We start from the raw sequence: 71802 nt of genomic DNA, 5'->3' as shown, positions 1-71802 counted from the left end.
TCTGAGGTTACCCTCTAGCATCCGCATGTATGGACACACACACACACACAAACACACACACACACACCCTAAAACAGTTCTCATCCAGTCCCCTTTGATTCATGCTGTTCATCTCAAGAGACTTTTTCTTTCTTTTTTTTTTTTTTTTATTGATTCTTTGTGAGTTGTACATCAAGGATCCCAATCCCACTCATGTATCAGCCCTTATCCTTGTAACCTCCTTCTCAAGGGAAAATAAAAAACAAAAATAAACAAAACATGAAAAATATCTTGTCCTGGAAACTATAGTGTGTCATAGTGTGACCCACCATTACCCTTTTGTTCACACATCTTGCAAATGTTTATTTCAATGAGTCATTGGTCTGGTGTGAGGCCTCTGGCTTCTGCTACATTATTGATACTGCACCCTCACTGGGACTCCTTTCTGATATCCTGTTGTTGCCCCGTGTCTTGGAGATCCTGCAGCTTTGGATCTGAGGGACTAGCCCTTTTATATCCTCCAGCAATTTATAGATAAGGCAGATGCTGCAGTGGACCAACTCAAAGCCCTGGATCTGGGCTTCGGTGGTAGCTGAGTTGGTCAGCCAGACAGCTCTACTGTAACCTCACCACCAGAGCAAGCTCTCCAGCATTGCCCTGGCCAGCTCACCAAATGCTGCAGCCTCCAAGGTTCAGGGTTAGCATGCTCAATCTCATGCATTCAGGGAGGCTCACCCAAACCCATGCCACCAGGGCCAGCTCTACTGTGCTGCCCAGGTGGAGTGCAGAGCCCACTCTCACTTGGGAAAGTGCTGCAGACAGTGAGGGAAGGGGCCAACACTGCACAGCCCTTGGGCCTCAACATGGCCCAGGCAGCAGTCGGGCCCAGAGACTTCCACACAGTCTTTAGTGGTAATATGGGCCATGGATATTGACACAGACCCCTGCTACTGCAGGGCCATGAACCCAGACATGGCCCTCAATGGCAGCACAGGCTGGGACTTCACCATGACCTCAGGTGGCAGGGCAGGAGGACTGTTCCTCTCCAGCCTCGTGTCTCCAGTCCTGCCTCTCTTTACAATGCTCAAACTGTTCTGCTCTTTTCTCCTTCCTGTCTTTCCGCCACTCTTTTGGGCCTGTGATGGCTTCCATTGAAGGCTGGCTATGCAGCTGGCAGGCCTCTAGGTCTCTTCCCCTGCCTGATATGCTTAGTGTGGTGACAGGCAGGCTTCTCCCAAAAGAGTCTTATTCTTTCGATGCTCCAGGTTCTGGTTTTAGCTGGTGTTCAATATGGGATCTCTTATGTTTTAATTATGAAGGCTTTAACTTATGGAGGTGCGACATTTGACTTTTCTTCATGTTCTATCATACCAGGAAGTAGGAAATGTAGGCTTTATCCGAGTTTAGTGATGCCAAGGCTTATCAATGAGTCCAGCTGGAGATGATCCTTCCAGTAGGACACTGATTTCACTCTCAGGACTAGAGAGAGTACCGAGAACACCTCTTCTTTATCTGTTCCTGTCTCAGCTCCCGTGGATGCTCACTGCCTTAGCAGCTATCACACGAGGGTGACGACGCGGCATTTTTACGACTTGCTCTTCCCTTTATTTTTATTATCTGGAACCTTACAGACAAGTTTCCCCTCATCCGTTGTCAATGGGTTGCTTTGAAATACAGCTCATGTAACAGAGACAGAATAAACGTTTAAGTCTTCCCAGCTCATCTGATTTTTAAGCGCTTGTCTTTGAAGTTGCTTCAACACTAATAGCTATGATGTCATTGAAAGTAGGGCATAGGTAGGGCTAGTGAGATGGCTCAGCAGGTACAGACACTTGCTGCCAAGTCTGATGACCTGAGTTCTGTCGCTGGGGCTGACAAGGTGGAGGGAGAGAACCCGCTGCAGCAAGCAGTCCTCTGACCTCTGTACTTTCTCTGTGTCACCTAAGCACACCCTTCCCAAATAAGTGAAGTGATAAAAAACATAAGGCCTCATCCTTTGGACCAGAGTCCAGTATGATAAGAAGCCTTCTCAAGAAGGCTACGTCTGTGCAATACTAGGAGAAAGGGCCATGCATAGCTACCCGTGTGGTGTGGCTTGTTTATTCTGAAGAGTTTTGAAGGGGAAAAAAAATCTATTCTATCACCATTATGTTCAGAATTATTTATTTTTCAATTACAAAATAATGACAATAAAAATACCACATCAACTAGCTGTTCCTAGCATATGCACTTAAAGGAGAGACATGGCGGCAAAGGTGGGGTGCTAAGCATGAAAATGAGCACCCCTTGAACCTTGACTGAGCTCCACAGGTTCACAAAGTAACAAATTCTTTAGCAATAGGCACACTGCATCTGTCCCGGCCAGTTTTACATCAGTTTGAAACTGTATAGAGACATCTGAAAGGAGGGAACCTCGATTGAGAAAATGTCTCCATAAGGTCAGGCTGTGGGTCAGACTGTAGAGCATTTTCTAAATTAGTGATTGGTAGGGGAAGGCCCAGCCCATTGTGGGTGGTGCCACCTTTGGGCTTTTAGTCCTGGATTCTATAAGAAAGCAAGCTGAGCAAGCCAGGCAGAGCAAGTCAGTAAGCAGCACCCATCTATGGCTTTTGCTTCAGCTCTTGCCTCTTGCTTGAGTTCCTGTCCTGGCTTCCTTCATTGATAGACTACAATGTGGAAATGTGAGCCAAATAAGCCCTCTCCTCTCTAATTTGTTTTTTGATCATGGTGTTTCGTTGTACCATGTTTTATATTGAAAAGCGTTTAAATTAGAGCATCTCTCCATCCATTAATCGCAGTGTGTGTGTTATATACCCCAAACAGTCTTATCAAGATGTCCCTGCTTTCGTTGGCATATCTGCAGCAGCCAGGGCTTGCTATTCCTTCTCATAAAGGCTCACTACATTTTACCACACAGAAGTAATTTGATAGTGTTGGTGATTCCAGGAATTGAGATTTCATGAGAAATTGTTGGCAAGGGGCCTTTTGCTTTCTGGGATGTTTGCCAGGAAGTTTATCTGTGTCTGTCTTCACAGACTTTGTTGACAATCGCCTTCTTAGCAGGTGACAGGTGTGACCTTTGATCCCTACCTTTCATCGCATTTATTTTAAAACTCCTTATCTTATCCATGACCCTGCAGTAAACTTCAAACAGGTCTGACTGCAAGGAGTAAGCTTTGGCTGGAACCTGTCAGCTGGGCTTACTGGACCAGGTGCTGCCTACACTATGTATTGTCTTCTCAGAAACCCCAGGGAAATGGGCTGTGGCCTCTTCCTGAGTACAGGGATGTGAACAGGAAGTAGATCTCTCTCCTTGAGAACGGCAAAGGCCCATGAGTTTAGACTGGAAATCCACTGCTTTCCCCGCTGAGCAATCTTGGCAGGAGTTTTGTGGAGTCAGGGCAGAGTGACGGCAAGGATGGAAACAGGTCCTCTCTTTTGATTCTCCGTGAGTTTGAACCAGACTCTCTGCTCTGGTCTGAATCCTTTCTTTTTAAAAGGCAGAAAAGATAGCTATCTTAGTGGTTGTAGAGACTCAAAGGCCCTTAAAGACTATAATCTCTGTTAATGTGGAGTAAAATACTGAGCTGATATAGCATAGTGTCCCAGATGGAGTCAAAACCATAACTACAAACTGGAATCAGGGGTGTTCAGGCATTCTCAATGCACCCCATACGCTCTCTCTGGGTGCCCAGCCCTCCACAGGCAAAGGCTACTTCTCACAGAGATAGTGGGGTCTGGGATCCAGAGGCAGAAGGTTCGTTTGGAGGCTGACTTCACCACTCAAGAACTTTGTGAGCTTGTACAATACTTAACATTTTTCTACAGCAGATCCTTCACCTCTATCAAAAAGAGTATAATCTGACACGTGGTGACATATACCTACAGTCCTAGTTAGTACTCAGGAACCTGGGGGATGGGGGGGGCGGGGGGGGTGGATTTTGAGTTTGAGGCCAGCCTGAGCTTCACCATGAAACTGTCTCAAACAACAAAATCCCTATAAAACCAAATCCTGGGTATTGTATGAGTCCCAAAAGATGTTAGCTATTAAGTGCTTAGAACAGAGCCTAATACTCACCACGCAGCAAGCTGGCATTGCCTTTTCTTCTTCCATGATTGCTACTGACTGGTGGGGTGGGGTGGGGTGGGGTGGGGTGGGGTGGGGTGGGGTGGGATGGTCAGAGTTGGTGTGAACAAGGCTCATTTTACCTTACATTCTGGCTCTGTGAGTTCAGACTAGTCTTTTGTGTGTCTGTGCCTTCATTTCCTCCTCTGCCAAATGTAGTTAAAAATAGAACTGATCTCATAGGACTCTGTTGGCGATTTACTGAGGATCAATGGGAGACACCCTTAGCTGTTGCCTAATATTACCAGGATTTTGGTTGTGTTAAGTTAGGTCAGAGGGGAGGGGACTGGGAAGATGCCATCCTTTGAACCTCAGGGAATGGATAACACAGGCAGAGGACACAGGAATCATTTTGTTTTTTTAGACAAAGTGACAAAGACTGGAGAATAAACCTTCCCCACCATTGGAAGAACAAGGAGGGGCTTCTGTGTCTTAATACTGTACAGAATGCTCGGGTGGCGGGTGAAGCCAGAGGTCACAGCTGTGACCCGTGAATGGCTCTCTTAGGTGCCCTCACTCACTCATCAAAAATATTTTTTGAGCACCTGCTGTACGTTAGCTATCATTCTAGGATTCAGCTGGATACCAGACAATACTTTCCCGTCAGGCACTTGCAGTTGGTGAGAAATGGGGGTAACACATAACAAATAACAAATACGATATAATATGATCTTCCTGGAACCTAGGATATGGATATGTTCAGCTTTAGTAAATGCTGCTAAGCAATTTTCTAAAGTAGCTATAAGGAGTTACAATCCAGCTCCCCAACAGTGTGTGAAGATCCAGGCCCTTGCCAACATTTAGTGCTTTCTTTTTTATTTTAGCCATTGTTTTGTATCATGGTTTAAATGAAGTAATTCATGAAGTTGAACACATTTTCCTAGACTTATTTTGTTTTCTCTTTGGCTTCTTCCTTCTCCTCCTCCTTCATCTTCCTCTCCCCCCCCCCCTTTCCTTTCCTTCTCCACCATCTTTCTCCTTTTCATCTGTGATGTGCACAGATCATGCAGTGGCTGCTCGATTTATTGAAGCCAGTCTGGGAAGAGCAGGAAGCTGATACGGCTGGAGGAGAAGGAAAAGAAACAGTGATCAGAGGGATGTGGAGGGACACGTAGTCTGGTGAGTCACAGTGAGAATGTGCTTAGCCAAGGAGAGTGTGGGTCATAAGGGGTCATGAGAAGCTGTTTAACAGGACCGTCTGCTAGACAGACTCATGATTCCCAGAGACTAGTCCCCAGAGTGCTCTGGAAGAGGGAACGGATGCTGCTACTTGTGATCCTTAAGATTATCCTGGGCTGTCTTGATGGCCCCTGCGTATTCATAAACATCCTTATAAGGAAAGACAGACAGGTCAGATGATGAGTCAGAGAAGGGACAGTGAGATGGCTCAGTCCATATCGCCAGATCTGAGCATGAGCGAGGGAAGGAGTCACGAGCTGTGCTGGTCTGTGTCACTTGTCAAGTTGACAGAATCTAGAACCACATGGGATCCTGAGCAAGCCTGCCAGGGATTATCTTGATTATGTTGATGGATATGGGAAGGCCTATTTTAGCTGTAGATGAGACTGTATAAGGGGAGAGAAACAGAGAGACAGAGAGACAGAGACAGACACAGAGACAGAGACACAGAGGGAATTGAGCAGCAGCATGTGTGTGTTCGCTGCTCTCTTCTGACTGTAAACATAATGTGAGCGGCTGCTTCAAGCTTTTGCTGCCTTCACACGGCTGCCATGATGGATGGTATCTTGAACTGTGAGCTAAAAGCCTTTCTTATTTCTGAGTTCTAGGCCAGCCTGGTCTACAGAGTGAGTTCCAGGGCATCCAGTGCTACACAGAGAAAACCTGTCTCAAAAACAAAACCAAAACAAAACCAAAACAAACAAAAACAAAAGGCCTTTCTTCTTTGAGCTGCTTTTGCCAGGACCTTTTTCTTTTTCTTTTTTCTTTTTTTTTTTTTTTTTTTTTTTTTTTTTGTCACAGTTGCAGCAACAGGAAAAGATTCTGGGATCTAGAAAAGGAGTGAGAAAGTATGGAGGGTTTTGGGGCTGCTTCTAGGAATTGGGCAAGAATTTGACATTGGGCTAGGACAAGAAAGTAGGCGCAAGGTAAATACAGCTGAGGAATGTGTTCTTTGTGTCTTGATGGGTCTTGTTAAGACCCTGAACACAGTAATGGGACCTTTGCTTATGCTTTGTTTGTTCCTTAACTACTCTGTTTATGCCTTAGGACTGACCTTATTCTTCTTATGTACCTAGAATGGTATAAAAGCAAACTGGAAAAAAAATAAACCTGCTTCAGTTTCAGAACTGGCTGAAGTCATGTTATAGTGTTACCTAATTGTCTTTTTCTCTTTAATCCTCACTCCCCGCCTTGAGACCCCATTGACTAACTGAGCTGGCTTGGTCAGGAAAGGTTATGAGGTGGGCTCTCAGAGCATGCAGGAAGCTCACCCTGCCCACACCCAGGTTTTAGACGACTGAGATACATTTGAGATAATGGAGCTCCAGAGTTCAATTGCGTTATTCTCAGACACTGAGACTATAGTAATAATAACAATATGTTACAGAAGCAAGAGAAAATGAATGCATACATCATGGGTGCTGTATTAGGCATGCAGTCCAAAGAACATGTCTAAAAAGAAGAGAAGAAATTACAGATAAGAGTGGTTTTTTAAAATATTTTTATTTACTTATTACTTATACAGTATTCTGCCTGTATGTATGCCTGCACACCAAAAGAGGGCACAGGATCTCAGTATAGAATGGTTGTGAGCCACCATGTGGTTGCTGGGAATTGAACTTGAGGACCTCTGGAAGAGCATCCAGTGCTCCTAACCATTGAGCCATCTCTCCAGCCCCAAGAAGCCAGAAAAGAAGCAGAGGCAACTCGGGTCAGGAAGAGTAGGGGAAATTGAGGCAGAAAATTGGTCATTAAAGTAAAAATAGTATCACTGTGCATCTCAATGTCCTGCCCCAACTTCATCCTCATAAGACGAGAATCGGGGGTGAAGACACTTCCTCAATATAGGCAGAGGGGCAGCAGGGTTCACACCAAGATTCCAGGAAGTCAGAATTCTTTGACTTTGTTCTCATTGAGTTCTTAAAATTATATGAAACGCCCTTACTTTGAGTTGTTTTTACTGTGCTTTGGAAGGGCCAGCCAGAAGGAGAGCAATGTCTGTGTGCTCTCTCAGGAATGGGTAAAACTCAGGGCACAGGATCTATAGACCTTGGCTCCCTCCAAGATGGGTGTCTCCCTCCACCATAGTCCACACAGAGTTTAGATGTGATTTATCTAAAGAGGTCTCTGATAGTAAAAACAGCCAGAAAGGATATAGCAAGGTAGCTGTTGTAACTGACACTGACCCAAGGAGCTAACCCAGGAATGTCCCTGTCCATAAGAAAATGCACCACAGGACTGCCCTGGGATAATGTGAAATCATGCTTATGCTATTAAAGCTTGTTCATAGAGGCTGGTTCTCTGGCTACTTTGGGGCCAAACAGGACTGGGCTCATGGTCCAGGGCACTCAGTTGACTCAATGGACAAAGGTGTGTTTAGATGCTTGGATCACTTAGCCCAGGGAAGCTGAGAGCAGGGATATGTCTCACCTCAGTGCCAGGGAGCACACAGTTGCCCTGGCTGCTGGCTTGTAAAGGTTACTTGGGAAAGTTGAGCTGGTTGACTTACTTTCCCAGCTTCTGTGTTTACAAGGTAGGGAGAGCCAAAGGCATTCAGTGGAATTCTCTAGGATTTTCTGGATGGTCAGTTTTGAGATATACCAGTTCTTGAGGGAAGGCCTGAGCCTGCTTTGTTCTCAGTTAGTTTCTTGAGCATTGCTTCCAGTACAGGTGGCTAGGTAGCCAAGGCCATTGCGAAGTCCAGAGAATTCTCCTCAATTCCTTACTTTCTCTTGAACAGTTCAATTTCAGATATGTTCAGAAAGAGCATGCAACACCATCTCATGAAGGCTGGCTGCTGCTGGATTAGGTCCTTGGTGGAACACTGCCATCTCATGAAGGCTGGCTGCCGCAGGATTAGGTCCTTGGTGGAACATTGGTTCTCAACCCCTAATGCCGTGACTCTTTCATACGTACAGTTCTTCATGGTGCAGTGACCCCAACCATAAAATTATTTTGTCAATACTTCATAACTATAATTTTGCTACTGCTATGAATCATAATGTAAATATTTGTGTTTTCCAGTGGTCTTGGGCGATGCCTGTGAAAGGCTCATTCGACCTCCCAAGGGACTGAGGAGACTCGTGAGTTGAGAACTGCTGTCCTGGAGTGTGTTTTATAAGACTTAGGAGACAGTTGCACACTGGTAGATATTAGGGTTCCCCATTTTATGGGCGTGGAAACCCACATTCAGATAAGTTAGAGGACTTGCTGAAGATCAGCAGTGGCCTTGCTTATGGGAAGTCTCGCCAGTCATCCAGGTCATATAACTGACTTGACAACACAAACAGTAAAGCTCTTTCCAGGGAACTACTGCTGTTGTCTGACAGTGGTGTCCTGTTAGACAGGACAAAAACCTCTGCTGCCTGAAAAGGTGAACACAAAAGCCAGTTTTCCAGCTTTCTGCTGTAGAGATCTCAAAGCAGATGCAGTGGGGAGCCCAGGATGGGTGGGAAAGAGAAGAGGGTTTGTGTTGGAAAGCCTTGCTGTCTCTAAGGGGGGAATGCGGCGGGGCGGTCCTCGGAACTCTAATGGCAGCTCCACCTTTGATCCACATGGTAGACTTAAACAGACACCAACTCATGAGCACATGGCCACTTATACTTCATTTTCTCATTCACAAAATCAAGTCATGATATCCTTGGGGGAGGGGCGCGGGAGGACAAGCTGCCGCGTTGGCTGTACAGTCAGTATCACTACAGGTAGCAGATTGAGTTTAACAAGCCATATGGGTTGTAATTGTCCAAGTATGATTAATTCATAATGTTTGTTCATTTTATGTCTTATATTATGGTTTGTTATTATTCCATTTAATTACAGCCTAAGTTCTTTTCCTAGGTGTTGTTGGAAACCCTTAGGGATTTTAATATTCCCCAAGTGACAGCAAATGGCCTCCCTGTGTTTCTAGACGGTATCTGGGACTCCTTCCTATTGGCAGAAGGGCCACGAAAGAGTGACGTGAATTTGGAGCAGATGGTGCCTTCGTCCGTTGCTGAACTCTGCTTGCGGCCCAAAGGAAGACTTGATACTGAAGGTGCTATAATGGCTTTCTGCTCAGTTTGTTGTAAATTCTAAATGGGGTGATTGAAGGCTGTAACGAGCAGTGTTGTTGGACCGCCTCTGGCTGCAACATCTGGTGAATGCCTTCACTAGCTGACAACTGTTAGTCTTTGCCTCAAGGGAGTACCACCCAGACCTTTGGCTTTAAGTAGGTTGCAGATTAGGCTGCTAGAAGCAAGTTCATGTATCACAAAGAAGAGGAAGAAATACCACCACAACTTTGTTTCTAGTATTAACAATACAATCGGTTAAGGTAGACCTTGCCTTGCGTGTGCTGTTATGGAAGCACTTGAAAGTCAGATTTTTATTACAGGTTTTTAGTTCAGGAATTTAAATTGATATTCTAAGCCTTGTGTAGCCTCTCTCAGAGACAAATCCAAATTGCTAACAGCACCAGGGAAATCTAGAAAAATTGGCTTACTGTCCCATATTAGTGAGGCTGACGTTGCAGCAGAGCCAGTTTGCTTGCTGGAGATGACGGATCACAGGAGGAGAGTGTGGCCCACGGCACTGAAAGCTCCATTAGCCAGTAATTTAAAAGCACTACAATTTAAGAAACAGGAATAATAGAAATAAGATATCTAGAGTAAATGTTCCTGTCACGAAGGTTATGCTAAGTCCTCACAGACTAGACTCTGGGTGATTAGTATGTTTAAAATAAGAATAGAAATAAGATTCTAGATTAAAAAAAAAAAGGTATTACAGGCTAAAAACATTTAAATAGCATTCTTTATCAGTTTTTATCATCATTAAAACAACATTTTAAATCGATTATCCATATTTATTTTCTTTGCCATTTAAAAGATTATTACTGCTGGTGTGCATGTAGGGATGCAGGGTATGGGGAAAACACACACACACACACACACACACAGACACACACACACACACACACATATATACAGTACAAGCCTGTGATACCAGCACTTTGGAGGCTGTGGAGGAAAGATAGAGTTTAAGGTCAGCTTGGCCTACATTAGCAAGCTCAGCGTTAGTGTGAGTTATATAATGAGACCCTGTTGCAAAAACAAACAAACAAACAAAAACATAAAAAACCCAACAAAGTAAAACAAAACACAGGACTGGGATATACCCATATAGTGAGAGTGCTTGCCTGGGTTTAATCTCCATGGTAATCAAAACATTGCTACTGGATTTAGGGACCGATAAAAGTTGGTGGCCTTTTCCCCCCTGATAGAAGCAAAAACTGTTTCAGTGAGATCTGAGAAGAGGAGGGGATTGGGGCAGAAAGATTGGGTCTGCATGCTGAGGCTATTGCTGTAGTTTTAGTTTGGAAAGATCCAGCCTGCAACAGTGTATTACATTGTTTACGAAAATAAAGGGTCCAGGGAAAAAATGTGTCCCGAGATTGTCAGGCAAGTGAAGGGCTTCCAAGGCTGTCAAGGGCACAGCCTCCTTCAAGAATAATGCCTGGAAATGCTTCCCCCCTTGCCAGCAGAAAACCAAATGCCCAGTCCTCTCGCCTTCAAAGCTCCTGCCATGTCTGCTGCCAGGTATCACAGTCCTCTGCTCTGTGAAGATGCCAAGCTTCACCATTGGAGTCCAGTGTTGTAGATGATTGCTTAACTGTACCTGCACCTCCAGATGCTGCTGCTGCTGAAGACAGGAATGATCGTTTAAGATGCTGTTGCTGCTGAGGATAAGGAAGATGCTGGTGATGTTGGAGAGGAGGGCAAACCTTATCTGATGATTAGTTTTAAAGAGCCCGGTGTTAATAACCCACGATAGGAACCCCACAGTAAAACTGACGTTCTGATAAACACCTCCAGAAATAAACTTTGCTAGTGCCCAGAATCTGTAGTTAGGGAAAATGGGTTGAACTGTTCGTGTGTGCTAAAAACGTGTGTGTGTGTGTGTGTGTGTGTGTGTGTAAGAAAACAGGGTTAGCTCATTAGATACAATTCTTCTAAGGAGAACAACCTTGGTGGTCCCTCTCCCTTTGTCATGTTAAAAGGGAGACAGAGATTTAGAAAGATGACGGAAGTTTCCCCAATCACAAATGTCAGAACTAGGGTTTGAACTGTCTTCCTAATAAACTCATTAGTTTTCAACCATGACCTTCAACAAGATTTCTTAGAAAGTCATGTTTCTTGCCTCTTTATTTAGTGAAGTCACTACCCCACCCCCCAGACCTGATCCCAGAATCTCTTTATGTGTCTCACAGATGGGTCACAGCACACACTGTATTTGTAAACTCACAAAATGCAGCTTTAGTTATGAGTGCAATATCCCAAAGTCATAGCCCAGATATTACCATGAATGTTGGGGCAGAATGGAAGAGACTATATAGTGTGCCGTCTGGAACTCAGGACATCTCTGTCTCTCATGAGGGATGTGGTCAAGGTGAAGGATTCGATTTCCCTTACTGTTGACAGACAATTAGAGTAAATGATATTCAGGGTTCCCATGTTATAAGGTGCACTATTTTAACAAGGTGGAAAACACTGGTTATATGTGGAAGTGATCCTTACTGTTTCCATGACTCTGTTCATACTCTGTTTGTACTAATGAACACACACTTCATTTCAAGACAAGCAAACAGTATTTTAAGGCAGTAAGAGGCAAATGGTAGGCCTGAAAAATTCCTTTTCCAGGGCTAGGATTCACCCTGGGAAGGGCCAGAGAGACTAACAACAGCCAGTTTTCCTGAAAAAGGGCTGCCGAGTGCTTATGCCAAGAACTCCATGTCAACCTGGCCCCAATCCTGAGTCGCTTGTTCTTGCCTACTCTTGCCAACTGCTGCTTTCTGCTCTAGCTGTTTGGAATCTGGGCCTGGCAATATGGGTCTGCCTTGGCATGCCTCTTGTATATCTCTTTCTGTGTGTGCCTGTGTACATGTGTGTGAGTCTTCAGACTCAGCATGTCATAATGGAAAGGAATAAAATCAGGGCCCGGGTCTGGGTCTTCACCTTTCCCTGCACACTGCCAATGCAGACACCAAATTTGACTCTCCCTCTTCCATTCCTTTTGCAGTTGAGCCAGCAAAAGAAGCAGCAGAGAGAAAGCATAGTCTAAGCTAGCTGGTGGTAAGAACATTGATCTCTGCACATCTGGAGAACTGCATGGGCGTTGCAGGATATTTGATCACACTTCGAATCCTGAGATTGTGTTATTTACTGGAAAACCTGTTTTTAGTTGTGGCATGGCCCAGCCCTTAGCACACACCTTTAATCCCAAACAATAATGGTAAAGTCAGTTTGTAGAAGGAAGCACCCATTTGAAGGTGATGCCTGATTAAGTGGCAGATAAAGCAATGAAGACATATTTGACAGAATAGGATATGCCCAACTCACAGGAGAACGGAGAAAAAAAGAGGGGCTATTTAAGAAAGAGCGTCATGGAGAAAGGAGGCAGTTTTTACCAAGAATTTTACAGAGACAGGTTGAAAAGGGAACAAGCTAGACACGGGTGAAGATAGAATGAGCCAGAGAACGAGAAGAAGCCAGAAGATCAGAAGAGATTGCCAAAGTTACTATGAGGACAAGCAGAGCAATTCAGTGAGAAACTGACAGAAGCCAGATCAGTCAGCTTGGAGAGGAGTTTGAGTCTGACCAGCTAGCGGACTTGAACCAGACAGCCAGAGATCAGAAAGAACAAGGAAGAGGTGAGTTTATTCAGCAACATGTCTCAGAAACTGAATACATTCCAGGCCTAGATATGATGGTACAGAGGCTAGAAGCTCTAGGACTAGGTCTAGGTTAGCAGACAAAGACAGCCTCTGAGACGACAATTACGTCAGGCAACAAAACAAAACAAAACAAAACAAAACTCGTGCACATGGGCATCTCCTGCCTTCTGCTCTTTGGAATTTTGCCCGTAGGGTCTGCGACATGGATTGAAGGGATAAGGGCATTCAGGTCTCACCTGCTATACCTGTGGCTCCATTGCGAGTTGGAAGCATCTGAGTGTGTTTATCGGAGTGCCTGTTTGGATCTGGGAGACAATAAAAATAATGCTGGCTAAGTTGCACCCTCCTACAGGATAGCCCAGGTCCTGTAACCAATAATGATCTCTTTGTGCCTAGGCTCTTCAACGGTCAGTAAAAACGAGCATTTCCTATGATTTCCAAGTTAGCCTCAGGTGACTGGGAGAAAAAAATTAGTATAGATAACATAGTTTGTAAATTTGTGGGACTTGTAGACTTGACAATTTTTTATCTTTTTTTTTGTGGGGGGGGGATAGTGCTTAGATTTGAACCCAGGTGCATGAGCATGCTAGACAAATGCTCTAATATTAACTTATATCCTTAGCCTGGTTATTTCCTTTCTTACGGCATCTATTTGCTCTTGAGTTAATTTTCATTGTCCTTTTGCAAAACCGGGCTCTGTTGCAGGGTTTTGTGCACAGTATTGAAGCACTGTACCACTGAGCTGCGTGCCAAATTTTCAAGACAATGTCTTATATTTCTAGCCCTAGTTGGCCTTGAACTTACTATGTAGTCCAGGCCGACCTTGGACTCAAAACTGTCCTGCTCCAGCCTCCTGAGGACTGGGTGGCAGATCTGTGTCATCGGGCCACTTTGATGATTACTGCGGGCGAAGTTTCAGTCATTGATTGTTAAATTAGTGCATGTAGGTGTGCCTACCAGGAAGTCAGAGATTGGCAAGAAGGTACCTGCCCTCTCAGAACTTAGCTTTAACAGAGAACAAGCCTCATCACGTCAAACCCAAAGCAGGAGGTGCCAAAGAAGACCTAAAGAACACCAAGTTCAGTGTTCACCATGTATTACTGCTCAGCACAGTGTGCCAGGCACAGGGAGGCCTGCTGAGCACAGTGGAGATCAGGTCCGGCCTTGGACACCCCATTCTGGGAGAGGAGACCATCTAACATTTGAGGAAGGGAAGCAGAGGGAAGGATGACGTCACAGCCCAGCTGGATTTCAGTTGTGGCTATTTAACGTCAACAGTGGCCAGCTTGCAACATCTAGGATTTGTGCTACTCATTGGCTTCCTAGTTATAAAATGTGGTGATCTGGTAACTGTACAGGCAATGTAGCTTCTCTTAGGAAGCCCCTCAGCTCAGAGAGGGCAGCACCCAGGAATTGCATCGCTTCATCTACGCAGCCATTCGCTGCATCTATAGTAGCAGTGGAGCAAACCTTGGTGAAGTAAGTGCATGACATCATAACTCCTTATTTTCATTCTGTGAAAACCCCTAGGCACAGAGAGATACAGTTACCTGGGGGCTGCAAGTTCTACACTCGCCCTCTGCCGTCCCGGTGGCTGCCCCGCCCCCACTCTAAAGCAAACAGCCGATGCAGCGCCACATCTGGAGTGGGATGAGTGAGCGTAATTCTGCCCGTAACATTCCCAGCAGAGGGGCAACCCCGTACGCTTTTGAGGGGATAGAGAGTGACAGTAGACAGATGGGCCCGTTGACAAGTGTGTCCCCTGGCGGTGCTCCTGTCACAACTGAATTACTCTGTCACTTGTGATGTCTCTAAGTCAGGCTGAGCCAGGAAAGGCGAGTGTTTCTACTGATTCACAGTCACTGGGAAATGACTCTGGCGTGGAGGCAGGGAGGGTGTGTGTGTGTGTGTGTGTGTGTGTGTGCGCGCGCGCTCTGGCTCTGGAAAGTTTCATCACTTTCTAGGAGTCCAGAGCCAGCGAGGGCAGGTCAGAGAAGGTGGGACTCGGGCAAAGGAGTGCTGCTGGCTGTGATCCTCTGCACTGGATCCTGCTTAGGTGTTACTTGCTGAGTCAGGCTCTCTCCTGTACCCTGCCTGTCTTATGTGGAAGGAACCTGGCTTGGCAGCTTAGTTGCATTGGATGGCAGCCCTCACTAGTCAGACGTGCTGCCTGCATAGTACGGGTACCTAGCAGCCCTCACCTGCCAACTTCCAGTGCCTGCCTGATTATGACAGTATCCACTCAGGAACTTTCCGTCCCATGTTGCTGGGTCATGCTACAGAGGCAGGTCTCCAAACGCTCCAGGAGACTCTTGGATGAAGGGAGTAGCCAACACATCTGGGTCTCTAGCATAGTCTCTGGAATGGATTGTGATTCCAGTCCCAGCCAATGTGGCATCCGTGGGGAATGTGGCCTGGAATGTACTCGAGTAGCTTCAAAGTCAGGTCTAGAAGATGCTAATGTGCTAAACATGTTTAGAGTCATGTTTGTGTCTGTCTGTCTGTGAAACTACCATCTTTATATCTATTTGGGGAGATAATTTTAAAATGTTATTTTACACACTCTCTGTCTGTGTCTATCTTTCCCTCTCTCTGTCTCTCTCTCCCTCTCTGTCTCAGTCTCTCTCTCTCTCTCTCTCTCTCTCTCTCTCTCTCTCTCTGTGTGTGTGTGTGTGTGTGTGTGTGTGTGTGTGTGTGTGTGTGTGTGTACTTGCTTGAATGTGCCAGGACACACATGTGACATTCCAAAAACTCGGAAAAGTCAGCTTTCTCTTTCTACTACAGGGTGCTAGGGATCAAACTCAGGCCGTCAGACTTGGTAGCCTGTGCCTTTACCCCCTGAGCCATCTTGCCAATCTCATAATTATTTTTGTATTGCCCATTACATTCTTTTTCATTAAAGGTTTTTGTGGTTTTTTTTTCAATTATCCCAACAGTTCCCCTTTGCTCATTTTCTATGCAGACTTTCTATGATCCATCGGGATGAAGTTTCTAAGGTGTAAAGGCTGTTTGGTTAATCAGCCTAACAGATACTTTAACCGTTGCTACTGTAGTCTAGGAATATGGCAGTGACTACATGTTCATCTCGACACCCAGGAATCCAGTGAACTGTCTGGCCAGGCTCACCATGAAAGGCTGGCTGGCTCTTAAGGAGTCGCTCACTTTCCAAAGCATCTCAACACTGGGGTGATGCTGAGTGTGCAGATGTGTGCATTGGTGTATGTGGGTATGTATGAGAAGCTAAATGTGTTGTACCAAGCAGTGCTTGATCTATAAAAATGGAAGCTATCATGCCTCATGATCCTATTGGCTTTGGGACTTCCTTATTAATCACAGTCATGAGCTTACTATTTGTCTTCCTCTTGTGATCGGATACAAAATATGGCAGCCATTTTGATGTGTGTGCATGTCTATGTTTTCAGTTACAGAGGCTTAAAATGGCAGCCCTATGCATCTGCTTGTGTATGCATTTAAAGCATTTTCTTTTACTTTTTTTAATGGAAAAATTGAAAAGTTTAAAGGAATAAGGGATATAGTAACAGAAAATCTACCTGTTCACCATCACCGTTAGGGTCACTCACGCTACATCTGCAAGTCTTTCTCCTCTCTCCTTCATGTTTTTTCTTTGAGACACATCCAGATGTGTCTGTGAACACGTCTGCACTCACAGGCATTTGCAGCGTCTGGCACCCCCTGTGGCTCACTGCCTGGCCCTGAGGCTTTGGGGTCTGTGGCTCTGCACATCCTCTCTCCTGTCCTTCCTCGCTGGTCCCTTCACCCTTCCTTCTCCAGTGCGACCTTTGTGTTGCAGCCTGTGAATATCCCGGCCACACTGCACGGCCACACGTAGCTTTATCTCTCTCTACCGAGTGAGCTAAGTTTTCCCTTCTGTGGGCGTTCCTCCATCTCCGCGTACGCTGGAACATGCTGGTTCACTTTGCTCTCCTCGTGCAGCTTGATGAAAATGGCTTTCAGGATTTACCTTAGGATGAAGGATGATCTGTCAGTCATAAGTACACCGACTCCAGGCTTTGCAATCTTAGGCCTGGACGCTGAAAGGCAAGAAAACCAAAATAATTACAATAATTCGAAGCAGATGCCTCAATCTAAAACACCACTGGTACCTTCCCTCTGTTATTACTGAGGTCCTCAATGGTAAGTGTGGCCCACACGTCATCCATAGTGAAATCCTTTAGCATTAGTGTCTTTCCCAGCAATTGCAGCAACATGAGGCCTTTTGGTCATTGGCAAGCCACCTTTCTCAGAGAGAGCCAAGACATCTTAGTGGAACTCAAGAAGGAGAAACAATGTTGCCAGCTGTGTTCATGTTGGTCTGCATAGTGAGATGGGATGACAAGAGAACACACAGAATACATAACCACACAGATAAGTCATACAGCATACACCTATTATATTTATCAGTATTATGCTCTATACTATACTCATGATATTATGTAATGATATAGATGTGTTGTCCTTGAAGAGGTCCCAGGTTGGGTTCCAATACTCACATGGTCTGTAGTCCTAGTTCTAAGGCATCAAGTAGCCTCATTTGGCCTCCTTGGGTACTTGGCATGCATGTAGTGCTCTTAGATACTCACAGGCAAATTCATACATTTATTTGTTTATTTATTTATGTTTTAGTTTAACCTTTAAAAGTATAGAACAGATGAGAGCCTTATTACTGTTGCTGTTAGTTTGAGCCAAGGTCTTACTCTGTGGCCCAGGCTAGCTCAGACTTGAGCCTCTTTCTGCCTCAACCTCCCTGAATGCTGGGACTGTGAGTGTGTGCCGCTGTGCCTGGCAAGAGAATGGCTTTTAAGTGGTTTAATGTTGTATTCCTTGATGAGGTGTCGATGCAGTTTAGAACTCTCTCCAGGGTGGCGGATGTAACACTCCAGATCAGTTCTCTCCAGAGAGCAGCTTTAATGTGTTCAGAGTTGAGGTCTATATGAATAATGGGCCTAACTATATCTGTCCAATCAAAAGCAGACTTATTGGTGCACACCTCAAATCCTATCACTTGAGAAGCTGAGGCAGGAGAATTTCCTGTGTGAGGTAAGAAAACACAGGAAAAGAAACCTCTGCATTCCTTTGGTAAGTAAGAGCGACCTGGGGGAGCTGGGGACTGGGTCAGCTTGGCTCCTCCCAGGACGGCGAGTCAGCTTGCTCCACTCTATGGTTGCTTTTATTCCACCTTCCTGAAAGTGTAACACACCACCGTTTCCATCTGTATTTGGCTTCCTACTGTGACCTGTTACCTAAGCAGAATCACAAGGGGGAAGAGTTATGACTTGGGCTAGGAGTCTTTAGCTGTACTGGTTGGTAAAGAAAATGCTTGGGTTAGAAGAAACCTCAAAAGGGTTTATGGATATCCCCTCTTTAGCTTGAGATGGAAATTTCTGGCTCCTCTAGTTCCTTGGGAATTTGTTGTTGAGATGCCTTGGACACCATAGACAAAGACCCAGAGAATAAGGCAACATTATTGTTTAGGTAACATCAAGGGCTTGGTTAAGTGAGTGGGAGATAGGTGAGCTACTTAGTTAAGGGTGCAGACTCTGGCTCAGACCATCGACATTCAACGCGATCCTGGGTAAGACACTTAGCCACTTGGAGTCTCAGTACCTTCTGTAGATGAGGGGCTGATAGTTGCATGATAATATGAGTTACGGGGCTGGGACGGGCAGCAATAGAGCGACAACATATGCAGAAGTCTGTGTACTTGGCATTAACACCCAGGATGACAGATAGTAACTGGACCAGGTCTCTTTGCTTCTCCCCATAGCCTCTACTTGCTTGTGATATCTGGCATTGAAAACTGCAGTCCATGTCTCATAAGGAGACTGGTGGAGCGAAACACTCTTATTATTTCTTCCTCTGCCTTGTATTTCTTTCTCTGATTGTTTTCTTCCTCTGCTACCACCATAAACTCACCGTGGAATCGGGGGCACCCTCAGGCACTGGAGCTTGTAACTGGAGGGGTTTCCTGGGCCTGCCTTTACCAGCAGGCTTCCAAGTACAGTAGATCGCTGTGCATCTGACTTTAGTTTACAGTCCCATGCCTGCAGGGTAGGGCTGAGTGTGTCTGTTTCACTTGAGTTTTCTTTCTCAAGCACATACACATTCCATAGTTCTGTGATCATGCTTTTCCTGGTATGTGAGAGCATGTTAAAGACTACTACCTAATCATAAAAAAAATAATAATAATAAAAAAAAGTTCCCAAACCTCCTCTTGCCTGACTGCCATTTAACATGCTATGCAAATAAAATATAGTGCCACCTTTGTGAGCTCACCCATAGTGGGCTTTGCTTCATTTGGGGCTGGGTTCAGTCAACTGTTTCCTAACCTCAGCCTGGCTCTCCGGTGTCTGTATTCTTTCATTTTCTAGTGTAATTATGGCAAGAAGACTTCATCTTGGTATCTGAACCATAGACGCATCATAACAAGGAATTAATAGTCTCCCATTTCAAAGATTATGTCTTTCTAATACCTCACTCAGACTGAGTCCAGACACTGTTTGTGCTGGGTGGTGGTGCTGTAAGTGGTTGGCTCTCAGAGACAGTTGGCAAAGGTAGAGGTTCACATTACAGCACGCAGTCTGTGTATGGACATCTGTGTGCTGCCTCATTGCTCACAGGGCATGCTCGGTGTGCTTTATATTCTTCTGGGAAATGGTGATTTTACAGCATCATTGAAGTGTAGTCTGTGCCCCACATTTTTAAAATTTTATTTTATTTTTTTACTTACTCATTTTGCATCCCTCTGACTGACCCCCTTCCCCACCATCCTCTCTCACAATCCTTGTCCCATCCCCCACTTCTTTTCTCCTCTGAGCAAGTGGGGCCCCCCTGGGTATCTCCCTTCCCTGGCACTTCAAGTCTCTGCAAGGCTAGGTGCTTCCTCTCCTATGGAGGCTAAACAAGGCAGCCCAGTTAGAAGAATGTACCCCACATACAGGCAGTAGCTTGTAGGATAGCCCCTGTTCCAGTTGTTTGGGACCCACGTGAAGACCAAGCTGCACATATGCTACATATGTGTAGGAAGGCCACACATTAGTCAAATCTTTTTTTCCCCCTGAATGTGTCATTCCAGGTATGAGGTCTTTAAATTTTGGGTATTTTCTTATTTTGACAAAGTTCCTGATTCAGAATTGGAGAGTCTAAATGTCTGGCAAGTGTCCGAAAGTCTGACTCGTATTAAAGACAATCTTAAATCAGGGTATTATCAGATCTCAGCTCCAAGATAAACCAGGCTGCGCCCTATAGAAGGTACTAAGACAGCTAGAAAGGACTTGAGTAAATTATGTTGAATATATAAAATCTCCTTCCACACTGTTACATACCCTAGTGTCACCCATTCACACTGTTTTGTATGGGCATTCACACAACATATCTTCATTCTAAGCAATTTAGGGACTAGGTGGAAAGGGTTATTTTTATATCTTTCTCATACTATTTATTTATTTATTTTATGGGATCTATCTGTGTGGGCGCAGAGGTCAGTGGTCCCCTGGGAATGAGAGACTTGTGACTTGTGTAATAAGAGAATCTGGAAGAAGAGCATCACGTGATCTTTCTAGGTTTTGAGATCTGCTTCTGGGCAAAAGGATGAGGGAAAGTGAGCACTGCCATTGCTGTTTCCTCAAAGCCCAGGGAGCTCGGTTTGGAGGGTGTGTGTCCTGATACCTGGGCAGGGTGGCTGCTGTGTGGGTTGCGACACTCCGGAACCCTTTTCGTCACCTTTGATCTATGGATGGTAACTGACCCCAGTACTCTCTGTCCTTTTGGGACCAGCATTTTACTGAGAAGAGGTGGCGGGAGACAGCCGCTCGCATTAGACAGTGGGGATTGCGAACTCCTAGATGCTCCAGCTCAATACAGTAGGTTCCCTTGGCCCCAGGGCCTGCACCCTACCATCTACTATAGTATACGCCCCACAAGCCCTTGTGTTAGAGGTCAGGGCCCAGCCTGTTGGACTCCTGGGAGGTGGTGAAGCCTTTAAGGTGGGCCTTGTAGAAACTCCTTGGGTTACTGAAGTTGTGCTGAAGAGGACTGGGGGGGACCCAAACATCTTCCGTCTCTGCTCTCTCTACACCCCTGTGTTCATGTCATATCATGCTGCCCCACCACAGGCCCAAATCCTCCACTCTATCAGCTATGGATAGACATGTCCAAAACTCAGACTATGAGAGACTTTTTCCCTCTGTATCTCAGGTAATTGTTACAGTTACAGAAAGCTGACTCATACCCCACCCAAAACATTTTGTAAACTCTCTGTACACACCCAAAATTCCATTCACATGAATGGAACTCCATTCTAAACTGAAAGATCACATATTGACCAATTATGAAGTGAAGAGAAAAAAGTCACATGGAAGAAAATCACCATTTTTCTTGTGCAAGTGCTTATGTGTAACTGTAGAAGGTCTTTTTTATAATCATTCTCTCTGTGACAGTTATGGAGCTAAGCTGACTCAGGACAGTCACATCAGTGTACCAGGTACCTAAGGCAACATGACAAGAGAGCCTCTCCTGCCATGGACTTACATTCTGGAACAGTGACAACTCTTGGTGAAAGTCTCAAAGCAGAGAAAGAGCATACTCTTTCTCCAGCCAACTGGAAAATTCAAAACATAAAGCTATGCTTATAGGTAACATGGAGGAAGATTCAAGGCTCAAAGTATAAAAATGGCATTCACTTAGATACACGAATGTGTGTGAATGACACATGAAGGTGATAAATGAATTTGATCATTTGAATGTCAAGGATGTGAACAGATATTATCTGAGATTTTCCTGAGGAGATACAGCACACATGTCTACTCACCCCAGAAAGGTAATCCATGATAGACCAAAGTCACAATTCCACAATGTCCAATGAAGTAACAATGGAGTTATTAACAAGAGTACAGATGTGGGTTACTTAAAGGAACAATGTCTTAGTTAAGATTTCTGCTGTTATGATGAAATACCACGATCAAAGTGGCTTGGGGAGAAAAGGACTTATCTGGCTTACATTTCACAATGCGGTTTATCATTGAAGGAAAACAGGGCAGAAACCTGGAGGCAGGGGCTGATGCAGAGGGCATGGGAGGACTGCTGCTTACCGGCTTGCTCTCCATGGCTTGCTTAGTCTGCTTTCTTCTAGAACCCAGGACCACTAGCCCAGGGGTGGCCCCACCCACAGTGAGTTGGACCATTCCCCATCAATCACTAATTAAGAAAATGCCCTACAGAGGGATCTTGTGGAGGCATTTTCTCAATTGAGGTTTCCTCCTTTCAGATTGCTTTAGCTTGTGTCAAGTTGACATGAAACAAGCCAGCACAAGTAGGGATGACTCAGAAGTAGTCACGTCACCAAAAGTCCCACCCCAACACAGATGACAGCTCATGAATGCCTGGAGCTCTCTGCACAGCTTACAGTCTGAGAACCTCTCACTGCAGCTTGGCTGGTCAGCGTCCTTCCTCCCCCAGCAATTATTTATTCCTTTTATAAAGCCAGGGACAGGCATTCCAGAATCTTCCACGTTTCTATTCCCCCTTTGTTTACCTCAGAGTCTCATGAGCCTTCCCCTCCCTCCTGGAGGGAATGTTTCAATTTGGAAGAAACTACTGTATAACAAAGGAAGAATCAGCTGTCATTTGAGAATGTCTGCACATGGGAGGATGTGCAAGGCCCAGGACCTTGACCACTAAAGGCGTGTAGTAACTGCCTCCTCTAATTATTTTAGCAATCAAAAGCACCCTCATTCAAGTTCAAAACACCCCTGTGAGGCCACTCTAGACCCCATTGAGGACCCCTCCAGTCTAGCCTGGGCACCCTGACTTGACCAAAATACATCAGGGACTCCACTGCTGTAGGCGTTCATCTTTCCTTTGTCCTGACTTGTCCCTCCAGGGAGCGCTTGCTCATTCTCTGTCTGCTTTCCCTTTCAAGCTACGTATGATTATTGGATGTAATTGAACAGGGCTTCTTCAGCTCAGCCCTTGGAGGTTTTCAGTGAGAACCTGACTTCCAGGAATAGCATGGCTATGGGTAATTCTCAGTGTACGCTCCTTTAAGACTTTTTGTCCTCAAATTGGCAACAGGCAAAGAACACTGAATTGCTGTCTTCAAAGAGGAGCCGGAAGCTTCCAACCCAGATGTCTAGTCGCCTCTCCTCACTTTCTGCCTCCTTACCAAGTGAAGGATGCTCTAAGCTTTCCACAGGTGCTGATACCCAGTGTTCGGCTACGGCATCTGCCGCCTTCCTTGGCTATGTGTGGACTTTTGCTCGTAGTGTGAGACCCACATATTTCAGGTTTGGTTTTTAAAGCCAAGGGTGTTGAAAATGAGCTACAGAGACCAGGGATGAACAGTTTCTTGGAGTCTGAGCCTTCATGTCAATCCTGCCATTCCCATGATTGACAGGACCAAGGTCTCTGCCTGCTCCCCTGTTAAAATCCATTAGCTTTACACGAGGCTAAAAAAAAAAAAGTGAAAATGGCCAATATAATTAGTGCAAAGTGAGTGCTTGCAGAAGCTGAACAGTGCTTTGACAATGCAGGAATTTGAAATGACTGGTGAGACCAAGTCCCCCTTTTTTACAGCGGGTCTCTGTTGCTAAGAGCCAGGTGTAGGGGTGGGAAGTGGAGGCCCCCAGCCTCCTGCTTGGCTCTTGACTTCCCCAGGTTCTGTTTGTCCAGCAGGATCAAGATCAAACCTCATCAACCCAAGGCTTTCCCATTGATAGCCTGGCTATCAAAAGCAAATTTTGCTCATTTGTGTGTGTTCTGTATGTACGCATGTACATGTTCGTGTGGGCGTGTGCACAGGTAGGTGCACAGTGCATGCATGTATGGGAAAGCCATCAAGTGACTTCCTCAGCTATTCTCCACCTTAGTTTTTGAGACAGGCTGTCTTGTTGAACTTGGAACTCTTAGATGCAGCTAGGCTCATTGGCCAGTGAGTTCTAGAGATCCACGCAGCATTTCTTCCTTCCCAGGACTGGGGATGTCGAAGCACACCACCTCACGCAGCTTTCACGTGGGTGCTGGGGATCTGGGCTCAAGTCCTTAAGCTTGTGTGGCAAGCAATTTGCCCACTGAGCATCTTGCCAGTTCACAGGAATTTTTCAAAGTACTAAGAGCTTAATAGCTTACCCTTTCATTTCTGAAATCTTATTTCCTCCTCTATAGTACGGTATAGTATTTCTTTGTTTCTTTAAAAATGGAGTAGGGAAAGGGCCCAGTGCTCTGCCTTGCACAGTTTTGGGGTTAATCAGACTGGGGCAATTAGGGAATGAAGACAGGACATACCGACATTTGTACAGAAAGGCTGGGGTTGGCTGGACCATGCACTCCGACAGAGATTCACCGATGCCTGGAAACACAGTGTGTTTATTTTATACATCTGCATGGAGAAGGCAGGTTTAGCTAATCTCAGCAGGAGAAAGTCTATGTGGGGAAGTGGTTTCGGCTTCCACTTATGCTGTAGGGATAAATTGTGGATGATAACTTCTTGAATGCACTGTCAACATCTGCACAGGGACTAGGAGAAGGCTTTGTTATTTCCCTGAGCTGACCTAGGCAAGGCTTCGTCTTTCCCATGGGTTTGAGGCATTGGGGTCTTTGATATAGTCAATAATACATATTTGCTCAGAACTTCATATGTTCCCCGCCAGCCTAATACCATTAACATCTATTTTTCCTTCCTTAAATGATTTGTGTCCCTTACTTTCCAAACAGATAAGCAAAACAGAAAACATGAACATGTCATTCTAAAATTATATGGTATGCTTGAAAATTCATGATTTGCTTTTATGTATCATACATGACAACTCCAGCACGCAGCCCTCAAAGTAGACATTAAAATTCTTTATCCTGTGTGATGCTAAACTGGGACCATTTGTTGGTTGGTTGATTGGATGGTTGGTTTAGATTGGGTCTTACTATGTAGTCCTGGCTGTTCTAGAATCAATATGTATATAGCCCAACTCATATTGGGCTCCAAGTCACAGAGCTCCACCTGCCTCTCTTTCTGAGTGCTGGGATTACAGGTGTGGGCTAGTATGCCCTGCTGTTTATTTTATTTTTTAAATTGCACCTTTAGCTTATAATTGTACTAATAAGATTATTTTGAGTACTTATGATTAGCAATTTCCAAGTCCTCCTAGATGAGATAACTTACCTGTTTTTCATCTTATGTAGCATGGCATTTGAACACATTGTGAACCCCAAGATTGTAAAGTGGAAAACCCCCACTGTGGTGTAGCTCAGCCTTAGCACTTCCTTTTATCCACTAGCTTTCTGTTTTTGTAAACAAGTAGTTGTGGTGTGGCTCAGCCCTAGCACACACCTTTAGCCTAAGAGCTTTCTGTAAACAAAACCAAATAAAGTCAACCCTAGGTCAAGAGGCAGAGCAAGTAACCAGCCTACAGGGAGTGAACGTAAGTCAACAGAGAAGAGGGTCTTTGAGTTGAAGGGGATTTTAGACAGCGTGGAGAGGAGAAGGAACACTTTCCTTCTGAGACATCTGTAGAGTAGGAAGGTCAGCTGGATGCTTTCTCTGCCTCTCTGAGCTAGCAGGCTTTCACCACACCATTTTGTTCCTGAGTCTTCATCGGTAAAACCTAATGGTGGGATTTTTGGTTTTAAAGCAACAGTCTTGAAGGTGTGTTTCCCCTTTCATTAAGTAGGCTGTTTGGAAGGCCATGCTACTGAAAGAAGAGAAACAAGAGAGTAACACTTTGGGTAATTCTTATGCTGATTTCTTATAGCTATTATAATGTTTTCATTGTTACAATAGAAAATTGGGGCTAGAAAAAAAAATCTTTCTAAATTTCAGACATACCATTGTTTAGAAAATGATCCTCAGATCATCATAGCAATGTGAATAACAGAGACAGTGAACTGGAAATAGTGCTAATAGCAGATATAATTTCATGGGATGAGAAGTTTGATTCTCAAAGAGTCATGTCAAGATTGTGGTCCAGTTATCTGTTGCCTTGCAATAAATCACTCGCCAGTTTAACACTTCGACACAATTGCTGTAGTTCATGGTTTTGTTTGAAGGCTACTTTTAATCTACAGGCAATGCTGGGACTATCCCTAAAATAAGAATTAATCCATGCTCTCATACCTCGTGGGTTTCTTAACCTAATCGTCTTCTGAGATATTATCTTAGGAAATTACAATGATTTTATGAATCTTTTTTAAAGTAGTGACAGCAAATACCTCCAGTCATAGGTTGGTGGTCCAGTACCTGAGTTTGCCTCAGGGTGCTTTGCTTGGTCTCACATTGTTTTTTAAAAGATTAGCCAGCTCCAGCAAGATGACTCAGAAGGTAAAGCCACCTACTGCCAAGCCTAACGACCTGAGTCCAATTCCTGGGTCCCACAAAGTGGAAGGAGTGAGCTGGCTGTCAGGTGATGGCCTGAGACCTCCACACACACTCTGTAACATTTGACTTCCTACCACATATAAAATAAACAAATGAAGAAAAGTTATTTTAAAAGATGAGCCAATAACTTAGGTTTAATTCAAAATGCCAAATTTTTAGCTTCTACTGGAAAATTTGTGTCATAAAATTTTCATATGGTTGCACCATAACTGAATAACTTCTGTCCCTACAGAAGACATCATCTCTGAACCACTTCCTAGCACTAAATGCCATTTTCACAGGTTTGCACCTGTCTTGCCACCACTTCTGGTAAAGAAATACACATCTGGACTCAAGCTTTGTTAAAAACAATAGAACAAGAGAGAAATGAACAATAGAAAAGAGAGAATGGATTAAAGACAGATGGACATTCTTTGTCATTCTGCCTGGAGAGGCAAAGTCATTTCATTGCCCCTTTGAGTCTTTTTGGGGCTTTCCTCCTCAGAATATGGGATTTAACCCCTTACATCTCAGATGTGTGACATCATCCCTTTCTGTCTCTTGGAATCCTGTTTTGTCTCTTTGAGGGAGCCCAAGAGATACCCGTGGAGAAGAATCCTCAGCTGATAGTTCAGCATCCATTTGTCGTTCCTGGGAAGCAGCCATCTTGGAAATGAACCCAGGAGTCCTTGTGATCAAGCCACTCAGCTGCCACCATGTGGAGCAATGGTGAACTGCTCCTGCTAAATCTTGCCTAAATCATAGTTGTGCACAAAGAGAAGATAGTTGTTTTAAGCCATGAGTTTAGAAGGACAAGTTACACTGTTCTCAATAGTTTAGAATCTATGGGTGTCTTGTGTTTGTATTCCCAGAATCTGGTGTGGGTACCTCTAGTTTCCATACGTGAGTCACTTCTACCTATGTGAGTATCCGGCTGACTTTGGCTCCAGAGGGGAGCTTTTCATTCAGCTTAGCTAAACCAGAAGTGCTGAGCATCAAATGTATCAGGAGGCAGGTGTATGGAAGCTGATGGAACGTACCACAGAAGGAAGACATCTGCTGCACTAGGAAGAGGGGTCTTTGTGTTTCCAACTAGATCTAAACCCAGAATACTAAGCCTAGAACTTCCAGGCACCTCCAGATAGGCACAGAGAATAAAGCCAACCCAGTGGGGGATGGGATAAGAGGAAAAGAACCAAGACACAATGGCACTGAGCTAGACTCAGCTATGTCTTAGGTCATCTCTACCCTCAGAGAACATGGACCAATAATATTTTTGTGTGTGTGTGTATTTTGCCTGGCCAATTTGAATTAGATTTTTGATCACTTGGCCAGAAGGAATCCCAGGTGCAGAGGCTCTGAATTTTTATGCTGATACCTTCTTCTTTTCAGATATATAAAAGATTATTTCACACAATTTTATATTACAGAAAAATTAAAAGAATTATACTAAGGATATATACATATCCACCTTGTCCAGACCTCCCAAATATTAAAAGTTGTACATTTGCTTTCGTATATTCTCTTTCTGTATAAATACATACATACACACATACATACATACTTATAATTTCTCTGTGTATGTACAACTTTTTTCTAAATGGACTGAAAATAAATTAAAAAGTCAATATTCCTTTGCTCCTAAATGCTTCAGTGTGTTTCCTGAATAGAACATTCTCCTACAAAGCCACAGCATAATTTCCCATCAAAGTTGGGAAATTTGAATTGATAAAATGCTATTATTTCATCTATTAGCTTGCTTAGGGTTTGCCATTTGATCTCAGCAATGCTTTTTTAGCAGGAAGAAGAAGAAGGAGAAGAAGGAGGAAGAAGGAGGGGGAGGAGGAGAAGGAGGAGGAGGAGGAGGAGGAGGAGGAGGAGGAGGAGGAGGAGGAGGAGGAGGAGGAGGAGAAGGATATTATTTTTGGAGCACTTACAACATTCACTGCCGTGTCTTGCTAGTCTGTCTTAATCTGAAACAGTCACTGTTCATTCATAACAATGTTACATGTTTTTTTAAGACTACAGGCAACTTAATATTATGTCCCTTCCTTTGGGGTTGTCTAGAGTTTCCTTGTGATTAGATTCAAGCTATAAAATTTTAGCAAGAAAACAGCAGAAAGTGCAGCAAGTTAAAACAGGAGGCACATAACCTCCTGTGTCCATTACTGCGGATGTTAACCTCGAGCTTTTGATTAAGGTGCTAATTGCCAGCTTCTCTGGTGTAAATGTACGACTTTCTTTTTGTAATGAGTAAGTATCTTGGCAGGATACCTTCATGTGTGGAAATACATTGCCATTCCTCAAACTTTTACCCAGTACTTTTATGAACTTTTACCTCTAACAATTACTGCTGTGGTAGTTAGCAAACAACAGCTTTCCTGCCCCTCTCATTCCTTTATATTTGATCTAATGTAACAAAGAACAGTCCCACACAACAAATCACTAACCAATCCTCCCTCCCTCCCTCCCTCCCTCCCTTCCTCCCTCCCTCCCTCCCTTCCTCCCTCCCTCCCTCTTTTTCCTTCCTCTCAAATGGGATGATAGAACTCAGCTCCATTCAGGGATTTATAATACTTTACTATCATTGGCTTTGATGCAGAAGCCTGGAATTTGCCATGTTTTATAACTCAGGCTGGTTTTGTACTCTTGACAATCCTCCTGCCTCAGCTTCTTGAGTGTTAGGATTACAGGTCTGAGCTGCACACACCATACCTGGCTGTGATGTAATTTCTTCGATGATAGATTTTTCTTTTTCCGTTTTTGTTAGTGAGAGTCCTTTCAAATTGACTTCCATGCCGGATGCTTTTTGGTGAAGGAAATTAAAATTACAACAACAACAACAAGACACACTCAGGCTCTGAAACCAGCTGAGGTTCCCAAGCTTCAAATCTTAGGCCACGTCTCTTAAGCTCTGTCTTCCTCAGTTCTCTCCCATGGAAAATGGGCACAGGAGAAAAGAACACTTTGACGGAGTGTTAAATCAACTTGTGAACAACAGAAAAGCAATCAGAACTGTGCACAGTCCTCAGGTCTGGGCATACCACCAGGTGCTCAGGCTTGCTAACCCTCTGGCTGTGTGGATCGGTTCTGCACTCCTGAGGGTTAATTTTGCCTCACAAATGACTAAGAGGAGACAGTGGGTTATGTCAGAGAAGTGCATGGAAGCCACTCTCGAATGGCATTCGTCTTCCCTGTCCACTCAGGAAAGGATGAGGAGATATGTGCGCCAGAATTCTCTCCTGAGCTCTTGGCAGACGTAACTCAACCAGTGAGGAACTGGCTATCAAATAAACAGGAAAGGCCTTGTTTTGTACCACAGCAAGTACCAGAAAAGGGGAGAATATCAATGTACCCTCTGTCATCTGTAGAAGAATGTGTGTGAGTGTTTACTCCAAACGCCAATAGAATCGGATATTTTTGTATACTTTACTTAGAGCAATGCAATATCTGCTGTGGTGTTTATGATATGAGTATCTACTGATGTGTGCGTGGTATGCATGTTTAGGGGTTTATGTCTGAGATTTAACATTACTTCAAGTCACTACGAATGTGTTTGCCAATTGGATCACATGTGAATTCAACATCTTAAACTTTTTTTTAAAGAAAAACTTTAAAGATCCAACCAATGAGAATTCAATAGCATTCTAGATCTATCTATCTATCTATCTATCTATCTATCTATCTATCTATCTATCTATCTATCTATCTATCTGAGACAGGGTCTTACCAGGTAACCCTGGCTGGCACGGAACTTGATGTGTATATCAAGCTGACTTTGAATTTGAGATCAGCCTGTCTCTGCCTCCCAAGTGCTGGGATTAAGGGCTTATGCTACCATACCAGGCTTAGCATCTTAAACTTTTAAAGCTTAGAACTGACTATGTCTTTCAGCACTTGGAGACTAAACTGTTGTGACTCATATGGCTTCTAACGTGACATAAAGCAATTAGAGAAGTACATGGCTCTCAGATAGTAATCAATCATTAACAGCATTGAGCCATTTCAAAAATGGGTTTAGGCGGGAAGGGACATGCCAGGCACAAAGGTCTGAATTAGATTTGGCAGAAGGACAAATGTGAATAGGTTCAGAAAAGTTGGACAGAACTCATCTATAGCTTCTTCAGCTTCTCTAGCTTAGATTTGCCACTATTAGTGACAGGGAAATTTGTATACATCTCAATTCAGACTCCCAAGGGATCCTGTCTTACCAGATGTCCCTTCCTCTGTACTAGTGGATATTCACACCAGCCAGTCACCAGCAAGGAAGGTTGGATTTGTTCCACAGACATGCCAGTTACTATTTGGAACCCTGAACTAATTGGTCCTTTTCCATACTTCCAGATTTCGCTTCTGCCTCCCTCTCCTCTTAGCATGCCTATATTAGTTTAAAATGTTTCCTATTGCAAACAACAACAACAACAAAACAACAAGAACAGCATAGAGCTTGCTTTGCCCATATATTTTTAAGAGTTGGGATTTGGTACCCTCAAACATAAATTCTGTGATCCACCTGTTCCTGAAGCAACGTGTTATTCAGGGGGTCTCCCAAGAGAGGTCTGAGACAGAAGCTGATGTGCTGGTTAATTTGAGAAATTACCTTGGGGACTAAGAGTGAGAAACAGGAGAGAATAAAACCACCAGAAGAGAAAAAAACCAGGCGTGGTAGCGCACACCTTTAATCCCAGCACCCCAGAGGCAGAGGCTGGTGAATCTCTGTGAGTTCAAAGCCAGCCTGGTCTGTAGAGCAAGTTCTAGGACAGCCAGCATTACACAGAGAAAACAACAAAACCACCAGAAGAGGAAAACCCAAAGCGCGTATGCTAGTGTGATGGTTAGCTGTTCAGAGATGGGCACTTGATCCCCCAGGGCCTTCTGGGTAAGGTAGTAAGTAGAGTTGCTTGTCTCACCTCTGTCAGCTTCTTCCCCTGTTGGTTGTGAGTAACTTATGGTCATTCACTCTCTTGACCCTCTTCAGTGACTGCATGTGGTCATGGAAACTCCTACGGACATCCTAGGCCTAGATAAAGATGCCCTGGAGTAGGAAGTGGGAGAGTTTTGGGCCCCACTTGAAAAAAGATGTCAGTTTGAGCTTTCTTGAACTTTGTAGCCATTCACACAGCTGCAGCTGCATCCTTAATTTGACAGAGAGAATGGCAGACCGTTTCTTTCCTGTTACGGAAGCCAGCGTTGCATCAACTCTGTCCTAACATGTGTGGGAAGCAATTCCACAATGAATACACCTTTCCAACAGGCAAGAACCCACTGAGTAAGCCTGTTTCTATTGTGTTGACTTTGAACAATGCCCATTTTACCTTACCTTACTGAGCTGATTTGAAAAGGCTGAGGTCCTCACTTGGTAGGATGACTCCAGTCACCATATAATGAGGAAATCAGGGCACATGGAGGTCTTCTTAGGGGGATATTGGCCTTGACCCCTAGCCCAGGCTAAACTTTAAGCAAATAGCCAGCCCCAACATGCAAATGGGTCATTTGGGAATTGGGCCCACTCACTCCCTCATGCCCTGACAAGCTGCCTTGGCTAATGTCACTTGGAACAGAGATGAGTGTTCCCTGCCTAAGTCAAAGATTCTGAAGTACTAATAAGTTATTGCTGTCATTTTAAACCACTACGTTTGTCTAATCTATTACGCACCAATGAACAACTGGAACTGGTTTGGGTATCCAGAAGTGGCAGCCTAAAATAGATCACTCTATCTTTGGAACTCGGGAAGGGCAGATTTTGGAAGGACCTTGAAGAAGTGCTTAGTTGGAGCTTAATGACCTGTGAGTATACTAGTAAAAATTTTAAGAGAAAGTAGGGTAAGACTTCCTCAGAATCGATAGAAAGAGGACTTTGCCTATAGTGACATAAAGAATAGACACACACACGCTCAACTAGTGAATATGACAAAGACGAGGTTTGGGAAGAATGTTGGAAGTACTAGTTGGAACAGTGTGCAAGATTTCCTGTCGGCACTTAGATCACTCGGGCTTTTAGTTTTAGACATCACAGTGCTCTTGTGGTATAGGCAACTAAGTTCCATGGTGATTGGTCATGTAGCAACCGGTATCTAGTGTGGGACTCGGAAGAGCAAATTCTCCAGTTGAATACAAACACAAACCATTCTTTCTTATGTTAATAGTTGGGTTTCTTGAAACAGAAATAATAGATTGCATAGCAGAAGAAAGCTCTGTGCCTAAAATTCAAGTACTGTACAACTCCTTTAAATATTTTACTTACTTAGTTGAGGCCAAGAAGATCATAGCCTTAAACACACAGCTTTAGCTTTGAAACTGGGAGTCAAAAGCACAAATAAAGGCTTTCTCTGAAGTTCCCCCAGCTCCATATGGGAACTTCCCCCTGATAGAAAGTAATGGCCCTGATTTCCCTCCACGTAATATCATCAAATGGTGAGGACAAATGGAGTCTTGCCACATCTGTAGCCGAGACATCCGTTGTCTCTGGCTAGTATCTCTTTTTATAGTCCATTTATCCTCAATAGGAAGTATCTTTTTAAAAAAATATTTATTTAGTATACATTTGAACACTATAGCTGTCTTCAGACACACCAGAAGAGGACACCAGATCTCATTACAGATGGTTGTGAGCCACCATGTGGTTGCTGGAAATTGAACTCAGGCCCTTTGGAAGAACAGTCAGTGTTCTTAACCATCTCTCCAGCTTCCCCCACCCCACCCCCAACAGAAATGATTAATGATTAATCTTCCTCTAAAATTGACCATGTCCTTTAATTATAAGCTTCTAAGTCACATCAGGCTCTGAGTGCTTGGTTTTCACTTTTGTGATTCTCTTGTATACCCAGTGTGTATATATATGTGTGTGTGTGTGCACGCACACATGTGTGTTTAATATGTTAGTTGGTCAGCTGTATCCACTTAGGCTAGTGGACTCAATAATTGAAACTTTGAAGGTGTGGGTAGGAAGACTTTAAGAAGAAGAGCTTGCTTCCTCAGCAAGCGTGAGGACCTGAGTATTAAAACCCTTACCTGCATAAAACAGCTGGGCATGGCTGCTTGTGCCCATAATCCCAGCACTGAGGGGTAGAGACAGGCATATTGGATTTTATGGTTGTTCCAAATAACTATCCCTACCAGGTGTTTTTGAGAAGCCAAGGAGATGCTCGCAGAAGCACTGTGAACCTCATCTGTGCGTGATGGGGTCTTGCTTTCTTCCTGGGTCCTGGCGGTGGATGAGGATCCTAGTACCGAAAGCTCTGGTGCTAGGGGTGGAGACGGGGAGAGGGTGATTCTTCTCTTCCTGTTACCAGTTGAGGATTTTCCCAAGCACCATGCTTGTTGTGCTTACGGAAATGTAACTGGGAGTTCTTCACAAAGGACCAGCACTCCCTTCTATCCTGTGGCCCGCTAGGACCAGTCATGAGCCAAATTTGGGCCTCAAGTAGAAGACAACCCGACGACAGGGCCTTGTGTTCATGTCCTCTTTCTCTGTCATTCTCAGTCTCAGAATGTCAGAACCCTTCTTTCCTAAGATCCTGTTATGTGCTTCAACTACCCAGGCATTAAACAAAAAAAAAATTTCCTGGCTGGCCTGTCTCGACGAATTGTCAAATATTTCCAGGCAACTTGGACTCTTTAAATCTCTTAATGAAGCACGGGACTGTCCTCCAAACACGGATAGCTCAGGACGATCATGTCACACTTTACAGGGCTCTGGCCAGTGACAGATAAATGTTCCTGTCTTATGCTAGCTTTTTATTTAATATTTAATTTCATTTTTTTTGGTTTTATGGAGCTGAATGACCCAAACTCCCTCTCCTACCTAGAAAACAACGATTTTTCTATTATAGTTGTAATTTTTCTCCTTGGATGGTTTCTTAGTCTCTCGATTACAGCAGAGTAGACAGTAAATGTGTGCTAATTCTGAGACGATAATTGAGGCGCCTTGTGTAAAAATAAAAATCAGAGCTTCTACCTGTGCTCTGTAGTTTCCCTCTCTCCAGCCTGATGCTTGAATTGAAGATGTAAACATCTTGATCAAAGCTTTCTAGGTGGTTTATCTTTGGGTCTTTGTGATTCAAACCGTAAGCTCAACATTTGTTGTCTCAAGTACCCTTGAAAGGAGAAATACTACATCCCGTCCTCTTACCGTTCCCCTCACCACCACCCCTACCCTTCCCCCACATTTTTTCAAACAAAAGCCTGAACCCAAAGGGCTCACACAGAATTTCAGAAGCCCATGATTACTCTTCAGAAATTAAAAAAAAAAAAAAGAATCCCACATTTGACAGAAATTGTTAAGAGTCTACAATTAACAAATAGATATAGCATTAGTGTTTTTCTAATCAAAATCTATTGTTCTGTGGAGGCTCGGAGCTGTAGTTTTAACTGACAGTGGCTTGCCCTTCTAGGAAGCATGGGGAGAGAGTGGCATGTGGAGAGGTGAGTGAATGTGTGGGCGAGCTCATGTGCTCAGCCCTTACTCTGTAATCTATCAGCCCCCCCACCCCCACCCCCAGAGCAGCTGAACTTCTGCCCTGTCTCAGAGGGTATCAGTGTGCCGCTCAAACTGACCCTTTCTTCTCTTGGATGTCCTCAAAGAGAAGGAGAAAAGAACAGGCTCCTAAGTTCTTGTTGAACCCAAATAATAATTAACAACAACAAATTTATAAAAGGAAGAGAGGGAAAAAAGAATAGGAAAAGAAATCTGTGGGGCACAATATGGGAGCATCTATCTGGTGTCACTTCCAGTAGAGAGGGCACATTCTACCTGGATCTGCTGCAAGAAGCAAAATAAACAACAGAAATTCTCTTGAGGTCTTCTGGGGGTTAAATGATTAACTTGGTCATATAATTTATCTAATGAAGCCAAGGACTTCAAATGTTCTTTGCTGAAACACAGTATGTCAGTGACACAATTTGTGGGTAGAGAGATTAAAAAACAATGGTCTACCTGTCTTTAAAAAAATACCATAGCTACTGCAAATGAAAAAGGAGTCAGGAAAGAGGAATCCCTCGATTCAACTTAAATAACAGAAACTAGTATCCCACACCACCAATTTTTATGCTTCTGGTATATTCTGCAAGAATGTTCCCCAATGTGGTCATCACACTCTGATTAGTAGAGAATGTTGCTAAGCTTCTAAGACCTCCTCCCAAAACCCCGTATGCATGCTAACAATATGTGTACAGGCTTCCTGCCATCCCGTTTAGTAGCAGGGTACAGACCCTGGGCCTTCCCTGGTGGCACCTGCTCAACTCCATCTGAGATGGGTCATGAGGGAGCTTGAAGATTTAAGTCCCTCTGCCAAAGTCTACTCCTCGCCCTTGAAACCCTGCCTGGGGAACACGGCCCAAGTTGATGAGAAAAAGCAAATTCCAAGGCTGGCTCCACTTTTACTCATCAGGACCACAGATCAGGGAATATATATTATAAGCAAGCCATAACTGGCTTATTTTTGAAAATGAACCCTCAAAAACAGATCTCTCTCTTCAACATCATTGAGCTATTTAGCAGTAGCAAGCATTACCCTTGCCTGGAAGGTGAGTTCTGGGTTATTCCAAGGACATATGAACCACAGCTGTTTCCAGCCCCATCCTTTTGCCACACAGATTATAAGATCTTGCTAGGTGTTCCTAAGTCACCCTTGTCTGTATTCTCTGTGACTTGCAAACTCAGACGCCCTGCTCTGGGCCACGTAGCTCACCAATCACTGTTTATGTGATGCTTGACATCTGCCACTGATGTTCAGAGCAGCTCCCTCGCCCAATCTGCCTGGCCACCCTCAGTGTTTCTTTTCTTTCTGACAGAAATATTAGGATAGTGGGATAGGGAGGTCTTATAAGGGTCCATGATTCACCAAAGAATGATACTCCAGACTCAAATAGTATATAAAAGGCAAAGAGTGTTTTATTCTGCAGAAATCTACATGTTGGAATCTACTATCTATCAAGATAGAGGTGCCCAAGTGAGTTCACAAGCCTGGTTTATAGCACATTAGGGGAATTCTGAGGAGGGGTAGGTGACTTTTTTCTTAATCTATTAATTCTATCTCTAGGGACATTTCAGAACCATTGCTGGGGAGTGGAGGGCTGGAAACTGTTGCTAAGGAAGTCTGGAAACTGTTGCTGACCCATTGCCCTGCCTCCGTCCAGGTTTCAGAGCAGCTTCTGATGGCTGGGTAGTTTCTAACTGGCTGCCTGAGGCCTGGGTTGTTTTTGTTTTGTTTTGTTTTGTTTTGTTTTGTTTTGTTTTGTTTTCAATAACTGAGTTGCCTGGACTTGCCCAGTTCTTGGAAACAGAGTTTAGGCCTAGTCTCCTGAACTGCCAATTTGAAGGCTGTCATGGAGTCAGCCTGTCTCAGTCTCATCTATTGTATGACTGGGGTTTCATCTAGACAGTGTGTGATCTAGATGTGAGTTTCTAGCTCCTTGGTAGCATGGGGCCTCCATCTCATGGGCTAACTGCCTGGTGGAGGATGGTGGCCTGAGAAAGACCATAGTAGGAGCCCTCATGAAACCATAGAAATCCAAGTAGAGGTCCTTTTTGCTCAGGTAAGAATTTTACCAAAATCCATGTGTAATTACTAAAGCTATGTTGAGAATCTGGTGGATATGGGCGTATTATCAGGATATTCAGTGCACATTAAATGGGTGATTTGAGCAAGAAGCTAGAGGAGAAGCCGGGGCAAGAGGGTTTAGTAGGAAGGACGACTTGGTGGTCAAGTGGAAATTTTAAGCATGAGACTAACACTAGCATTTAGCAAGAAAAACTTGGAGATGTGTAGAATCAGGATAGCGGAGAGACCTTTCAGGATTGTTTTGGTAAATTGGAGAAATTCCTGAATGAATGAAGGCAGGCATGGGGTGGGAATGGCATCAGGGCAGAGCCAACAGATGTTTTTAGGGTATGCTTCTTCATGAGGGTTTTGTAAGATAGATTACCTTAGTACATGTTTAGCTATTTGTTTTTGATCGAAATATTAGCTTGCAGAGCATTGGTTCTCAATCTGTGGGTTGCAAGCCCTTTGGGGGTCACATATCAGATATCCTGCACATCAGATGTTTACATTATGATTCATAACAGTAGCAAAATTATAGTTATGGGGTATAAATGAAATAATTTTATAGTTGGGGGTCAGCACAACATGAGGAACTGTGTTAAAGGGTGGCAATGTTAGGAAGACTGAGACCCACTGTGAGAGAGGGAAGACAGACCCTCAAAAACTGACAAGAGGGTTGCCAGACCTCTCACCCAGGCTGTGGAAGCAGTGGAGTTGGGGGAACCTCTTCTGGGGCACTGCCTGCAATACCAGTAATACAGCTCTCATGACGAGCTGCCCAGGATGGGGTGAGCTTTTAAAAGTATAGCTGCCTTTAGTCAGCCATGCTCCTGAAAGTAGGACAATTAATAAGCTTGTCTAGAGCAGCCTTTGCCCTCCCTCGGGCGAATAGATGTCTGTTCATTTCTCACTCTTCATTACCCAGCAAGGGATAACAGAGAGGTCTCCAGTTTTAAGAGTGTGTGGAATCACAGCACATTGCCTAAGGAAAAGGGCAAGACATGAGCTTGAAAGCAAAGGAGGTGTGTCCGCAGGCTCAGCCTTCATAAGCCTAGTATCTTGTGACTGTGAGTTTTGAAAGTTTTGAAAATTTAAGCATTTTCATTTTGAATACAGAGAACATGGTATGGGAACATGTTGGAGGTTTTGTTGTGGTTGTTGTTTGTTGGGTTTTGGGTTGTTCAGGATTTTTGTTTGTTTGTTTGTTTTATAAGTTTGCTTTCTAATGCTTGAAGGCTAACAGTTTATATCTTGAAAATTGTTTCCATTTTTTATATTAGACACTTTGTTCCTATTCCACTGAAAAATAAGTATCCTTTGCAGTGGATAAATATCAATTACAGATAGTCCCTATGTCTTAGTCAGGGTTTCTATTCCTGCACAAACATCATGACCAAGAAGCAAGTTGGGGAGGAAAGGGTTTATTCAGCTTACACTTTCATACTGCTGTTCATCACCAAGGAAGTCAGGACTGGAACTCAAGCAGGTCAGAAAGCAGGAGCTGATACAGAAGCCATGGAGGGATGTTCTTTACTGGCTTGCCTCCCCTGGCTTGCTCAGCCTGCTCTCTTATAGAACCAAGACTACCAGCCCAGGGATGGTACCACCCACAAGGGGACCTCCCCGCTTGACCACTAATTGAGAGAATGCCTTGCAGCTGGATCTCGAGGAGGCATTTCCTCAACTGAAGCTCCTTTCTCTGTGATAACTCCAGCCTGTGTCAAGTTGACACAAAACTAGCCAGTACAGGATGAAACCCTGAAGGTCTAGACTGTCAAAGATAGGAAGTACAGCTCCATTAATGATATGCTAATTAAGACGGACTCCCAGCACAGATGGAAAACAGGTAGACTTTGGCCATATTCTTTTATTTCTACCACATTCTCTTCCAGCATTTGGCACATAGCCCGCCCTTGGGATGCAAAACCTTCCAGAGCAGCTGAGGTGATAAACTGTTTATGAACAGGCTGCCAAGCCCCACATTCTCTCCTTTAATGTCCACCCATTTAGAAAGCACTAGATTTGGGTCGTGATTGAATCACAAGGCTTTTAGATCCTTACAGTGAAGGCAGGCCTCCTGTCACTGTATGCAGTTAACTAACCCTGATGGTGCTCCTACGAGTGAGCCCTTCTGAACCCCAGCCAGAGAGCCAAATCCACCCTCATTTCCCAGGGATCCTCAGACCCTTCACCATGACCGATACTGGGTTTCTCTTCCAGCAGGTAGGTGCTCATTCTCTGGGGTGGGGTTGTGGAGGGGAGTGTGTTGTCTACCTTTTAACTTTAAATGTAATTGAATCAATCCTGGCAGGAACATCTGGCCTTGGCCACAGGAGGGTTGGGGGTGGGGTGGAATGGGGGGCTGTGTGTTGGTTTTTTCTTTCTTTTTTTTCTCTCTCTCTTTTTTCGATCCCAAGGGCATGTCTTATTCTAGGGTCAACAAAATAATCAAAACCTAGCCCCCCAGGGGAGGAATATTATGGTTTTCATTTATTTGATCCTCAATCTACTAAACTCCATGCTTTAGTCAATCAGTTGTAAAATAAAGAAGGACCTCACAGCTAGTTTGCACTAGAAAAGACAAACCCTGTGGGCACCTGTACTGGTGAAGTTAGAAAGAGATTGATGGAGCCCAAGTTGGGGGCCAATCGGGCTTCAGTGGAAAATGCCCAGGAGTAGAGAGTGCAGTCACTTATTATTGCCACAAACAGAAACCTCCTTTTGAAATGGTGAGCTGAACCCTAGTTAAACCAGCCTTCCAGCCCAGGCAATGGTCCAGATTGACAGGCTCAGACTGTCAGAAAGGGACAGCGGGGAGGTAATGAAGGGACAGCACTTTAGAAGCCACAGGCCGAGGCTCGCAGAGGGTGAGTTCTGTTCAGAGACACCAACCACTGCCCTGTGACCACCCTGGGCCATCTCCTCAGTGACCCGCCCTTCTCTCCCCTGCACATCACTGGGCCGACCCATCCATTGATCTCTAATGCCTGCCTTGCTTAATGTAATTGGAATGTCAAAGAGTAAAATGTGGTTAGCTGCCGGTTTTTCTCCCTCTCATGAAACTCACCCTTGGACAGAGAGATCAGGCTTTGATGAGAACTGTCACAGGGCTTCCAAAGAACATTTATTTCTACATATTCACAGCGACCATTTGAAGCATTGGGGACTCCAAGTAGAGCAGGATTTAAATTGGAAATACAAGGACCACCCGGGTTCTTGGATATCCATGTGACCAGCGGCTATATGTGGCTTTTTTTTTTTTCAGCCCACTTAAGCTTTCTACCCAGAAGGTCCACAGGTCCATCCTACCTTGCCACCAGCATCTGTCCCATGGTACCTTTGTAAAGAAGAATTTTCTTCCCATGGTCAGGCTGGGGACACCATATTCCCCTGAACAGCCCGAGTTGTTCAGTGCCTGATACACCCCAGTGTTAAAATGTCTTGACTCTTCATTTATGAATATAGAGGTTACCAAAGAGAAATGCATGTAAAATAAGATATAAGACACAGGAGCAGGAAATACCAGACATAAGTGTTCTAGATTCTGCCTCTGTGAGATGGGGAAAATACACCTTCGTTTAGCTGGCTTTGTCTTACATGTAAGCCATTAAAAGAACACTTCAGGAAGTTCAGGAAGGCTGGGGCTAAGCAAAGGAATCTCAGGGAGAGAAGGAAAATGAAGAGAGATGACAGGAGTTTGGAAGAGTAGCCCCTGATTCTGCCTTGGCGACCAGACTTCCGGTCTACTTTCAAGTAGGCCATGCTGACAATGTCTTACAGATATGAGAGCTGTTACTTGACAGAGAGCCAGAGTGGGGCTCCAGAGGCACAGCTGCCCCTACTCACCCCTAGCTCGCAGCCCACTGGGAGGTCTAGAAGTCTGGGACCTTTAGGTTCAAGAACAACCAGGCCCAGAACACTGTGGAAGATTTGCCATTGAAACGGGTAGGGACCTGATCCAAGCATGTCCACCTCAATTCAGCCATAGACTTTGTGTGTATACTCAGTGCTATATATTAGTAGACCGTCCGCAGAATTCATCTTTCTCTGCTTCTTGTGAAGAATAATTTAAGCATGGGATAGGGTTTTTTTTTTCTTCCAGTTTAATTGAAACTGTTCCTGTGAATTTCCAAACATAGAGTAAATTTCATGGTTATGCCATGGTCGGTTACATGTCTGTTATGGTTTGTGTATGCTTAGCCCAGGAAGTGGCACTGTTGGGAGGTGTGGCCTTGTTGGAGTAGGTATGTCACTGTGGGCATGGGCTTTAATACCCTGTCCTACCTGCTTGGAAGCTAGTATTCTGCCAGCAGCCTTCAGATGAAGATGTAGAACTCTCAGCTCCTCCTGCACCATGCCTGCCTGGATGCTGCCATGTTCCTGCCTTGATAATAATGGACTAAATCTCCGAACCTGTAAGCCAGCCCCAATTAAATGTTGTCCTTATAAGAGTTGCCTTGGTCATGGGGTGTCTGTTCGCAGCAGTGAAACCCTAACTAAGACAATGTCCAAATGACTCCTCCAATCACCTCTTGAAGCATGGTATTAACTCACTTAATGCAAAAGGAAGTAAACAGAGGAATAGAAACTCCCACCATCAAGCAGCCAAGGTTTGCAGAATGCAAGCAACCTTCAAACACTGAATGAAGCACAGGAGAGACTCGAGGACCTAGTGGGAAGGATTCCATGTTAAGAGCTTATAGACAACAAGTTTTCATTATCTTCAAAGCCAGTGTCTTACCTGATCCAGGAAGGCCCTTGAGGATGCAAAATAGGTTCCTTACAGTTCAGGAGGAGAGTCTGGGGGAGTACTCTGGGCTGTCAAGAGACAATCCAGTAATGAGCACCAAGTCTTCAATAAAGACAAACAGAATAAAAGGGCCGTGTTAAAATTACCGAAGCCTTGCATAATAGCTGCCTGTGAAGATACTACAGAAATGGTAATGAGTACAACAATAGTCTGAACTTGGAGTGTTTTTATTTAAAAGATTCTAATTAACCAGAAAATGAGCATTAATCTTGGCAACTTGGAAAATAACAACATGCCATCCTATTGCTACCAGCCAAAAGGTAAGAAAGAGAACAAGAAAATCTGGTCTAGGGGAAATAAGTCCTTTGAGAAACTGTCAGTTGGAAGCACCAGCTTAGCTGCGTGCTGAGGCACAGGCTTGCTTTTAGATGGCCAATTTGCAATGGTTTCTTATATTCCACCCTCACCCTCCTGGAGAAAACAGCTCTAGTCAGCTTTTGGCTTTTGTAAGTTTGGCACTTGAGGGAATTCTTGGTTTTACAGAATTTAAACACTAGCAGTGTGTGTGTGTGCAAGTGTGTGTGTGTGTGTGTGTGTGTGTGTGTGTGTTTGGGGGGGTGCTTTTTGTTCCTAGTATCTTCAACACTTAGGAAATCTAGCAAGCTCACTCATCAGCTGCAGGCTGCCTTTAGTATAGCATCTTAGAGATGGGCAAGCTAGATGCCAAAGGCCACCTGAGTAGCATGTTTCTAAGAACCTGGCAAAGAATGCACTGATTCACAGAGGTCACTGTTGCCTCTCTAACAAAACATAGAGGCTTTGGGTGAAAGCTCATCTCATAAGCAAAAGCAGCATATGCTAAAAGTGTATTTAACGTGGCAAACCCACTGAGCCCCACAACCCAGCTCACTGAAACATGGTACCCACTAGAGGCTGGCTGGTAGCTGCTGCAAGCTGTCTCCACCCTCAGAGTCATGCAGTACAACCTGTCATTTGCCTAAGAAAGAATCAAAAGCAAAACTTTGAAGCTGCATGTAGTGCTTATAATCCCAGCAATGGGGAGGCTAAGGAAAGAAGACAATTGATTTCAGGCCAGCTTGGGCTACACAGTCAGAACATCTAAAAACAAACAAACAAACAAACAAACAACAACAATAAAACATCCAAAATACCATTGATACCAAATGTTTATCATTTTGTGCCAATGTAAATTTGGAAAGTCCTAAATGAACCATTTTGAATTAGGGACTATCTGTAATTGATATTTATCCACCACAAAGGATGCTTATTTTGAGTTAGGGTGTACAGGCTAGTTTTGTGTCAACTTGACACAGGCTGGAGTTATCACAGAGAAAGGAGCTTCAGTTGAGGAAATGCCTCCTCGAGATCCAGCTGCAAGGCATTCTCTCAATTAGTGGTCAAGCGGGGAGGTCCCCTTGTGGGTGGTACCATCCCTGGGCTGGTAGTCTTGGTTCTATAAGAGAGCAGGCTGAGCAAGCCAGGGGAGGCAAGCCAGTAAAGAACATCCCTCCATGGCTTCTGTATCAGCTCCTGCTTTCTGATCTGCTTGAGTTCCAGTCCTGACTTCCTTGGTGATGAACAGCTGTATGGAAGTGTAAGCTGAATAAACCCTTTCCTCCCCAACTTGCTTCTTGGTCATGATGTTTGTGCAGGAATAGAAACCCTGACTAAGACACACCCCAACAAGTCGCAATTTGTTTTCAGTTGTGAGACTTGAACCCGGAACTTTGTATACAACAGGCAGATGCCTTGCCACTCAGCTACAGTTCCAGCCCCTTACCCACTCCCTCGCCAGCTACAGGCCAAAGTCTCCAAGCCAGTGTTGTTGGCTCACACTTGGTATACTTTGATGTTCCCAACGGTGGTGGCATTCCATTGAAATGAATCAAGATGGCGCAGAGCTAGGGAAAGCGTTTGGTGTTTATTTAGAAATTGTGTTTATCAGGTAATGTCATCCAGCGTCTCATTTTCTAAGATGGAACTCAAGGCTTATGGTAACTGCCACGAGTCATGTGTTTAAAGTCATTTAAAATGTTCGTGGGGAAGATGCCACATTAATCATATAATTTGGGCTAATGTGAATATTTTTATAGGGTTATTAACATTTCAAAGATGTTAGAGCTGTTTTGGAATTTAAAATTAGATTTATGGATTTGAGGAACACATAAAAAATTAATCTGATTTCTTCTGGTTTGGAATGGAGAATGAGAGAACTGGAGGCAATGGGTTTAGTGAGCAGGCTGGCAAAGGCAATTTAAGAGATAAGAGAGGACGGTAGGCTTTGAGAGCGCCGAGGGACCAGGTGAGATCCTAGTGAAAGCGGTTTCTGGGTGACAGCTCTCCTTTTGTTTTTACTAACTTTAAAAATTCATTCTTTGGGCTACCCATTCATTCTTTGGACTTATATAGGCTTTTTCATAGAGTAAGGTTAGAGGTACGAAGGATCGCAATATTCATATTTCCAAGGGGACAGAAGATTGGAAAGTGTCTCTAGGCTAAGAGCTTTACCATGAGTCCTTGTCACAGTCTGAGGGCCAGAATGGTTTTCCAGTGTTTGTAAGATACAGTTTTAAAAACTCAGATCAATTTTAAAACAACCATACAGCAATTGTAAAATGACATGTTTCTGATGTTACACTGGTATGGTTCTTAATGACAGGAGATTGGAAACAACCACATGTCTATCAACAGTGGAATGAATGGATGAATCAATCAGTCCATCTTTCATAAGCAATGTGCCTCCTAAATGGGCAGCAAGGTACCTCTTCCACATGCTGGCCTAAAGCAAGCTTCATGGCAAAGGGCTAAATGAAAAACCTGGGTGCAGTATGCATATATATACACATATGCATATACACATATATATATGTACATATATATATATATACATATGTAGTTTACATGCACATCCAAGCATGCGTGTGCATGTTTGCATATGAAAAGAGTATGTCTGAAAGCGTGCACACACATAGGTATTTACACAGTAGGGAGATGAGCTGGTAGCATTGGTTGTCCCCCGGGAAAGGCAGTGTCTGGCAGTGAATGCACTGTTTGACTGCACAGAGGTTTTCCCCTCTTCTGAGCGCTGGTTATTTCTCTGACTGTCAGAAACTCCCCAAGACTTTCGGCCATGCTGTGATAGACTAAGAAGGCAGGTGTTGTAGGAATCTCTCTGAGCCTAGGACACTTGAGAGCTCACACAGTCTGGGCTGCTCTTCTTGCTTGCCTCACATCACTGTCACTGTTCCAATTTATTTGGTTTTGCTTGTTGTTGTTGGTAGTGGTGGTGGCGGCGGTGGTTTTTAGACAGTGTTTCCCTGTGTAGCCCAGGTCTGCTTCAACTCATGAACTTCCTTATTCCACTTCCTTAAATGCCCTAACTCTTCTTTCTTTTCTTCCTTTTTTCTCCTTCCTTCCTTCCTTCCTTCCTTCCTTCCTTCCTTCCTTCCTTCCTTCCTTCCTCCCTCCCTCCCTCCCTCCCTCCCCCCCTCTCCCTTTCTTTCTTTCTCTTTCTTTGAGACAAGGTCTCTCTTTCTACATATCTCTGGCTATAACAGACCTCACTCTGTAGACCAGGCTGGCCTCTAACTCATAGAGATCCACCTACCTGTGCCTACTTGACCAGATATAACCAGGAGTCAGAAAGGCATGGGCAGGGGCTGGGGTGGGGGAGATGAGCAGGATTGTTGCAAGGAAAGCATCCTGGGGCAGCCAGAGAGGAACAGCATGCAGCCAATGGATCAGCAGTGAAGACGGAGCACACCTACCTAGAGACTTCCAGGGCTTCCCTGGGCTCATTACTAAAGCCAGAGGTATGGGGCACATGGATTCAGTTCGCTTATCATGGGATGAGTGCTGTGCCTCCTGAGTGCTGGGATTAAAGGCATACTCTAAGATACCATGCCCAGGTTTGCTCTTCTTACTTTAACTTGGACTTCAACCAATTCAAGAATGACCTCAGGAGTCTTGTTTAGCCAGGACCTGCCTATATGGATCCTGCAGGGTTGGTTGAAGCCCTACTTAGTCCCAGAATAGCTTTGCTGGCTCTCGGGTATATCCTGGTCTCTAAGACAGCATTCAATGGGACAATTCTGTTATTTCATATATACAATTCCAGGAGTCCTCAGCTGGGAAAGGAAGTAGGTCACAAGGCAGCTGTTATAATATTATCTTGAACTATTGCCATCCCAGCTTCTTAACTGCCTCACTTTCCCAAAGGGCAATTTGGAGGGAAAGAAGAAAAAAAAAAACTGTGCAGCTTAGAGAGTGGATGAAGCTGCAAACATCAGACTATAACTCACACCTCTTAGGGTTGTTTCAATTCCTGGAAGAGTTTTCTAGTGGTCTACTGCTGTGTGTTGAATCCGGCCAGCCTAAACCTTGTAACTAGCCATGAATTATCCCTTTTTGAGTTGTAATGCAACTGTGCCCAAACTTTGCTCAGCATTTTCTTCTGCTTCCCTGTAGTGGAAGGACCCAGCTTGCCTGGTGGTTTGCATGATTCAGTTTGTCCCCCCTTTGGGTGCAATGTATGACAACCAGGGACAGCTCTTTGCCAGCTCATAGCGTGTATTTCCCGATCGTCACCTGGCCAGGGGTTATTTTAGGACTTTAGGCATTGATGCCATCTTTGACTACAAGGCTAGGTTGCTGCCTGCTGCTCTCTGAGGTGGTTGAGATCTTTTCTGAGTCTTGACACCTTGTCAAGTCTAGGTTCCGGGAGGAATCTGTATCACAAATGATGAGACTTTGAAGAAAGATCCCTTATGGAGCTGTGGACAGGGTTAAAGGTACTGAGGTTAAATGGAGACTGAGGTATCTGGAGGGAAATGTCGGGAGAAGACTTGATAAGTCCCAGGCCTGGAACAGCAAAGGGGACTGGAGTGAGAAGAGCTTGAGCTCAGGGATAGGTCTCCCTCTGAGTCCACACAAACAAGTCAAGGCAGGATACAAACCCTGACAAACCATGGAATGGAAGCGGGATGAGGTAGGGCAGGAGGTAGGGGTGGGGGCATTCCTACCTCCCATGCCCCCCCCCTCTCTCCCTGTACTTTGCTACTCTGTTAGTGCCTTCCATTGACCAGATATAACCAGGAGTCAGAAAGGCATGGGCAGGGGCTGGGGTGGGGGAGATGAGCAGGATTGTTGCAAGGAAAGCATCCTGGGGCAGCCAGAGAGGAACAGCATGCAGCCAATGGATCAGCAGTGAAGACGGAGCACACCTACCTAGAGACTTCCAGGGCTTCCCTGGGCTCATTACTAAAGCCAGAGGTATGGGGCACATGGATTCAGTTCGCTTATCATGGGATGAGCACGAGGTAAGACAATGCCGTCATTGTCTTGCCTTTTGAATATCTACTATTGGCTGCCCGTCCCATTGAGGAATCTTTCTATTGCCCGATCCTGTGAATAATCTACTTACCTTCTGCTTTAAAATATTTTAAAATTCTTTTCCCCCATATTTTAAAATTTGAATTAATAATAATAAAAAAAAAAGCCCTCAAGGTTGACAAGGACCAGGATTGACAGTAACTATGGCTTTTAGAAATCCCTGTTGTCCATTTAAATTTTAATGTTTCTATCATTTGTTCCTCAGTGTAAATTAACAGCCATGGCAGCGTGTGGGGTTTCTTTTCTAAAGTCGAGACTTTAAATTTAATTCAATAGCTGAGATTTACGGCACTTCTGTATTTCACACGGCAGAATCAATAATGTGACTGAAGTGAAGAAGATAAAAATTTATGGTATCTTGCAATTTAATGGTTGAAAAGATGCAATTGGAGAGATCATAAATTGTGAAGGAGTTTATGCTTCATTGCTCCTGATTCAGTGCTTGCTGTTGGAACTTGATTTGTGGCTATTCACAAGGTGTGATTAATGGTGTGATCGATGCTTGCTGCAGCGCACTAAAGCAGTTGTAATGCTCTTCATTAGAATAAATAAAATAAATTGACTGAAGCTTTATAAAAACTGTGTAACATTTAAAATCTAAAATGTCAATTTTTTTTCCCAGTTACAATTTAGGTTTCTTCGGGCAGTTTCCACCTACGGCACATCACTCATTGTCATTCTTTTGGGATGTTATAGAAACCCATGTGGGTTTGGGTTAGCTTTATGCGAAGCTCACTGAAGGGGAAAAGAAGAAGAGTTGAATAGGATCCCAGGAGCTGGGACATTGTGGTGGCTGTGCTCTGTCATGTTCCTAATGTGCATTTTATCCTTCTTAAACACACGGAGTTTAAAGAAATCAAGGCAGAAAATGACCCCTCTGTTCACTGATTTGTCACAAACACAATAAAAGCAGGTCGTGTTCCTTTCTGGAGCAGGTGGGTATTCAGGTGCCTTGGTGGCGAGCACCCACCCTTTAGAAAGCTTTGTCTTCATGGCCAGCTGCTTCTGTTGTATGTGCACACTGTGGCTCAAAATAGGGAGGAGCAGGGAGTCTCCCCGGGTTTGTCGAGAATAAGGTACATATAGGTACTGCCTCCAAGCCTGGCTGGGTATGGTGACTTTTACACAAACACACACACACACACACAGACACACACACACACACACACACACACACACACACACACACACACACACACACACACAGAAATTCTTGCCCATTGGGGAGCTTATTCAGTGCGTTCAAAGACCAGTTAGCTGCCTTTGCTTCCATTTCAAACTCTGAAATTAATACTGCCAGTTAAAGCAGATTTTTGGTACATCCTGGAGAGGGACATGGTCTTTTTGCTTGCTTCATTTTGTGTGACTAGTTTGTCTTTTCATGGTAAAAGTCACCAGCTAGTGACCAGATTTATCTAATAGACTCAGTTGGCTACAACTGACTTATGGGGGCTCCAAGCCACCAAGAGATCACAGACTGACTGCCATGCCTTGCATCTGGAAAACTTGGAAGGGTGTTGGTACTACTCAAGGAGAGTCCATAAGAACGAGTGTAGAAAGGTCTGATCCGTCAATATCAAGGGCCTAAAAGGACAAGACATAGGGATGAGCCTCCCTGTCATTGGCTTTTAACAACCACACCGAAGTTCTAATTGCTGTCACCCTGGGATTCTCCAGGAAGATGTAGGTGGAGAGATGCAAAGAGGTGGCCAATCCAGGTTAGTTCTCAACTCTGGGCTATTAATGGATTTTTTTTTCAATCCTAGGAAAGAGCCTTCACTCAATCTCTGTCTTCAAAATGATAAAGTGTTTTGATGTAGCAGAGACCTGACTTCCTAAAACCAAGTTCTCTATTTTGGCCACCTCAGGTGGATGAATTGCCTTCTGCATTGCTATCTAGAAGCTAAACAGGAAAGGAAACTGTATCAGATTCCCCAGTGCTTGATTGGACATGTATTCCAGGGAGCGGGACTTCCTGTGTCACTCATGCACATGGGAGCTGGAGAAGGAAGACAAAGAATTCTCCGATTTAAAGAGACAAAGGAGAGAATAGTGAGATTCAACCAAGCATGGGTGAAACCAAACTGCTTAGTTCTGCTCAAGGCTGAATATCTTAGGGTGCTGACAAACACACATGAAGCTGGAGATGTGGGAGATCCCTCATGGGATCCCCTTGAGGAGTGTGCTGTGTATAGCATCATGCGTGAGAGTTGGTCTTAGTTGCTATATGGCTAGATATAGATATAGATATCAAGGACGGGCCAAATCACCCTTGTGTATCTGTGGGGACATTTCCAGAGAGGTTTGACACATGTGGGGTGGGAGTCTGAAATCAACTGGGTGGGGTAGAGAAATCCAGCACAACTGTGTGCCCTAGGGATCATTGTGCTAGTTTGGGGGGGCTTTGGTCAAGCCTTCCAGCAATAGATACAGTAGCTTTGGGAACAAACAGGGTAAGAAATCCTAGTCATTTATTTGGAGAAGGGAGTGGTGGGTTTTGGCAGGAAAATCCCAGATACAGTTTATAGAAAAGCAGGAACATTTGACAAGTTGAGGGAAATAGAGGACTTTCTCTAAGCCTGTCTTCTTACCTGTTCTGTGGGCGGGGTGAAATGGGGAAGACATTCCCTGGGCTTTTCTTTAGCTCTGTACCCCTCACTATCCTCCGATTTCTAGATCTACTAAGCACTGCTCTACTACACAAAGGCAGACTTGAGTCCCTTCGCTTGCCAGAGTGCTGCCGACAATTGGCAGGTCTCTGGGCTGCCATGATGGGCATTCTCTAAAAGCTGGAACTTCTTCCCATGGTGAGATAGCCACAGCCCTTCCTGGGAAGGCCCTGCTGGCCATTCTTGATCACTAAAATCTATTCCCTTCTTCCTCTGACCACGGTGTGCCCCATTGACTGCCTCTATGTATGCCTTCCCAAGGACCACACTTGACTCTCAGGACACAGCCAAGGGAAAAGTCACTGCTGTTGGGTCCACATGAATGTCTGGAGAATGTGGAATCTGAGAAACGCAGAGAATGAATGACAGCAATGGTGATGTACACTGGAGCTCAGAAAGAAGCAAAGGAAGGTGGACACAGACAGCTCTTGTTTTGGAAGGTGTTACCTGCAGTGAGGTCCTTTTTTTTCCCTAGTCATCACTCCATTTGCCAGTCTGTCTGAAAACCCCCCAGAGATGGACTTGCATGATAGGTCATACATTGCTGTGACTCAGCCCAAACGCAAACCAACAGTTCACAGGTGATTCTTGCTTTTCCTAGCCCCATGTCTACCATTCCAGAACAGGATTGACTTCTACACTTGTGGGGTCTGTTAAAAGTATTTGGGGCTACCCTACCCCTCTACTCCTCAGCACTCCTTAGCCCTCAATGGAAGCCTCAACATCTAGCAATAAAAAGAATCACCTATCCTTTGTTTTGAAGCTTTCGGAGAACACAGAGTCGATTCTGACCTGGAGTCCTGGAAGTGCTCACCTCTGTTTAGGGTCCAGGATGGAGCTCCAGAAAGTCTGCGTAGCTTCCCCACAGCAAATCCCAGGGATGTGATATTTTCTGTGTGGCCAGGACTTTGGTAGGTCATCTTCACGGAAAATTAAAAGTTTAGTTTCAAGCCTTGCATTATAATAAAGAAAAGGGGGCTGTGTGGCATCTCTGGCTAAAGGATGCTCTTCATACTCCAGTGTAGGTGAAGTGGGGCAGAGGCCATTCCTTCCTTTTTGCCAAGTTTTGACAAAGGCAATTGTTCCAAGATGAGGAAGTACGATGCTCATACGTGAAGGTGCCTACTAGACCTGAGAATGATTAGTGATAAAGACTCATGGCCACCAGGTCACCCCCACCTCTCTTTTCTCTCTTTCTTGTTGAATTATGCCTAGAGTTGTACAGACTGTTGTGGAAATAATGATATATATATATATATATATATATATATAGAGAGAGAGAGAGAGAGAGAGAGAGAGAGTACTGAAGCGCTTCCAAGTGCTTTCCTGTGTGGGATCCCTCAGTGACTGGGCACGCAGTCTCTGCTGGTTGATTAGACCCCTTCTGCAGATGGGAGGCTAGAGCTTGTCTATGGCTCGGTGTTGGTGTCCCAGGCAGGCCATGGCTGGCCGGAGATCAGTGAGTCTCCCCAGATCACCACTTCCCCATCTAGCTTAAGTGTAGCACCCTGTTAGAGCCCTTCTCTGGCTGTGTTGAAGGTTTCACAGAGCAGAGGCACAGACAGCTCTGCCTTTTACAGCTCTGGACACATTCTCACCAGAAAGCCTGAGCTCACTCTGGAACCAGCCACCTTTTAATCCAGTGTCTCCTGAAAGAACACGTCAGTTCCTCCTCTGAGATGAGGTGATAGTTCATGGCGAACACTGTCTTGCTTCCTTATAAATCCGTCACAAGTTAGGGGACAGAAGGAGAGAATAGTCCCCAAAGCATTCCTGCTTTGGCAGTTTGGACGTACCAAATTTCTCTCCTGCTGTAGTGCCCACATACCTTGAGGAGCTGGTCCACGTTTGGGAGTGGCAGCTGCCTGTTCTTGTGATTTCTTTCTTTGTGGCCTGGTGCAATAGAATCTTCCAGGGTCAGAGACGGAGCTCAGCTATAGAGGATGAAGCCGTGAGTTCTCTTTCTAGCACTGTATAAAGAGGGTGTAGCAGTGCATGTCTGAAATCTGGGGGGGGGGGTAGGCAAGAAGATACAGAGATCAAGGTCTCGTCCTCAGCTGCAGAGGGAGGTGGAGGCCAACTTGGACCAGAGACCCTGGCATAGAAAAGCAAGAAAGATAGGAAAGAAGGGAAGAGGGAGGAAGGAAAAGAAAATGGAAGAGGGGTGGAGAAGGGAGGGAGAGAGAGAGAAGACAAAGAAAACAAAGGAAGGAGAGAGAGAAACGTTGTCCCTGCGTCTGTTCTCACATACCATTTGTTCTAGAAACGAAATTTAAGTTCATCTTGTTAGCATCTTGAGCTACCTACATTTCAGTGACCCCCTTCCATAAGACAAAGTGGATATATTTATCTCATCAAGCAACAGCAGGGTCAAGGCTGCCAAGAATTCCTCCGTTTTCTGCTTCTCGGAGTGGCCAGCTGATCACCGAGGGCAGGGACCCGAGTGAAGGCGGCTTTAGTGGTGGTGTTCAGCCCCACAGGCATAGAGGGCTGTGCTCATTAAGTCTTCCGGTCCCAGGAATGGCTGGAGGCCTTCTGGGGAAGCTGCTTAGAAGATCGCTGGGGGACTCCTGCTGTTACCCTGAGTTGAGTTTCTCTCCTTTTTCTCCCAGTTATGCCCTTATTAGAGAATCCTCTAAAACCAGGAGGAAGGAGAGGCGAGCTTTCTGGCTAGCTCACAGTCCTCCTGCCGCTCATTAAGGCCCCTTGCTCAGTGTGTTCTGTGATGTGAACTTGTGAACTCGGTACTGCTTACTTCGCCATCATTGCGAAATCAGCACTTAAAGCTATCAAGGACCCAACGGCAACCAGCTCTCAGGAGGCCGGAACAAAGGCGCCTGCCATTGTACTCCGGGGCTACTTGCTGCTTTCTCTGGCTCATGGTTGATGGTATTTCAAGGAATAGGAATTGGACTATGGGTTGCATTCTTACCCGTCCTTGAGCTCCATGTATCATGCGCAAAGAGAGCCCTTGTGCTTTCTGAAATGAATTCTGAGCACTTAGGAACAGGGGACTGGGTTTTACAAATCAGTTACGCTTTGAACCGCTAGGAAAACCCTCAAGATTACGGTGGCAAACAGAGCCGATATGGGGGGCAATTAGAGACAGAATGACGCAGGAAGAAGGGTGAAAGGATTCTCGCTTAGGATAGCTCCGAGGACGCGATGGGGCTGGGGACTGTTTAGTAGCGGTAGAGATGGGAGAGGACGTGTTACCTTAGAATTTTACTCTTGTTTGTGTGACTCACTCAGATCTTGGCCCCTTCTTATCTATATTCCTCTTGTACGTTCTCAACACAACGTTTTTTTGATGGTGGTCTGCACAACACATTCCCCCCCCCCAACCTTAGGTTTCTGCTGGATGACAGTGTTATCAAATTATGCAGGCTCTCCTAACTCACATTTATCATTCACTGAGTTTATCAGACAGCTGGGGAGTCAGACACAGCTATAAGATATTTCATAAACAAGACACTGACCTACTCTCTTTAAGGTGCCTTTGTCTATCTCAATACTTTATACAATGCTCATCCAGTAAAATCCAAAGAGAACAGACAGGGATGGAGAGAGAAATGGGAACAGAAGAGAATGGCTGCATTTGCTCACACAGCTAAGACAACCTTACTCTCTTCATTGGCTGCATCTTACCTAGAAGACATTGAGATATCTCTCTGAGGATGTTTGTCCAAATACTTCTCTGAACTCTATGAGGGCTTGTTGGGTAAGCCATGTTGAACATTTTCCAAATGATGGTGCTCATGTATGCTTGGATGCTAAATTAGCATATCATAAAAGGTGGGGACATATCTTCTTTCTCCTCCCTATTTGTCTGGTTTGCCGTTTCTGTGCTGGTACATAACAGTTTCTCTGTAGGTTGCTTACAGTTCATTAAGGGGTTGCTCTATTTATTAGGAAGCAATCATGCACTTATACTTTCTCTTATCTGAAGTACAGTCTTAGATGTTAGACCATACACTAATCACGTTTGAACGTGATGAGTACACATTCACATTGTTAAGGTAAATGACCCAATGCACTCAGAGCGAAGATATATTTGAACTACAGTTTGTGCTTTGGACTGCAATGTTAAACAGTCCCAGTCAGCGTGGGAAGGCGCCCTGGAGTAGATCAGCTTCAAACTTAGAACCAGAAAGCAGCAACCTTGTGTTCCACTGTCCTTTGAAAGTACCGTAGGAAGAGGAAATAAACTTCAGGGATACGAAGGGGAATTTTGTAGAGTACAGAAGGTCGAGTTTTGATAACGTTTAAGCAGCAGAGAGGATGCACAGAGGGCCCAACTGGCCAAGATCTGAGAATACAGCTAATTGGAACATTTTCTTTGGCTCCGTGGTTATTTGTTTATTTACTTTTGAGATAGGTTCTCAGCTATCCCAGACTGGGCTCAGGCTCATAGCAGATGATAGCCTAGAACTTCCCGAGTCTTCTGCTTCCCCCTCCTCAATGTCAGGATTATAGATGTGGGCTACCTTGCCTGGATTAGGTGGGGCTGGGTTGATTTTAGGCAAGCTCTCTTGAACACGGGGAAATGGAAGTGTTTAAGAGTTTGAACCAGGAAGTGTTCAAGAGTTTGAACCAGGCTGCCATGAAAGGGTGGAGGCACATTTTGGGGACCCGCTTTTTCTCTCTTCGGTCAACCATATAAGTGTGCTAAGCCAGTATTTAGAGAGAGCCAGTCTCCATCTGAAATCATGTGTCTTTCAGACAGAAATGTATGGAGATGCTACCTGGGTGGGTCTCCCTGGCACATTATTCCTGAAAGCTGATTTGCAGAAGCCCAGCATGAGAGGTTTATTTGCTGGAGGGGAGGGATGCTAACCCTCGGAGGATCTGCAGATCTGAACCCAGTTAAAGGAAACACAGAAGGAACCATGCCAAGTAACTCTAAAAATAAGCAGCTAGGTTTCAGCATGCCATGTGGTGTACCAGAGAGAGAAATAGAATTCCCTCCAAGATCTATGGAACACCAGTTTACTTATGTGTTTGCTGCACAGGCTGCTATTCAGACCATAAACTCACACACAGCTTAACTAAAGCACATTTCTCAACATTTTGCCTGGAGTTTAACTTGGTTTTACTACATAAATGCTTTTTGGACCAGGAAAACAAAGACAAAAGAGAGAAAGACCACACATTGTGTGTGATGGGGGGAGGGGATGAAGGCGTGAGAGAGGCGGAGGAGGGGAGCGTGAGACTCATTTTCCCACTAGGGAGCTTCAGGAAAGGAGGCTCTGCCCAGTCTCTGTGTAGTACTGTAATTATCATCACCAGGTAACGCTTACTGGACACCTGGGGAGCTTCTCTCTGCTGACCATTTTGTTCTTACTTAAACCCCCCCATTGCTGTGCGGCAGAAGCTTATAAACTGAAGAACAATGGACAGTGAGTCCAGATGAGGAGTTCTAAGCGACTGTGGTCAGCTTGCTATGCAGGGCAAATTTCCAGCAGGGAGGGCCTCCATCTGTAAGACGGGGGCTGTGGTCTTGAAGGCCCACTTTAGCTATAAGATTCCATTATTCTTGTTTATTGTATGAGTCCTCATTTATGAAGAAACCATACAATTCTAAAATTAATCAGGCATCATTGTGAAGTGTGACGTCTTCAAAAACATAAATCCACACACATGTCTTCTTTTATCCTTCTGACAATGCACAGATAACAGCTGGAATGCTTCGGAGGCTGATGGGAAAAGGAGGTTCTCTTGGCCACCTAGTAAGTGGAAGAGCTGGGCTCTCCAGAGCCTTTGGACACGGCCCCTGGGGTCCACCACCTCCATGCCCCTGTCCCTCATCAGTACTATGTTGTGTGCTTTACAAAACAGTAAACAGTCAAAGCACACAGAGAGTGTTGCTTGGTCTTAAAGGTTTTGGGTCCCCCAAATAAGTGTCCACCCTCCCACTACATCCTTGACACAGATTCACTAGTTGTCCACTCTAGCACAGAAATGCCATCTGCACAACCTCTTGGATGCCTGAAAAGACATCTAGGCCACGAAGTGTTATTGTAGCAGCTAATTCTTCAAAAAAAAAAATCATGTATCAAAATTGTCATTGGTGAAAAATGATATCTGGACCATCCACCCGCTCAAACGCAAATTGATTAAGTGAAAAGTCATTTTGTACTCCTGTAGATTCTGTTTAAAAAAAAAACCAACCAATTTTATTTATTAGCTTATCACTAATCAAGTCAAACTGCATTGAGATTTGCTGATGACTTGGTCTGTCTGAAAGTCTGTGAGTTTAATCTGTAAGATTCTCCCTCCCTCCAGGAAGAAACCTTCATTTTGGAATAAGAGATACTTTATTTTATAGTATCTCCTGCTTCTGTAGTTATATATATATATATATATATAATTAGTAGCCTTTCCTTTTTTAATCTCTGGTTCTTTTGTTCAGTATTATTATTTTCGTTTTTCCCTTTGTTTCCTGTATAATTTGTGCTATTTTCCCTGAAAATAATAAATTGTAAATAAGCAAATAAATATGTTTAGAAAGAGGAAGAAGAAGGGGGAAAGGAATAAAAAAAGAAGTGTTTTCAGTTTCTCCCTGCTACATAAATGCACATGTGAGTTTTCAGTTTTACCAAAATAAGGCCAAACTATTTGCAACAGATTTATTGATGAATAGTCACAGGTTTTTTTTTTATTGTCGGCTTAATATTTTATATAATGTATTTTGATATTTCCCTTCCCTCAGATTCCTTCTCCACTTCCCTACCCTCTCAACCTCATGTTCTCTCTCTCTCTCTCAACTGCCCTAACCCTCCAAAACCAAACCAAAACAACCAAATAACCAAACAAAACCTTCCCCCGGAAAAAGCACACACAACAACAATAGAGTTCACCTTATATTGGCCAACTAGCCCTGAGCATGAAGTTCGCCGTGGAGTGTGGTCACACACCCAGTCACTCCAGTGGAGAAAATGGGTTTTCTCTCTCCTAGTAGGTATTGATTGCACACAGCCTCTTAGTTAGGGGTGCGACTTAGGCCCATGTTCTCTCTCTGGAGCATACGTTTCCGAAGTGTATAAACCAACGATTTGACCTATCTGTGTATATCTGTGAAACCATTGCAGTGAAGACTGTGAACCCCTGGGCTGGAGAGATGGCTCAGCAGTTAACAGCACTGACTGCTCTTCCAGAGCTCCTGAGTTCAATTCCCAGCAACTACATGGTGGCTCACAACCATCCTCAATGAGATCTAACGCCCTCTTCTGGTGTGTCTGAACACACCAACAGCAACAGTGTATGCATACATATAAATAAATAACTCTTCAAAAAAAAAAAAAAAAAGACCTTACTCCCAAAGCAATGTGACTCCATCTTTAGGCATTTGAGGTCTGGTTTTTGTCAATATAGACTTGTAAAATAAATTGAATTATACCTATCCCCACCCTGCTTCCAAATGAATAAGGCTCAGAATATGATTTAGTTATTTAGCTTTCTGCAATTACTGGGGTAATTACTCCTAGTCTAACTTTCTATAAGCTGGACTGTCTACTTCCCCAGTGATCTCCCCCAAATATGAGCTGTTTGTGTCTTCCTGGGTTATTTCTACTCCGACAGCTTGTCCTCCAGGTCCATCTCACTCTGACACACACTCCAAGTCTGTCACACCTCATGGAGACCTTCTGTTCTATCCACCTTCCTCCTCCTTCTCTCTCTCTCTCTCTTCCTTTCCCTTCTCCCCTCCCCTGCCCCTCCCCCTCCTCCGTCTCCTCCTCATCCCTCTTGCCCTCCCCCCTCTTTGTGAGGACCCTGAGCAGCAAGACCATCACCCTGGAGGTGGAGCCCAGTAACACCATCGAGAATGTGAAGACCAAGATTCAGGATAAAGAGGACATCCCCCACCCCCATCTCCACCCCTCCCCACCCCACCCATCCTCACCCTCCCCACCAGCAGAGGCTTCATTTTCCCAGGCAAGCTGATGGAAGATGGCTTCTCCCTTTCTGATTACAACCTCCAGAAAGAGTTGACTCTGTGCCTGGTCCTCCATCTGAGGGGTGGCAATTAATTCTTCAGTCTGCATTCCCAGTGGGCAGTGATGGCATTACTCTGCACTCTAGGTATTTTCCTCAATTTAAGTTTTGGTATTACAAGTTTCAATAATAGCTGAACCTCTGTTAAACATGTTAATGAAGGTTTTGTTGCATGGTAATCGGAAAAAGAAAGAGGATAGATATGTGTTAATCTCCTCCCCTCCTCCTCCCTGCCCTACTCCTCTTCCTCCCCCTCCTCCCCACCCTCCTTCTCCTCCCCTTTTCCCCCTCCTCCTCCTCTTCCCTTCCTCCTTTGTCTCAGTTTCCCACTTTGGATAGTAAGTTATTGTCCTAGCACCACTGTTGAAAATCCTATCCTTTCTGACGTTTACATCTTTGTTCAGGCTCCATTATGCAGGAGAACCACTTTGTTGGAAGATGTGACAATAGCATCTAACACAGTATATGCTGACTTTAAAGAAGAATTGGTTATGGCTGCGTGCTGATCTATTTTGGGAACCATTATTCTGCAGTGCTGGACTATTTGACTGAGTCGGCTCTGGTCCCACACTATGTAAGTCAAGCAACACTAGCCTCCAGCTCTGCTCTTCCTCAGAGCTGTGAGGTTGCTCATTTCCGCTGCATTTCCACTCCACCTATGAACTCAGAATCAGACTGTCAATTTCTATTTTAAAACAAAACAAAACAAAACTATGGGATTTGGGCTATGATTATTTTGAAACTTCAGGTAAATTTTAAAAGAATGGACATCATGATGATTGAGTGTTCTAACTCATGAGTTCAGCATTTCTCTCAGTGTCTTACGGTATCTGGTGTGTGTGTGTGTGTGTGTGTGTGTGTGTGTGTGTGTGTGTGTGTGTGTGTGCATGTATGTATGTGTGTGTGCCCGTGCATTTATGTGTGCAACTGTGTCTGTCATGGCACACAATCAAGGTCAGAGGATAACCCCAGGTGTCAGGCTCCATCCCCCACCTACTCTCTGTTTGCTGTTCTCTTCCACTATAGAGCCAGACCTGCTAGTCCACGGCTCCTGGGACTTTCCAACTATGTCCCTGTAGGAGTGCAGGTTTTATAGATGCATGTGCTTTCACAAATCCTCAGAATTCAAATTTAGGTCCTCATACTTACCCAGCAAGTGTTTTCCCCCGTGCCTCCCCCCTCTACCCCTCCCAGGACCAATTTTACAGGTTTTAGTATATAGATCTTCTGCACTTTTGTCCAGCCGACTTTTAGGCTATTACTAACAGTTTACATTAAAACTCTCAATTTCTAAATAGATTTAAATTTGTCATTGTTCTTTGCTAGTGTATAGAAATCCTTCTTTTGCATATAGGTCTCTAATCTCATGGCCACACTAAACTTAGTTCTTGAAGATTCCTTCAGGTTCATTTTTCCTCTGCATAAATTATTTGCCAGTAGAGTAAGGTCACTCTGCAGCCGTCCTTCTGTAATTAGGGCCCTTGTTTCTTCTTCTCAAAACTGTCCAACCCACTACTGAGTTCCAGTCATGAGAGTTGGTGTTCATGTAAATAAATTAAAATTAAGTGTATCAGTATTAAAAGTATCAAAAAAAAACCACAGTGAAAAGAAAATTGAATTAAAACAAACAAACAAACAAACAAACAAACAAACAAAATGAAACACAGATAGCGTTTCGGTGGACTTTAAGTCAACTCATCAGAATCTTTACAGAGAAGAACTTGACTCTTACAGATCTGCAAGAAACTCAGTGAAACCCAAGCACGCAAAGAAACAGAAGAAAGCTCCACCAAGGCGTGTCATATTGTTAAAACCAGTGACCAAGAAGAAAATCCTAAAGGAAGCTAGAAAAAGAAAAGAAAAGGGAGACAAGTCACAGAGAGAGAGCGCAGTGGAAGGAGACTCACCTGCAGAAAGCTACAGAAAGTGGTCTGTCAGCTCTGAGAGAAGAAAGTGCCAACCCAGAGTCTATGTGGCAATCATAAAGACACCACACCCCAAAGTCCATGATTAGCAGACTATTAAAAGTTGCTTTAAAAACCCTTCAAGCAAGGACCCAGATATAGCTGTCTCTTGTGAGACTAGGCCGGGGCCTAGCAAACACAGAAGTGGATGATCACAGTCAGCTATTGGATGGATCACAGGGCCCCCAATGGAGGAGCTAGAGAAAGTATCCAAGGAGCTAAAGAGATCTGCAACCCTGTAGGTGCAACATTATGAACTAACCAGTACCCCAGAGCTCTTGACTCTAGCTACATATGTATCAAAAGATGTCCTAGTCGGCCATCACTGGAAAGAGAGGCCCATTGGACACGCAAACTTTATATGCCCCAGTACAGGGGAACGCCAGGGCCAAAAAAATGGGAATGGGTGGTAGGGAAGTAGGGAGGAGGATATGGGGGACTTTTGGGATAGCATTGGAAATGTAATTGAGGGAAAAAAAACACCCACAAAAAAAAACCCTTCAAGCAAAAGATTATCTTTTTTACTTATTCACTTAACATTCTGCTCACTGCCCTCTCCTAGTCACCCCCTCCTACAAACTTCCTCCCCACCCCATCCCCTCCACTCCATCCCCTCCTCCTCTGAATGGGTGGAGGTCCCTCTCAGTATCCCTCTACCCTGGCACATCAAGTCTCTGCAAGGTTTGGTGCATCCTCTCCCACTGAAGCCAGACAAGGCTAGAAGAATATATCCCACATACAGACAATAGCTCTTGGGATACTCACCCCTCTCTCCAACAGTCCAGCTGTTCGGGACCCACATGAATACCAAGCTGCATATCTGTTACATAGGTGTGGGGAGGCCTAGGTAGCTGGTGTAGGCTCTTTGGTTGGTGGTTCAGTCCCTGAGAGTCCTTGCAAAAGTCCGGGTTAGTTGACTCCTGTGGAGTTCCTATCACCTCCTGGGCCACAATCCTTCCTCCTATTCTTCCATAAGAGTCTCCATGCTCCATCCACTGCTTGTTTGTGGGTGTCTGAGTTAGCTGCTTGATAGAAATATACATCTACACAAAGCAATGAGAAACACTAGGCACAATGACACAATATACCTAGAATTCTGTCCAAAAGCTTACACAAGAGGAAAAAAAAAGGATACTTGACTGTTTACACAAACTGTAGAGCAGTGAATATAAGAGGAGGAAAGGAAGGACTAACTACTAACACAGGGGCTGGAAGCCGGGCATGGTGGTGCTTGCCTTTAGTCCCAGTACTTGGGAGGCAGAGACAGATGGATTGCTGTGAGTTGGAGGCCAGCCTGGTCTACTAAGTGAGTGCCAGGACAGCCAGGGCTGTTACACAGAGAAACTGTGTCTCAAAAAACAAAGCAGAATACAAACAACAACAACAACACACACACATACACAAAATCATAGCTAGAAAGGGCTTTCTTGATGGTAGACTCCTGAGGAGGTATAAGGCACAGACAGTAAAAGACCCAAGTTCTGGGGTGTGTTTATTTCCTCTTCTTTTTCCCCTCCCCCATTTCCTCTTCCTCCTCCTCTCCCTCTTTCTCTCCCCGCTTTTTCTTCCCTCCAAAAACCTCAGACCCTGCATCCTGAGGACCTTACCTAATCCTAATCTCCACCAAAATGTGAACCCACATGGTGAATGACACTCTCACCCTCTCAGTGCCTCACAATGAGGACTAAGCATTAACACGCGTAACCTTTGCGGCCACACTCAAACCACAGGATCAGGATATGCGAATTGGAACCAAACACATAGCTGGGCATGGCGCACGCCTGTGATCCCAGAATTCAGTTAGAAGCCAAAGAGAATGTAGGTTTGGTTCATATTCTGCTATAGAGGGAGTTCAAGACCTTCCCAAGAGACCAGAATGATGACTAAAATGATGAATTAAGTAAAGTTTGAAATAAGTAAATAAAGACACAAAGGAATTAGAAGCTCCTAAACGTGTCCCCATGCTGTTAGAGTTAGATACTACAGGCTAATAGCATTTTGACAGAAGGTGAGTCACTTATATTTACTGTCGAGCAATGGAGCTTCCAGAACAAAGAATAATCGTCAGAGATAAAATGGAGCATTCCATGAAGTTTCTTCAAACATATAGAAATTCCGAGTGTTTGGGACCTTCCTCTAGTCACCTATCTGTAAAGCGGAAATTGCATGGAATTCAGAGAGAACCAGGAAGATCTGCAACTTTCCCCCATGGTTTCAATGAAGCCCTCTCAATAACTGAGGGAACAAGGGGACAGGAAATCAGTAAGGTGGCACCTTCACGGAGCAACTTTAGCAACCTCCCTGAAGTCCCCACACTGCCATCCAGCAGCACCTGGCCAAGTTCTTCTCAAGCACAGATGGGACCCTCATGAACATGGAGTGTGTCTGTCCACTCAGGCAGCTGTGACCACACACACACACACACACACACACACACACACACACACACACACAGAGGGGCATATGAACAACAGAATTGTATTTCTTACCGTTCTGAGGCTGGGAAGACTGACGTCAAGAGGCTGACGTGCCCACTGCCCAGTTGTACCTTCTTACCGCCTCTCAAATGGCAGAAGGAGCGAGTGCGTCTCCAAGGCTCCTTTATAAAGTCCTGTGAATGCCATAGAGTGTTGATTGTGATGTGCGCACTATTATAGAGTAATGATTATGACATTACTTGCAGACAGTTTGATCTTTTGGGGGTTCTTACAATTTGTATGATCAGAATTAGAACAGGGTTTGATATGGGGCTAGTCATTCTCTTTTACTGAAGCAAGGCCCTTTTGTACTCTATACCCAAAGCCTGTGTGTGCGTCGTGCTTACAGTCTACATGGTGTGGGGGACATCCACTCTTCCTGGCTCTGCTTGTGCCTCGGTCCTTTCTTGTAATCTCTGTGAGAGGCTCTTTCTCTGGTCTCAGACAGTTTCCTCATGTGGATACCCCTGTTCCAGGCATGCTGAAGACAAGGGTGACTCCCTGCAGGTTTCTGGGTTTTTGCCCTTCTGTCCTTTCTGAGTCCCTGTCCTGTAAACCTAGTGCAGTGTCTGTGCTTTTCCACCTCTGCAATGCAAGAAGTTTGTCTGTCTCTGACTGAGCATCTAGTCCTTGCACAGAAAGACCAGAAACTCCCAAGACAGTACTTTAGGAAATAGTAGGGCTCTTTGGTTGTTTGTTTCTGGGGGAATCACTACTCTTTGTGGACTAATGTTCACACAGTATTTTGAACATCACTTCTGTATATGTTGGCTATTGTTTGGTTGTTTCTGATAGGAGGGAAAATCTGGTTGATGTCATTCCACTACCCCTGATCCTGCTCTCTGGCATTAGGAATGGAACCTGGGACTTTGTGCACACCAGTTAAGTGCTCTCTCTCTCTCTCTCTCTCTCTCTCTCTCTCTCTCTCTCTCTCTCTCTCTCTCCACTGTAAAAAATTAAAGTACTGTGACATCAGCAAATAACTTCTATGTATAACTTCCTAGGCTGCCTAGGATCTTACGATTTGGACAGACCAGAACTTCTTAAATGATCTCCAGATATTGAACATCTGGTTATCTGGTTTAATTGAACATGAAGTTTAATGTGCGTGTCATCGCAAACACTAATAGGACACATATGCTTTAAGCTAAATATTCTTAAAACTTCCCTAATCACTTGCTTCAGGGACATCCCTAGAAGTGGGTAGCCCAGGTGACAACTGTACAGATTTTTGAAGGATTTTTGCAGGGTTGTCTAAGCAACCCTCTGGAAGTTTCCATACCTTTTGGGTTTGCTTTTATTTCCTTGCTTGTTTGTTAATATAGCTTTCATTTTCCTCAGTGCCCAAAGCATTTTCTTAAATCCTATACTTGGTTTTCTCACAAGAGGAAGGACAAACCTTGTGGCTTGAAAGCATGGCATTGTTGGCCCATGTGAAGACCCGCAGAGCTGTAGCCAGCTGGTGTTTGCTCCCTGGTATCTACTCTCCCACGGTTCTCCTCTCCAAGTTCAGGCTTCACAGCTCAGCTAGAGGAAAGTGTCACCTTCCCAGAAAGACTGTGGATGATCTGGGGTATACAAGACCCAGGAACAGGATGGGGACAGTTTGTGGCACCTCAGATTTGGAGTCTTGGTGATTTTTGTTATTGTTGGGAGTTTTTGTTTACTTGGGTTTTGTTTGTTTGTTTTTTTGTTTTTTCTTGGTTTCTCTGTTTCTAAAATGTCCAGTGAATAAGTTTCCAGCTGTTAGTCTCTGGGTCACACTGAAAAGCATATAGGGGGCCCATACCTCCTCCAGGGTGAAAGACCATGTTCTTGACAGCTGCTATGGAAGGGAGAGAGGCAAGAGTTACAAAGGGAGAAAATATTTTTTTTAAATCATAGTCTATTGCATATCCACTGCTGTGGTGACCTGCCTTGTCACAACCTAAAGTGATGGTGCCAAGCAACCATGCATGGAGACCTCTGAACTGTAGTGACAGAATCAACCTTCCTTCTTTTTAAGTTGATTTACCTTAGATATTTATCATAGTGCCAGAACGCTGACTAAAGTAAGAAGAAACTTGTGGGAACGTCCTTATAATTGGCTTTACTGTGACTGAAGATCACATTTGAATACGGGAAAGGGTGTATTAGAAGAGACATCTGTCTGGTAAGACGATACCTGTGTTAGCTTGATAGGTCCAGAAGCTTGGAGGGTCATCATGGGTATCTCTGGTGGAAGGATGAGACGGGTTTGTTTAACAATAAGAATAAGAGGGCTACGAAATAAATGGCGCTGATCCCTGCCCCTGTACTTCATGTCTTTCATCTCTCCTTGCCTCCCCAACTCAGGATTTCCATTGCTGGCCTCTGTGGTAAAATATCACAGTGCTTTGGCCACCCTGTAAGTAGTCCTATTGGAATCAGTCCCTTCCGGACAAGGAGCAATTTCCACGCTTTCCAACCCGTTGTGTGATGTGGGCAGAGTCTGACAGTTGGGACTCAGTGAGGCCAGGGAGTTCACTCTCTCTGCAAAATGCACAAAATCTGTCTGCTTCACAGCCACTCCTGCCTCTGCTTTTCCTGAGGGCTGACAGAGATAATAAAACATGAAGAGATCCCTGTATTTTGCCTCTTATTTGGAACCTTTCAGACAAAACAAAAAACAAAACCAAAAACCAAAAAAACACAAAAGAAAACAAAACAAAGCCACGTTGCTTCCTTTCAGTTTTAACCACCTTGCCAGATTCAAATTTTATCACCAGTTGCAGCTACCATCTTAGCTCATTCCCGTTAGTGATCTGGCTATTTCATACAGTGCAGAGGAAGTGCCTGGTGGGATAAATAGGAGCGTGCAGCTTCAATTTCACTTTAGAAGAAATTGGTGCTTTTCTCGGGTTAAAACTATCGCCACAGTATTTACTCAGTTTTCCAATTATAATTCTGCTCTCCGTGCCAGAGGTTCCAATCTCATAGCAGGGAAAGCAGTTCGAAGACATTTCTCTTCATTTGTGTCTCCGTTGTATTATTCCAACATAATCACACCGCAGTTGGATGATTTATGTTTATAGTACGCCATTTATATTTGAGAACATGCATATAGATATTGCAATGATCCTAATAACTGCATTTTGCTCTATTTTCAGTGGCCAGAAAATGCAATATTCCACCACATTGAGTTACAAAAGCTACATAATGTAATCTTCCCGGAACATTTATCCAGCACCTAATCTGTGCACTGTCAAAAATTTTTCATTGTTATTGGAAAATTAAGACCATAACAAGCCTCACATTGGTATATACGGGACTGTTTTACACTTCCCGTGGTTAAAGCTAGCATAATACATAATTCATTTTTTTCTCTCTCCATTAGAGAAATGATTAAAACCAAATGCAAGCGATTTACATTAGAATTTGAGTTCTGCTAATTGCACGGAGCTATAGCTTCCAATGGAAATCTAGCCTGTGACTTTATTTCCCTTTGTGGAGGCAGAGGGCTGAATGCAGGCATCTCAAAGTGTCTGTGTGAGAGAAGTCTAAGCATTTGCTCTTTGAAGCAGGTGAAGTCAATTACACCAAGAAAAGGTTTGTTCAGGAATTGGCAAAATAGATCTGGGGGTGTGACAAATTTCCCAGACTATCTGAAGATCCCATAGCTGCCACACTCCTCCCCCACCCCCCACCCCCCAAGACTCCTCAGCCTGTACAGGTCATTGCTAACGAAGAACAAGCCATCTTGTGGTTTCTTTCATTTTGCTTCGGTTTCTAATTTTTGAGACAAGGTCTTACTACCGCAGGCAGGCCTTGAACTCACGGTGTGATCCTCTTCTCTCGGCTGCTAGGGCACTGGGCATGCACTTTGTTGCCTGGCTCCCTTTCTGTGGATTGGGAGTTTGGAAAGGGTTTGTTGAGGTGTTTTGCCTGTAGGTGCAGATAAAATCAAGCCACTCTCTTCCTCTGAGGTCTCTGAAGCAGACAGGGGAGACAGGTATTCCTCTCTTGCAAGTCTTATGATCTTAAGTTTCTTTGAGTGATTCTATGGACTACTTTGGGCTACCCACAGAATGTACAGTCTTGGTACAGTCTCTCTGCTTCCCTGGCAGTTGATAGGGCATCTCATGGTTTCTCTCCTGTTCTGGCCCAACTTGAATGCAGATTGCACCCCCAAATCAAAGCAAGCACCTGTGTTCTGGGATGACAAATGACACGATGCCCTAAAGTCTTCTGATGGGGCCAAGATCTATTTTATCCTGTAGGGGACCCAAGAGCCAAGAGTCACATTTTGCACCCCCAACATCTTGTCCCCCTTGGGTTTTTCACTTTTAACCAATCTCTCTCTCTCTCTCTCTCTCTCTCTCTCTCTCTCTCTCTCTCTCTCTCTCTCTCTCTCTCTCTCTTTCTCTCTCAAGTAAGGACAGCACTTTCATGATGGGATTGATGTAACTGTGTGATTCTTAGCCTGCAAGAAATTAACTCATTAAAAATATGCAAAGCGTGAACGCATTACTTATGAAAGCAGCTATTTTGCTACTGTGGACAGCCCCTCTGTCCTACTGCATTCAGCCATGGAGAACTCCACTGTCCACATTGCTTGGTCACGGTGATTCACATGTCCAGCTGCCCCAGGACAAAATTCTTGGCATTATTTGATTTCTGATTTTCTCCATTCCTTGCAGACACTATTGAGGCTTAAAAAAAGAAAAAGAAAAAGAAAAAGAAAAAAAAAGTCTGCATCAACTCGGAAGCTTTCAACTGCAAGTTTTGTAATTTTCTCGTGGACCTAACTTGAAAAACTGAGGTGGCCTCATTGGACTCAGAAACTCACGTGAGGTTTGAAGCTATCTGTTTTCTCCATGTCCCTGACTCTCTGTGTTTCTGGTTCATGATTCCACCAACTGTGGGTTGGCCTTACTTCCATCTGCCATAAAGGTACCTCCACAGGACTGGAGATGGCAGGGAATGCCCCTCTGACCTTCATGATGTCAATGACAAAGTCTCTATCCTGCTTGCTCCCTCCTCAAGCAAGCTTTGAGCTGTTCTATACCCTTTCCCTGAGCCAGTTCTTTTGTCATAGGACTGGCAATGGCCCTGTCTGCATGAGAAGGGAAGGTACTGTAGGGGAACTTCAACCTGTGTACAGCAGTGACTGTCAGACTCTATTCTAACCACTATGGTCCTGAAGCCATAGACCAGTCTTCTGCCTTTGGTCACTCTTGACTTCAGTTCACCCTGTACTATCATAGAATCATCTCAATTCACTCTGTAATATCATAGGATCATCTCAATTCACACTCTACCATCATAGAATTATTCCAGAGACTCCCTTGGTCATGTCAGTTTTCTTCTCAAAAACTCACAGGGATTCCCAGATGTCACCTAATCCAGGGAATGTCACCACACACTGTATTGGCCTGTTCCCAGCTGTCTGTCAGCCTCGGGATTCTGGTTCCTTCTCCCAGCTCAGTGCACTGCTCTCCGTTTTCCTAAGCTAAAAGGCCTTGGTTGCTTCACCTTCTGATCTTGCCTGTCACACAAGACTCTTCCTCGCCTTGTGTTCTTCAGGAGGCTTCTCTGACTCCACTCCCCTCCCCTATACACTATGGGGCCAAGGAAAATGGAATTCTTAGAATTCCAGGCACTGGGAACTTTGCCTTTTCCCAGGGAAATCCTATAATTCCATCAACACTTTTTTTACAGACCCTATTCCTGTGTCCCAGAGCCCAGGGTTCTTCGCTGAGAGAGGATCTTTTAGTACCAACAGCCCCAGTACACTGAAGGACCAGTGTATGGAATGATGTGGTCTGGGTCCAGAGATGGGTAGTTCAGACAATTTCACCTTAATTTCCTTTCAGAATGTGAAACTATGGAAAGTCAGAGAGGACACTTGACAAACGAGAGAGAATATGTTGTTAACAATTCTTCATTTAAGCTCGCAAATGTGGGTAAAAGATGATTTGATGGGTTTAACTACTCCTTTGGAACATTTTATCCTGCAATAATAATCCATCCTATTGTGTGATAAAGTAATTATAATCACCACTCAGTGTCCCAAGTGAGAGCAGAAGAGAAGAAATAGCTTTCATGCTGGCTTTCTGCTTTTTGAGAGCTAGAAAGCAACATCTCTTTATGTCTCAATCAACAGGGCAAATGCTTACAGTGAATACAATTCAGCTGCAATGGGAAGATGTGTCTCAGAGAGGGAGGATGGGAGAGGTACATGGGCTCAGAGGAAAACCCATCTGGAGAAGACAATATCTCCCTGGTCAAGGGCAAACAGTGTGGGAGTGAAATGGAAGCAAGTGGAAGACTCGAGTTAATAGGGAGTTGGTGAAGCAGGGCAGAAGGTGAAAAACCAGAGCCACAGCCAGGCCATGACCTTGAAGGGCACAAGACCACAGTAGGGTGTAACTAAATAGCAAAACCATAACCACCTGCACATTCTAGTGTGTGAATGAAGATTGGACAATTCTGGGGAAACGGAGGCATTTCCTCTAAGAGCATTTGACCCATGCCTGAGTCCTACCCAGGATGGGTTCTGGAATGCTGGCTAAAGATAGTGAGGTAATGAGGAAAGGACAGAGACACAGACACTTGTACAGTGACACTGGGTTCAGGTTGGGTTCTTTAAGTGCTACTACTGCAACCTGCAACCCCAGGATGTTTATCAGATACCACCCACAGAGGAAGGGGCTAGCTTGTCTCAGTAAGAGGCCTCTATAAGCAAGCAGCCACAGGCTGTAAGTAAGCATCCAGAGGAGGAAGCTGCACGTATTAATCAATGGACTTCCATGTCAAAATGCGCATTCATCCAGGCCCCCTCCACTCTCTATACCTCCACATTTCGGTGTTTTATAAAAGCAATTATTGGAAGAGTCATGGATGAGTGAATGGCAAATGGAGCCCCCAGTATTTCCTGGTGACCCAGAAATGGAACATTCAGAAGATAACAGTAAGCAACACAGAAGCAAGCTTCTACCTCCCCACAACATGCTTTGGTTACTAAAGCCTCGCCGAAGACTCCCACCTGTGAGTTCACGGGAACCCCTTTTGTCCACATGAAGGAAGATAGACTTAGGCTGGATTCACTGACATGGCATTGTATGGTTAGTGAACTTCTTTGCATGTAGCCTCTCCCAGTAGTTCCAAAGGACAGTGGGGAAGGGTAGCCCCCCTACATTCAGAGTTCACAGCAGTATGCACAGTTGGGCACTTCTAATGAAGGATAGTTATACATGGACTCATCACAATGACAGTGATAGACTTGATGGCCCATAGTTTGCAGTACTAGAGACAAGGTATCCCATGGAGATTCTTGGGTGGGTTCAAGGGATTTTTTTCTGGGGGGGTTGGTCTGGTCTGGAACTGGATATATAGACTAGGCTGGCCTTGAACTCATAGAAATGTGTCTGCTTCTGACTCCCAAATATAAGTGTTGGTTTTAGTTCCCTAGAGGATGGGATTTGAGATAAGAGTCATACCCAAGCTGTGTGAAAACAGCTTGAGCTGAGCCCAGAGAGTTCCTTCTCTGTTCTAACTATCCCTAGGCCTAGGCTTGGAAGCTTCTAGCATCTGTATAATATAATCTTCCAAGCTGACTGATTCAAATTGGCTTCTCTCAGCTTCTGATTGAACTGCTCTGCTTGGTCTCAAACTAACTCTGGCAATTGTTCTAATTTCCTGGCTCCTTCTCATTCTCTGGCTCATTCTGTCTTCACTTACAACCTGTCTCTGTAAATCTGTCCCAATAAATCTCTCTCTCTCTCTCTCTCTCTCTCTCTCTCTGTCTCTCTCTCTCTCTCTTTCTCTTTCTCTCTCCTGTTGATGCTACTGCTATGGCTACTGCTCTCTTAAGTCACTTCTCATTCCTCTGCTGAGAGTTCTCCTGAGAGTTGGGCATATCCTGTCTCTGACTCATTCTGCCAAATCTTTCTCTGATTCATCACTTTGTCTGCTACTCAATTAGATGTCACTTTTAAACATGGCTGCTTCTATCTATAAACTAACCTTTACTGTTTGGGATCAAAAGTGTGTATTAAGGGTGTGTCAATACACTGGCTAGAGGGATTAAAGGTATGTGATGTGTCTGCATTCTACCTGGATGACACAGATCTAGGTATTTGGATGTGATCCTTGCCAGAGAAGCCATGTTGCTGAATAAAATTCCTCTATTGGCAAATGCTGTGTGTCCAGGGCAAAGATATTTTTCAGATATTTGGATAGTATGAAACTTCAACTGACTACCAGTCAGACTGTGCTCAGCACCTGGCACTGGGGATTGCAGCAGGGGTTCCAGGATAATTGGAATTGAGTTAACTACCAGGGGATTTTGGGCTTCTCAGCCCAACAAAGCAGTGAACAGAGAAATGAGTTTTTACTGCATAGGGGGGCTGTCCTGATATCCTCTGGCATTTGACTAAGATGTATAGGCTGTTGCAGGATATTTTATCATGTTGAGATTGTGTTATTTACTGGAAAAACCTGTTTCTAGTTGTGGTGTGACTCAACCTTAGCAAACACCTTTAATTCCTCTGGCTGGGATACAAATACGCCCTTAGCACACACCTTTAATCCCAAACAATGAAAGTAAAGTTAGTTTGTAGAAGGAAGCATACCTGCTTGAAAGTGATATCTAATAGAGTGGCAGACAAAGTGACGAATCAGAGAAGGATTTGACTGAATAAGATGTGTCCAACTCTGATGAGAACAGAGAAGAAAGAGAAGATACTTAAGAGAGAGCAGCATAGAGAGAGATGCAGTGAGGGAGTTTTACTTGGAACAGTTAAAGGGAGATGGGTTGAAGATAGAATAAGCTAGACACAGGTGAAGATAGAACAAATCAGAGAATGAGAAGGAACCAGAAGATTAGAACAGATTGCCAAAGTTGATATGAGGCCAAGCAGTGCAATTCAGGAGAGGCTGAGAGAGAGCCCCCAGATTGAATCAGTCAGCTTGGAGAAGACAACAGAGTTTTTGTCCAAACAGCTGAGTTGAACCAGCCAGCCAGAGATCAGAAAGAACTAGGAAGGGGTGAGCTTATTAACAGCAAGTCTTAGAGACTGCAAACATTTCTAGACCTAGATTAGATTATACTGAGGCCAAAAGCTTCCAGAACTAGGCCTAGATTAGCAGACTGAAGAAGTAAGTCCTGTAAGATGACAACTACTTCAAGAGAATAAAAGTTATGTTAACAATAGGCTATCTCTGTCTTCCTCACTATTCATTCCTCAGAGATCAGATCAGAGCTGTGCAGGAAAAAAAAAAAAAAGAGTGAAGCTCCAAATAGGATGTGTTGAAAGTAGATGTCGAGACCTAGCTCCAAATTGATGCTGAGGGGGACTTTCATCCTGAAAGTATTGGGATATGCCTCAGTGGTAGAACATTTTGAAGCCTATGTTTGGAGAAAGCTGAAGACATTTTCTGATGTACAAGCCAGCTATGAGTATTATGCAGAAACATGGTGGGGTTCTTCAAAGAAGTAGCTAAAAGACAAGAGAAAGTTTGCTGATGGGCACCACTGTTGAGAGTGGAAGGAGAATGAGTTTTTGACTATGAGTTTCATGATATAGGGACATATAAGGCTAATGTAGAGATGTCTTCTTTTTTTTTTTTTAAAGATTTATTTATTATTACATTGAAGTACACTGTAGCTGTCTTCAG

General features: G+C 44.3%; 3 long non-coding RNA genes across 6 annotated transcripts in view; 1 reads left to right on the top strand and 2 right to left on the bottom strand.

Annotated features, from left to right (window-relative positions):
• 6430710C18Rik (RIKEN cDNA 6430710C18 gene) overlaps positions 1–10112 on the top strand; it is a 67872-nt gene extending 57760 nt beyond the window's left edge. Inside the window, exons 5-6 of the long non-coding RNA NR_102348.1 lie at positions 8309–8367; positions 9122–10112. This is a non-coding gene — a long non-coding RNA (RIKEN cDNA 6430710C18 gene). The remainder of the gene's footprint in view (positions 1–8308; positions 8368–9121) is intronic.
• Positions 10113–10571: 459 nt separating this feature from the next.
• On the bottom strand, positions 10572–22137 carry Gm30257. 4 transcript variants are annotated; one of them, XR_374639.3, is made up of 5 exons: positions 22100–22137; positions 16975–17044; positions 13229–13297; positions 11619–11729; positions 10572–10960 (listed from the first exon to the last, which is right to left on the bottom strand). It is a non-coding gene; the product is annotated as a predicted gene, 30257 (long non-coding RNA). The 4 variants fall into 4 exon arrangements; XR_374637.3 differs by lacking the exon at positions 22100–22137 and adding an exon at positions 18927–19060 and having other exon boundaries at positions 16975–17325; XR_374641.3 differs by lacking the exon at positions 22100–22137 and adding an exon at positions 18927–19060.
• A 4352-nt stretch (positions 22138–26489) lies between these two features.
• On the bottom strand, positions 26490–52448 carry 8430437L04Rik (RIKEN cDNA 8430437L04 gene). The gene is made up of 7 exons (NR_040503.1): positions 51979–52448; positions 51556–51733; positions 50542–50647; positions 41638–41714; positions 31263–31387; positions 29068–29157; positions 26490–27106 (listed from the first exon to the last, which is right to left on the bottom strand). It is a non-coding gene; the product is annotated as an RIKEN cDNA 8430437L04 gene (long non-coding RNA).
• Between the last annotated feature and the right edge of the window lie 19354 nt (positions 52449–71802).

Source organism: Mus musculus, chromosome 2 (genome assembly GCF_000001635.26).
Source record: "Mus musculus strain C57BL/6J chromosome 2, GRCm38.p6 C57BL/6J".
NCBI classification, from domain to species: domain Eukaryota; kingdom Metazoa; phylum Chordata; class Mammalia; order Rodentia; family Muridae; genus Mus; species Mus musculus.
This window is presented reverse-complemented; position numbering and strand designations above follow the sequence as displayed.